We start from the raw sequence: 72,089 nt of genomic DNA on the forward strand, positions 1-72,089 counted from the left end.
CACCGCACACCAGGAACAAATCACCAGAACCAGAAGTAGTAAACGGATCACCGCACACCAGGAACAAATCACCAGAACCAGAAGTAGTAAACCGATCACCGCACACCAGGAACAAATCACCAAAACCAGAAGTAGTAAACCGATCACCGCACACCAGGAACAAATCACCAGAACCAGAAGTAGTAAACAGATCACCGCACACCAGGAACAAATCACCAGAACCAGAAGTAGTAAACCGATCACCGCACACCAGGAATCAATCACCAGATCCAGAAGTAGTAAACCGATCACCGCACACCAGGAACAAATCACCAGAACCAGAAGAAGTAAACCGATCACCGCACACCAGGAACAAATCACCAGAACCAGAAGTAGTAAACCGATCACCGCACACCAGGAACAAATCACCAGAACCAGAAGTAGTAAACCGATCACCGCACACCAGGAACAAATCACCAGAACCAGAAGTAGTAAACCGATCACCGCACACCAGGAACAAATCACCAGAACCAGAAGTAGTAAACCGATCACCGCACACCAGGAACAAATCACCAAACCAGAAGTAGTAAACCGATCACCGCACACCAGGAACAAATCACCAGAACCAGAAGTAGTAAACAGATCACCGCACACCAGGAACAAATCACCAGAACCAGAAGTAGTAAACCGATCACCGCACACCAGGAATCAATCACCAGATCCAGAAGTAGTAAACCGATCACCGCACACCAGGAACAAATCACCAGAACCAGAAGTAGTAAACCGATCACCGCACACCAGGAACAAATCACCAGAACCAGAAGTAGTAAACCGATCACCGCACACCAGGAACAAATCACCAGAACCAGAAGTAGTAAACCGATCACCGCACACCAGGAACAAATCACCAGAACCAGAAGTAGTAAACCGATAACCGCACACCAGGAACAAATCACCAGAACCAGAAGTAGTAAACCGATCACCGCACACCAGGAACAAATCACCAGAACCAGAAGTAGTAAACCGATCACCGCACACCAGGAACAAATCACCAGAACCAGAAGTAGTAAACCGATCACCGCACACCAGGAACAAATCACCAGAACCAGAAGTAGTAAACCGATCACCGCACACCAGGAACAAATCACCAGAACCAGAAGTAGTAAACCGATCACCGCACACCAGGAACAAATCACCAGAACCAGAAGTAGTAAACCGATAACCGCGCACCAGGAACAAATCATCAGAACCAGAAGTAGTAAACCGATCACCGCACACCAGGAACAAATCACCAGAACCAGAAGTAGTAAACCGATCACCGCACACCAGGAACATATCACCAGAACCAGAAGTAGTAAACCGATCACCGCACACCAGGAACAAATCACCAGAACCAGAAGTAGTAAACCGATCACCGCACACCAGGAACAAATCACCAGAACCAGAAGTAGTAAACCGATCACCGCACACCAGGAACAAATCACCAGAACCAGAAGTAGTAAACCGATCACCGCACACCAGGAACAAATCACCAGAACCAGAAGTAGTAAACCGATAACCGCACACCAGGAACAAATCACCAGAACCAGAAGTAGTAAACCGATCACCGCACACCAGGAACAAATCACCAGAACCAGAAGTAGTAAACCGATCACCGCACACCAGGAACAAATCACCAGAACCAGAAGTAGTAAACCGATCACCGCACACCAGGAACAAATCACCAGAACCAGAAGTAGTAAACCGATCACCGCACACCAGGAACAAATCACCAAAACCAGAAGTAGTAAACCGATCACCGCACACCAGGAACAAATCACCAGAACCAGAAGTAGTAAACAGATCACCGCACACCAGGAACAAATCACCAGAACCAGAAGTAGTAAACCGATCACCGCACACCAGGAATCAATCACCAGATCCAGAAGTAGTAAACCGATCACCGCACACCAGGAACAAATCACCAGAACCAGAAGTAGTAAACCGATCACCGCACACCAGGAACAAATCACCAGAACCAGAAGTAGTAAACCGATCACCGCACACCAGGAACAAATCACCAGAACCAGAAGTAGTAAACCGATCACCGCACACCAGGAACAAATCACCAGAACCAGAAGTAGTAAACCGATAACCGCACACCAGGAACAAATCACCAGAACCAGAAGTAGTAAACCGATCACCGCACACCAGGAACAAATCACCAGAACCAGAAGTAGTAAACCGATCACAGCACACCAGGAACAAATCACCAGAACCAGAAGTAGTAAACCGATCACCGCACACCAGGAACAAATCACCAGAACCAGAAGTAGTTAACCGATCACCGCACACCAGGAACAAATCACCAGAACCAGAAGTAGTAAACCGATCACCGCACACCAGGAACAAATCACCAGAACCAGAAGTAGTAAACCGATCACAGCGCACCAGGAACAAATCACCAGAACCAGAAGTAATAAACCGATCACCGCACACCAGGAACAAATCACCAGAACCAGAAGTAGTAAACCGATCACCGCACACCAGGAACAAATCACCAAAACCAGAAGTAGTAAACCGATCACCGCGCACCAGAAACAAATCACCAGAACCAGAAGTAGTAAACCGATCACCGCACACGCAATGTAAAATGAGGTTTTGAAATCCCCCTTTTGGTCTAAAATTAAACAAACAGTAAGTTCTTATACTCTCTACTGATTAACAACTATTTGCGTATGCAAACGAAAAATAATGTCAATAACTGTTATCAAATGTATATACAGTAGTTAGAAGTTTTAAATGGATCTTTGTTTTTGCAAAGGTTTATCAGTATTAATGTGCATTACCTGATTTTACATTTACTGTATGTGCGGTATGATCCACGTAGTCTGTAGTTGTAAAATAGTCAGCGATATATCGTGAATAAGTATTGTTTGCACTAGTCGTTGTCTTAAAATCATGTATCTGGTTACAATCTGGTCCCACATGATTCCAGGGGCACACACAAATATCTCCTGCAAATATCCCCTGGTTAGCACATCCGCGTTCTGTACAGTTTTACTGAGTACATGTGTCGCCGTGCCAGCCATTGGCACACATACTCGTAAAACTTCCTGAAAATGTAAATTAAGTTGGTATATTAATGATTTGTTTTATTAATTACGTGTTAAATTATAAACGTGTTTTAACACAGGTATCTTACTGTTACTAATTCTGGGTATTAGTTTATTCATGTTTTGAGAATTATGTTATACAGGCCAATATAGTTGAGGGACTAAATGGATTGGTCACGTCAATTCTAGACACATATGCAACGGTATTAATGTTTAACATTTTCCGTGACTCCCGCATATGTCCGGTTTGACGTAACACTCATTGACGTCGGTATCACATGGTTCGTAATCTCTGGCATGCGTCCAACCGTCATCACAAATGCATCTACGTGGAAAATAATATTATTTAATGCTACAAAATATATGAATATGCGGTAATATTACTAGAATCTTGAGAATATAAATATCTGAATGCTAGGAACGTGTTGCTCTGCAATATGCCATGTTAGTACTTGCATGCAATACAAAGAACCTATTGAATCATTTTACACTCATGTATCGTTAAACGCCATATTGCATGCAGTTCATCAATTGCGTGAACATACAATCAAATAATGAATAAGAGTGTATAGATGAATCATTCCTCAAACAGTTAATTCTCGTTTAAGTATTAACATTCATTTATGTTTTCATTCATGTAGTGTTATGCTTCATATTCCATATTCTTCATCAATATTTAGCGTGAACATACAATCAAGTAATGCAAAAAATGTATAGATGAACCATTCCTTCAAAAAGTTGAGTTCCGTCTAAGCATCATTTAAATGAATAAATATGATAATAAACAAGCGCATACTACTAATTTATAAAGTAAACGATCAATCAATGTTTGGTAAGGTATCGGCAAACCCGTGGACGCCACATTCACCGATTCTGCATAGCGGACCTTTGTATCCAGGCATGCACTCCGGAGTTTCAGACACATTGGTCGTGTACTTGGCACTGTGCACATCCCAGCAACTCAGGCATTCGCATCTTAAAGCAAATCTCACATACCTTCAATAAATGAATCAGCTCATTCAATTAATACACCAAAATAAGCATGTTACATAAATATAAATACACGTGTACTTTGCGCTATATATGAAGACCGTGAGCATATTTAAATATACATGTTATAACATTTAAGAACCCTTATAACTTCTCGTAAGTCTTATTTAGGCAACTTCATGATTTTATATTGCATTCTTTGTTCGGAACAGGACAGGCACAGATTATAAAGTGTGTTTGTATCATCTCTAGAATCGATGCAAATGTTAGTTGTTTTACAAAAAATTCAATTCAATACACGTTGATAATAAATTTAAATACTTGAAACTGCCTAGAGTGTTGATGCATTTTCCTCGATGTCCACGTGGGTCGTATTTGTGGTGGGCGCACTCATCCGTCTCCGCACATTTATCCTGAGATTCGTCCGCGAAATGATATCTCTATTAGCAGCACGTAAACACGAACACATTGCATTTCAATAGATGGTTAAGATGTATACATACACTTATAATCTACCGGGTGATGTTCAGATAAAAACACAACCAGTTTTTTTTCATGTAGCACAATTTGCACGAAAACTCAAGGACATTTTAGGTGCAAATTAATAAAAACGTATAGGCAGATAATATTATTTTTACGAAGTTTAATATAATTTATTTCTAATGTAATGTTTCCTTACTACATATCGAAAAATCGGTATGAAATACTTATTAAACGTTATTGAAAAGTTCCTTTTAAATTGTCAAAATAATACAGACAGTACCATTACTATGAAACATATAGGGCCTATAAGAAAAAACTTTTAACACATCTTTTATTCAGTTTAACAATTTTTATTAAATTGACGCGAGAATAAATCAACGCAAGCTATATGCAAGTAAATAAGTGTTAAATTAAAGGAGTTGCCCTATACCATGTTGCACGTGCACAGGCCTCCAGTTATTGGTTCGGCGCACAGTCTATCAGCAAAACATGACTTCCGTTCGCAAGGGTTAGCACCTGTGCCCGGGTCGGCCGTCTGTTAAAAAAGCGAAAAATAAAGAGTTATCATTTGGAAACAAACGTGTTTTTTTTAAGTCATGATTTGAAAAAAGGCGCTCATTTTTCCGGTGAGTTGATGCACAACGCTGATCATTAAACCTTGTACAATTCTGACGATTTTTGAAAAGTATTTATCGTTAACGCAATCTATGTATTATTCTTAGGGATGATTCATGAAGTTAAAATGTACTTTATTTTAAATTGTATATGACACTTTAGCAAACTGCACTTTTGTAAAACTGAATGTGATATTATCGATGATTTATTTTTCGAGTGTAAGGAATTAATAATTTATGGTCGAATTGTTTTCTTGATGTACTCATTTTTCGATATATATGATTATTCCCTCCTTTATACTAGCACATGCAAATACAATTTGACCCTTGAACCTTATACAAATTGTTTATCAAAATCAATTTTTATTATTTTAAAATGAACCAAACCAGACCTACTATAACAGCAGTAAATTCGTACCTGTCCTTAAATTCCGATGAACTAAAGCCAGTAAAGGAAATTAACTATGTTTATGACTTGCGTCAAAGTAATGAATGGGAACTACGTTACCACGTTTTTAGTAGTTATGAAAAAAGAAGTCAGGTTATTGTCAAATATCTCTTTGACAAATATTGTTTGTATTGTTATATAAAATCTTGTATTGTTAAAATGTATACATTTGCGTTGAATTATTTGCAAACTATGTACGGTGTGGAGTGGGATTCCCTTGACCTACATAAACCTATTCACAAGGGTGATAAAATATATTGAATTGGAAAAACAGGTTTATATGTCTTAATTGTATATTCTTAGTACGAAATTGGTCTCAAGTTAAAGTTGTTTTAGTAAATAACATCGATTTGAATTCTCTATTCTTTAAACTAAACTAAAACCGCGTATGTGTCGTAGTCACAATTTATTTTTTTGATAATAATTATTGTTATTATTACTATAAGTTGTAGTTGAAGTAATATTACGTGTAGTGGTTGTAGAATTGATGTATTTTATTCGTATTTTTATATTTTTCATAATAATAATTATATGTATATTTATCATTATTATTATTATAATTATTATCATAATTATTATTATGATTATTATTTTTATTATAATAATAATAATAATTATTATTATTATTATTATTATTATTATTATTATTATTATTATTATTATTATTATTATTATTATTATTATTATTATTATTATTATTATTATTATTATTATTGTTATTACTAATTTTCTTAAATTATCACTTATTAAAAATTCCATATATTGTCTTATTCAATTGTATAAATAAACATTATGACATAATAAATAAAATAATAAACACAAATCTTAGCGCGTCCGACCGTTATATCATCACATGAAACTTGTGTATATGTTCTGAAATGAAATATCCAAAATAAGCTCAACATGAGTATCTTCATTCTGAACGAGACAATAGAATATAATTACAATTAGCTGTTCAATTCTTGCTATTCTGTTGACACAATTTGGTGTAGCGAGTGCTTGCTTGCGTTTATATACATCATATCGGAGATAAACTGTATTTTAAAGGTTGAACTCGACGTTTGATAACTAGTGATCACTCATTCTGATATTTTAAGTTCTGTAATTAAGTAAACCACCTGAGCACAATTACTGTGGAGACCCTGACCCAATATCGATTAGTATCATTATACCTAAGACCGATAACACTCATTAAATGCACCAACAGCATTATGCCCATGGCTGTGTTTTAAAAGTATTGATGAGAGCTGGACTATTTTATTTTAACAGCAGTTTTGAGGATGAAACGCGAAAACAGTAAGACCAGTTTATATGCATGAATAAGTACCTGAAATAATTCGGAAACGTTATTTATAAACAATCACATAAATATTTCGATTACAACAATCCGCATGTCAAATTCGATGTGTAAACGAATACAAGCATATTTAAATGCTTAACTGTAAAGTATTTTTATAAAATACACAAGCCAGAATACTAAATGTGATATTTAAAGAGTTAATCATTTTAGCTTGCATTTTCGTAGGGTTTGCAAAAGATTAACACATGTCAGTGGAAGCACACAATTTTATTTACAGAGAGCTGACATTCATTAATATCCCACAACTTTCAAGTGTTCATGTAAGATATCAATCGAGCCTCTGGTATGAGCATGGCACTCAGACAAGTGTCTTAGGTAAAGACTTTGCAATCGGTCAAATATAAAAGGTTAAGATGTGCTTCATTCTCTTAAGTAATTAACTGGCAATCTGTCTACTGTCTCAAATATAAAGCTATATTATACAATGTTGTTTCAATAGAGAACTTGGAATCGATCAATCAGAGCAAGTAAAGACATGTCAAAGGGCCAATTTTCATAAGTAAATATCTTACAATGTTATATAGAGAATAATAGGTTAGTGTTGATTATAGATCAGGTTTATCATGCGAGGCTTAGAAAACAAAAAGCACGAGCCTTGGCGAGTGCTTTTTCGTTTTCGTGCCAAGCATGATAAACCTGATATAATCAACACTAACCTATTATTCTATTTATCCCACTTTTTATTCAGTAAACCTTTTTATTCAAACAAAATTAGTTTTATGAGTGTTTGTCGTATTTCGATAATGACTGTAGTGTAACCAAGTTGAGTGTATTACTCCGCGTTCCAAAAATAACCGCTGATCAAATAATCATTTTTTTAAATCAGAATATCGTTCTGTGACAAAGAGTCGTGCGTTATTAATTACAATTTTATTCATATTCAATTGCAAATCTAAAAGTTTTATAACATCAATATAACATTTAGTTGTTTTATACAAGGAACTTTATTTGTTTACAACGTAGCCTAACAACGTAGCACGTGCCGTTGATTCTAGATGAAATTTAATAAACGGGGCTTTAATCAACCGAATTCGCTATAAAAGTGGGATAAATAAAAATATATTGCAATCAATCAGCCAACAGAAGAAAAATGAAAATAGTTAACATTTAAAATGTCTAAAATCAAATAGGACGATGCCGTCTACTTAAGTGTTTTGTTTACCGTCTTGTCCACCCAATACATATTTTAATTATCTTCATCAAATGAAGTGTTTTCAAATGCAAATGACGGTGTCACATTATTGCAAACATGTCAATATCATGAAAATAAAACTGGCAGAAAACATAAAACAGCACTTTAAAACATCATAATATGTTGAAATGAGTTTATCTCACGGAAAGCAAAGTGCATACGCAAGCTTATGTGAATTTTGAATGAGGATTGATTTAAGTAGATCAAAGCGTGATTCGTACTTTGGAACGCGAACGCATGGTTTCAAAACATGCAAAAATCACTCATTCTTTCATAGTGTAATCGTTCTATAATCGAATGATAAAAGTGTGATTGAAATCAATCGCGGATTACATATAATGCCCCTAAAGTCAAATGTAAACATACTTGGAGTAACTCTTTGATAAACACAAATTCACGAGTCCACCACAGTATACTCAGGCTTCTAAACAGTGTGGTCATGGTTGTGATTAAGCTGTGAGAGTGGTAAAACAAATATTGCGACATATAACCAGTTAACCAATTAATCTTGATTAACTTGTGCGCTGTTTGAAATCTTGTCTATTATCAAACAATTTTGTTAATAAACTTTAACTCTACTGAACGTAATAAGACTTCTGAAAGACAAATGCAGTAGTTGTAATTCTAATTTTCACCTTGTTCTGTTTTGGCTGTCAAGATCTGCTTATCAATATGAAAAGTGTGCATACAAACCATAGAGATATGCAATGACTTCATCTAAAATACATTTATATTTAAGGAATGCCTCCAGTGAAAGAATATTAACATGAGTAGATTGAATACAAAAGGAGATGGCAAAATACAATCTAAGAAGCTGAACGATAAAATTTCAGACATTCAAATGAATGCGTAACGAGTACTTAAATCGAATTTGTGTTATATACTTGTAGTGAAACTTTTTGTTATTTAGTTACGCGAAATAAAAACGGCTGCAATATACCTACTTTTAATATAAAACAATCAAGAATGCTAAACACGCTGTCACGTACTAAGGAAGTACGTCGGCAAGCGTGTCATTCATGGCGTTTGCTATGCGGTTCAGTCCGAGCATGGATAATTAGAATGATTGCGTGCCGTGGTGTACGCATGTCAAGCGATTTTCAATCGATTAGAGCGTGCTAAAGTTCACTTTTTTGAACACTTTGCGTTGAAGCACATAGCGGACGGTTGTGCATTTTTTCAAACGGAGATATCTGCTCAAGTTCAAATATGAATACCTTTTACGATACACATGACTTAAGCGTTTTTTGATATTAATGCAGCCGGTATGTTGATAAAGATGTCCATACAAAAATACTTTATTTTTGCAATCGTAATAATAATAATAAATCATGCCACCTTATCACACGGATTTATATACTCATTATAAATATACTTTTTAACCTACAATATTAATGTGTAGACAATACTGAAGTAGTATCCGTTCATCTTGCTTTGACATAAGTTTCTCATATGCTAATCTATTTAAATAGCTCGACAAAAGCAAATTTCCTAATGTGTTGAATTCCATATTCATATTTATCTCTAAATAATACATTTCGAGAATTTAAACTAATGCTATTTTTATCTTTTCTATGGCGGCATAACAAACTCTCAGTATCCTAGTGGTAATAATTTGGAATTTAGCTAAAATGCCCGATATACAATCATGGCTTGAAGGTCCAATTAGCGGACATGATAAGTCTTGACCAGACTGCGCGATGGTGCTTGCTGGCCTGAATCTACCCTGCTGGCTTATGGATTAATGTTTCCATTTCGCGAATAATTTTAAAAAATCAATTCGTTTGTATTGTGTGCGCATGATGTATCCACGGTTTATTAACAATGCACAATATGTACGTGTTACACTTTCTTTTCTCGTAAGGAGAAAATCACATGACTTCAAAAACGTTAAGGCACGTTCTTTTTGTGCGAACGTGTTTGACGGTATCATGCAGAGAAAATCAATTCTCAAGGTAAAATTCATAAATATAATAACGAGCATGTAAACATTTATCGAACTCCGTAACTTCAATCTGTTAATGTATTGCTTTAAAAATTAAATTAAGATACTCAATCAGTATCCACATGACATGTGTGTGTAGTTTTATAAACTTTATATAACATGTGTGGTGTTAACAAACAGAATGTACGCCGCCTAAACGTGCGTGTATCAATAGAAAGCGATGACGATTCGGCAAGATCGCAATTTTTTAAAATATTGTCAAATATTCCAGAAAGATTGCATATATTTTAAGCACAAAAATGACGTCAGAAATCGACTGGCTTAAATCTTAATTTATGCCCACTTGTTAATAATCGTCAATATTTAATGCGTGTATTACGCGATTTGTTTAATCAATGTAACAGCTGATTCAACTAAAGAAAATCCTATATAGTATATACAATACGCGTATGCCTAAACAATCAGTAGTATATTCAAATATTTAACCACATTTCTAATTTGGACATCCAAAAGTAACATGGACCTAAGCCTCTGCGATAGGTTTATAGACGATAAGCATTTGCGCTGCAGGACTGTTGCATTGGATGGTTATTCAGTGTACACTGTTTTCTTTTTCTATGATGATTCACTTCACAAATCATGCGAAATAAATCATACGCTTATCTATGAAATAACATTAAAACATGGATCGCCTTTGGACCGTAAACGTATCTAATTTCGACCATCTTTGTTTTTTGATACCATTCGTCAATGAGGCTCCAACACGACTGCGCACCCTGAAGGGTTTCCTTTTACGAAACGTATTGCTGTTCCTTCTGCATATTATTTTTTGAATGTTTTTTGAAAGTCGATCGCCTATTGTGCCCGTGAGAAGCTTCGGAAACGTCTGAGTAAATGTGTATAATTAATTTAACACATACTTATGATTTCATTTATTATGAAACAATGATTCCTTAAAGTTGAGCATGTCCTGTTGTAGTAAAGTCTGTTCGACACGATTAACATTTTTGTTCAAGTAAGTTGTATAAGATTTTAACAAATTACTATTGGCGCTTCCTTGAGGATATGGTAAATATTAATGTAGACAAAGGACCTTTAAATTACTGACCTCATAAAAGGTTTGATTTTATCATTAATGAATTCAAATATTGCGACTCGTCCAAATCTGCATAGTATATCCGTATAGCGTGGCGATTTAGCATTATTTACAGACAGGATCTAGGGTTCGTTGGATTGTTTGCCGTAGAATTACAAACCACTGGGTCAATCCATAATTGATTTTAAATTGTCTGTAATAACGTTCTCCCTGGACAAAGTCATCGGTTGCTGTAACAAATAGGAACTTGTTGCTGTGTCCAGTATTCTTGTAATTCGAGGTATAATCAAACTTAAGCCGAAATTATAATGAAAATGATAACATCGATATATTTATTTTTGCTTATTGATCAAAGTAAAGTTTCGTATATATTCAATATATTAAACCAAAGTGATGTAGGTAATTGAATTTAAATGACAGCATGTTTGTATGTTTTTATCGCTTGTTCATCCAGAAGATTACTTCTGGAAGTTGATGAAACGTTTCGTGTCTCCGATTCAAGACGTGACCGTATCCACCGCATTTGTGGCCGAGTGTATTAAGACTTTATCGAAGGGGAAATCATGTGGTCCCGATAATATCACCCAAGAACACTTACTATATGGTAAAGACATAATCGCTTACCCCTTATCTCAGTTATATACTGTTATGTTACGGTCCGGACTTTTCCACGATAGAATGAAAGAATGTGACATTATTACTTTGCATAAAGGTGGGCGAAAAAAGCGAGTTGACCCGAATAACTATCGGACCATAATATCATCTTCGACCTTGCTAAAAGTGTGCAAGATGGTCTTGCTTGACCAGTGTAAAAGGCAATATAATTACCTCTATAAGGAGGTTACAAGGAGGGCTCCAAGGCGGACTTGGATTTATCATTACATGTTTTTCTCTACGGGAATGCCTAAATTACTCCATGGAGCATTCATTACCTGTGTACATGTGTTTTTTGGGTGCACGCCGAGCGTTTGACAGTGTGTGGCATGATGGCTTATTTTACAATTGTCCTCTCTCACTTCCGGTGATGACGCCAAAACGCCAGCCATGGGCACCAACTCGTTAATGGCTGTTCGTGATATACATCTGATTGTTACAAGCCGCGTGCGTTACCAGGGACTGCCATCAGGGGCACTTCCGGTACGCCAGGTAACCCGCCAGGGCGTAAAGAGCTCAACGTTATTCTACCTCTTATATATCAACGGTCTCATTTCAGAGCTGGAATAAAGTGGGAATAGAGTATGCCTATATAACATAAACATATCCGCACCAACTGTTGCCGATGATATGGTTCTGGTGTCATACTCACGAGCGGGACTTGGCAATATGCTCCGAATTTGCGCCAGATACGCCAATAAGTGGCGATTTTTGACGATGCTGTTTCAGCATCGTCTAAGGTATGATACCATCAAAAAAATCTTCACAATGGCGACCTATGTAAAAAAAGACCGAGCCAGTCCGATTGAGATAATGCTCGGGTCGTAGAAATACCGAAATCCCCGTAATAACCAAAATCCCCCAAAATCCCCAGAAATCCACCGAAATCCCCAGAAATCCCCCTTAGTATTGATTCTTTCTCAAAATACTGAGGATATTAATATAGAATATTGCAAAATACACTGAAATCACAGATGAAACATTGTTTTTATCCAAGTTTGATCGTGAAAAACTAAAATATAAACATTATTATTGGGATTCCCAGTATGAATTCATAGTGCATATTTGCACAAGGACGATCAGGTACCGAAATCCCCGCTGTAAAGACCTTCAAGTGTCAAAAATTCATCTGGGGCTTTTTTATATTATAAAGCATCTGTACAGTCAAAAACTTACCAACAATATCCCACTTCTGTTGAAAAATATTGACTTGTAGCGGGGATGTCGGTAATTCTACATTCGCCTAGCAGAGTTGTCGTTCGTGTTTCAACATTCAACAATGGCCGCCCCCATGAGTCTCGTGTAAAAACTTTCTTACAGCATAAATTGGCTTGTTTCGCTATTTAGAAGCTGTCATTTAGGATATATGAATTATTTATTCACTAAATCTCCGCTTATGACAGCAATAGATGGAATTCGAAGGATATATACTCGATGTGAATGAAGGACTTTCTGGATCGTAACAGCTTGACACGGCAAAACTGGCATACTGGTCTTTTTAGTTATCAATTTAAGTCACGTTTTGCTTTATAAATTGTATTCGAGCATTTTGCGACTTATTGAATGACTATGATACCCGATATTTACATTTCGTCGGGATTTGCAGATCACCAAGCTGTCCTGAAATTCAACATTGATTTCAAACTCTTTACTGGTTTGTACTCGTTCTTCTATGTTAGTACTTTTTATAATTTTAAAGTTAAATGAACTGTGTCACAGTAAAATAGACATTTAGGCGAATTTGGCCAGTTTGGATCTAGATCAGCCTGCAGTCGCTTGAAAGCTGTTTGCTTAAAAGCGCTTTTCTGACAATAACAAATAATTTAATTGGATACTGATTGGACTGCGCTTTTCCTGTGACTTGGCTTAAATAATAGAATTGTCATTAATCAAATTATTTATTTCGAACATTAATCAATTTTTTTCCTTGTCCCTCGGGATCAATGACTCCAGCACTCTCCTGTTGAGAATTGAATACTGCTAGGGGGCGTGAGAGATGTTGCACCTTCCATTATCGCTCGATTGTTCATTGTCGGCTCGGGTACTACGTACATGTACCCCGGGTACTCTTAAGTATACTTACATGTATCCCGTGTACGGTATATGTACTAAAATGTACCCGGGAAATTTAACCCTAAATCAGTCGTTGTCGACTTTTTTTTTGTATCAATTGTATATACACATGTATGTCAATTTTCTGTAGAATGGCCTCTATATTATCGGAACACATTACTCAAAAAGCATGTTAATGCAGTGTTTTTTGAAGAGAAGTTTGTTTAAGATAATCGGTTGCGCGTTTTACGACATCGGATTTTGGGCGCGAATACAACTCGGGTACAGTCTAAAATGGACCGAGTACAATTACGTATATTTACCGTATCTGGGGTACATGTAAGTATACTTAAGAGTACCCGGGGTACATGTAAATATACTTAAGAGTACCCGGGGTACATGTAAGTAGTACCAGAGCCGACAATTACCAATCAAGCTCCATTATCTCTCATGAACCGACTCAAAAAAAAACGTGTCGGCAATATTTGACTTAATTTTTGGTTGCTCTCGAGGGATCGAACAATTTCAGAATCTTCCTAAAAGCCCTACGGGTTTGATCCCCAGAAGCGACATTGAATACTACCCAACTTTGTAATCTAAAAGGCTGCTAAACCTGATATACAATGATAATGTGAATTTTCTCTCACATGATGTTCATCAGTTATATTATATAAAAACTCACAATAGTAGTAAACAACTGGACAAACATTAATGAACACATCTTTCATTTGTCTTTGACACTTCGATTTTGACATGGCCTAGATTTAAATATGTCACTTGACTTTACAAGCACTCTTGTAACAGAGCTAAAGTTTAAATGTACCATTGAAGATCACCTAAATCCAGATTTGCTATTACAGAAGCGTGGAAAGTTTTAAGGGTGTGACAAGTAAGCAAAAATTGGCCATTACCCAGAGGCCACAACTGATCTATGACTGTTTTAAAACAAGAAAAATCAGTGCCTGATTTAGATTTCCTTACATAGTTCAATAAAAAATTATTTCAGAAGCCTGGTAACAGTTTAACGGTAATGTTATCAATGTGTCAGACCAGGGCCTTGATTTTGAAATCTAGGACATGCATGGTCATTTCTTCATGAAATGCGGACAAAAAATTGTATTTTAAGTCCTTAATTGACCTGGCTATAGTTCTCAGATTATTATAAGCTCAATCAGTATATTTATATCATTATTTATGCTGTGTGTATTGTAAACATAAACACAATCATGCAGTTACATGATAGCAATAAATAATATCAAAGCTACCCATACTATAAAGGTCATTGACAAAGCCTATGGTAAAAATGTGAACACATTGAGTGTAATCGCCCTCTCGTGCCAGCAAAAACAACACGTTGACAGGTTGTCATTTTTGACCGCTCTACTTTCACTTTCATTTTGTGATATCAAACTATTAACAATTATGTGGCTGATAAAAATATCGCCATTGCTTTTTATGCCCCCGGTAGGGTGGCCTATAGCAGTTGAACTGTCCGTCAGTCAGTCAGTCAGTCAGTGTGTCAGTCTGTCCGTCCGTCCGAAAACTTTAATGGCCATAACTTTTTCAATATTGAACATAGCAACTTGATATTTGGCATACATGTGCATCTCATGGAGCTGCAAATTTTCAGTTGTGAAAGGTGAAGGTGAAGGTCAACCCTCAAGGTCAAATGTCAAATATAAAGCGTCCTGTCCGTCTGTCCGAAAACTTTAACATTGGCCATAACTTTTTCAATATTGAAGATAGCAACTTGATATTTGACATGCATGTGTATCTCATGAAGCTGAACATTTTGAGTGGTAAAAGGTGAAGGTCAATGTCATCCTTCAAGGTCAAATGTCAAATATATGTCGTCTGTCCGTCCGTCCGAAAACTTTAACATTGGCCATAACTTTTTCAATATTGAAGATAGGAACTTGATATTTTGAATGCATGTGTATCTCATGGAGCTGCACATTTTGAGTAGTGAAAGGTGAAGCCTGAAGGTCAAGGATATCGTTCAACGTCAAATGTCAAATATATGGCGTCTGTCCGTCCGTCCGAAAACTTTAACATTGGCCATCACGTTTTCAATATTGAAGATAGCAACTTGATATTTGGCATGCATGTGTATCTCATGGAGCTGCACATTTTGAAAGGTGAAAGGTTAAGGTCATCATTCAAGGTCAAAGATCAAATATATAGCATCTGTCCGTCCGTCCGAAAACTTAGTTTTTGAACTGTCCGTCTGTCTTTTTTATCAGTCTGTCCGTCAGTCAGTCCGTCCGTCCGTCCGTCCGTCCGAAAACTTTAACATTGCTCATAACTTTTGCAATATTGAAGATAGAAACTTGATATTTGGCATGCATGTGTATCTCATGGAGCTGCACATTATGAGTGGTGAAATGTTAAGGTCAATGTCATCCTTCAAGGTCAAAGGTCTAAGGTTCAATTTTGCAATATTGAAGATAGTAATTTGATATTTGGCATGCATCTGTATCTCATAAAGCTGCACATTTTGAGTGGTGAAAGGTTAAGGTCATCCTTCAAGGTCGAGGTCAAATGTCAAATTTTGCAATATTGAAGATAGCAACTTGATATTTGGCATTCATGCATATCTCATGGAGCTGCACATTTTGAGTGGTGAAAGGTCAAGATCCTTCAAGGTCAAGGTCAAATTTTGCAATATTTAAGATAGCAACTCCATATTTGGCATGCATGCGTATCTCATGGAGCTGCACATTTTGAGTGGTAAAACGTCAAAGTCATCCTTCAAGGTCAAAGGTCAAATTTTGCAATATTGAAGATATAAACTCGATATTTGGCATGCATGCGTATCACATGGAGCTGCACATTTTGAGTGGTGAAAGGTCAAGGACATCCTTCAAGGTCAAGGTTAAACGTCAAATTTTGCAATATTAAAGATAGCAACTCGTTATTTGGCGTGCATGCGTATCTCATAGAGCTGCAAATATTGATTGGTGAAAGGTCAAGGTCATCCTTCAAGGTCAAGGTCAAAGGTCAAATTTTGCAATATTGAAGATAGCAACTCCATATTCGGCATGCATGCGTATCTCATGGAGCTGCACATTTTGAGTGGTGAAAGGTCAAAGTCATCCTTCAAGGTCAAAGGTAAAATATATGGCTTCAAAGCTGCGCAGCAGGGGGCATTGTCTTTCACAAACACAGCTCTTGTTTAATATATTTTCTGCACATTTCTTCAAAAAACTTACATCTCTACACGATTTTCTTCGTTAATTCTAACATTCCTGACAGACTTGTGTACATATTTCGCTTACATTTTGACGCGCGTAGGTAGTACCGCATTACCGCTTCCGAAATGTGTAATCATACTATTGCCTTCGAGGAACTAATCTGATGTTTGACGGAAAGGGCCGAAAATGTGCGATTGTGGGTCAAGTTCCCCACAGGAACTACTTTCCCGTTCCTCCAATTTTTTTTCCGTACCTAAAATTTTTCGTTCCCAATTTTTTTTCGTACCCAATTTTTTTCGTACCAAATTTTTTTTTCATCCCCAAATTTTTTTTCGTACCCAAATTTGTTTCGATCCCAATTTTTTTGTTCCCAAATTTTTTTTCGTACCCAAATTTGTTTTTGTACCCAATTTTTTTTTCGCAAAATTTTTGTACCAAATTTTTTTCGTACCAACATACACAATTGTGGTGATTGTGGTGATGTAGATAAACTTGACTTGATGCTTTTTTTCCATCCTCTCAAACGCATCGTCACACCAATACTGTCAGCACTTTGATTATATAATGCAAACAAATGTTCTGTTGTGATATATAACACTAGGAATTGATCACTCAAACGGAACTTTACCTCGGAACAGAAACTATCCCTGTAAAGGGCATTACATTCACCTCTTGTCAACAGGTAACTGCATTCAATAAGCATGTTTGAAGCTCAGAGGGACGTATATAAGCGTATGCGCTAGAGGTTTGGGACCTGAGAGACTAAGCCCTATCACTATGAGTATGATATTCAATTCCACAGTGTTACCTATGGCTATCGACGACAGTGAGCTTCGGAATAACAATGCATCAAGTGAACTATTAAAATTGCAAATTACTCAAAACTTCTGTTTAAAACACATGCAAGGATTCCAGAAGTGCATTTCTACGGATTTCTGTCTAAAAACAATAAATGCTATACCAAACAACAACTTAAATTACTAGGACAAATTTGCAGAATAAATCAGCAGTATCTTGCAAAAGATCTATTCATCAACAGACTTATACGAATCCTTGATATAGACTGTCAATGTTTCGGCTTTATTCCTGATGTGTACAAAATATTAAAAAGATACAATCTTACCAACTATTTACATCCATATGTTAGACACGGAACATTCCCTCCATAAGGACAGTGGAAGCAAATCATTGAACGCAATATCGTGACGCGTATCAACAAAGACATGGTAAAACGTTTAAAAGCTGGAGACCCATGGGGCGTAACGGCGCATGTAATAGATACCAACGTTTACTCTCCATTATGGTTAATCGCAAATGCCAACAAGAAACTCTTAGCTTTGTGAAAAACCCTAATGAATGGCATCGGCTTATTAAAATCAAATCAGTTCATGCAGATCTGCAAACTTTGTAACCTTAGAACGAGAAGCTTGATTATTAACAAGTTGTGCGATTGTACTGATATTGAAGCCGAACGTGAGCAACTGTGGACACTTATACTCGAGAGTTGTGGGATTGAAGACTTTAAACGTGCCTTTGAGAAATGTGTGAACATATTAAAGTTGGGCTCTAAAAAATCTCAGAAGCATTTTTGCCCCTTGGTATTTCCGTTTCAATTTGAAAATTGCTACATTAATACAGCGATGATGCTGCCAATGATTAGACACATGTCCAGATATTTTATGTTGTTCTTATTTTAATGTGATCTCTTACTATATTGCATATATAGCAAATATCTGTATGCGTATTTTATTGTCCATAACGAATACTGTTGTCTATATGTACATGTAAACGTATATATTCCTATTGTGTAAACCTACAGCCAATATTATATGTAGTGTCTGACACATATGATATTGCCATGAGAAGTTGCTTACATCTCTCTATGAAAGTATACGTTTCACTATAACAGTCCTCTAGTGTCTTTATGTGCATGTATATGTATATATTCTTATTGTGCAAACATACAGCCAATAGTATATGTAGTGTATGACACATATGATATTCCCATGAGGAACTACTTTGACCTCTCTATGACTTTATACTTATAACTATAACAGTCTTCTATAGAAGGCAACGCTAATGATTCGTATCTAGCTGGTCGTGTGTCAAAATTACATACATTTATCACATATGTTCGCTTATTATGTCTTTACTTTCGCTTTCACTTGAAGACATATTCTAGGCGAATACATAATATCATAGTATTGAAACTAAAACTCGGTGTCTATAAACGTGCGCATTGGTGTTTAATCATGCGGCATTCCACTAGGTATTCTTATATCATAAGTGTATATTTAAATTGCTATGTTTATATGTTTTTCTTATCTGTTTTCTCTTGTTTTATGTATATATGTGTATGTATGGTGTGTGTATGTGTTTAAGCGCATGGGTGCGTGAGTACCTTTGTGTGTGTGTATTATTGAATTGATGAACTAAATCATTATCACTGACTGTATTCATGTCATTGACCTAACAATTATTTATATATATACTCTAGTTATGTTACTTATCTTTGTAAATAATCTAATGGCTGTATTGAGTTGCTTCATTTTGATCTCTTGTATGTGTATATACTCGATTGTATTTAATTGTTTGTAATTTGTATTATATGTTATGCTCATCAATTATGAAGGAAAATAAAAGTCTATCTAGCTTGTTCAGCCAGAAGATTGCTGGTCTGCAAACGTTTGTAAAACGTTGTTTAACACAAATTTGCGTGTGCAGTTTGTTGAAGTATTATAAGGTTTGCTATTTGCTCATAAAATTTAAATCAAAAGTTAACTAATTTGTGTTTGATGTTGCGATAATATTGGTATGTTTTGTTTGATTGGATAACAATTTAATTACAACAAAGCACACACAATATCCGCCTGAACTATTGAGCACCACGTTGTACCTTTATTTGACCTAAATCTCAACGATAATAACTTATTGTGTACATGTATATGTATGTTTAAATTTTCACGTGACAAGCAGTGCTTGATGTGTAGATTAAGCAAATGTGCAGGACATGTAAGAAAAACAAAAACCTCAACGGTTAAATTTCTTTTTATTAAGAAGAAGCCATCTTTTCTTCGTTATGCACGCTTGTTATATCTACCGGTATCAAATATTTACCCTGGCGTGTACAATCTACTCGATGAACATTCCGATTTAAAAAGGCGTTTGATATAACTAAGATTATTGTGTTATTCATTGTTGATTACAATAGAACATAAAGAATTAATAATACCTGAAACGATTCATGCAACTAGCACTGGTGGAATGTTTAAATGTATGTGTACAAATGAATTTATCTTTAGAATGTATTGCAATACGTCGAGTATATAGACAACTCTCAAAACATATATTAGAATATTTATGTTCGTGTGTATAGTCACTTAAAAAGTTTATTTAATGTTATTGATTGCTAATTCATTCTTCTATTTTATGGAAAAAATCTCACATTACGGGATAGATCGTTCCCATAAAACGAATTTGAATATTGTAACGCTTTGTATGCGACTGCCAACGGATCAAAATGCATAATACTGTATTCACATTCATGTATGATATTAATGATATTTCTGCCATAGGTTGATGTATGCAGCATTTTAAACGCATCAATACTCAAATTAGTTTTGTTCTTTTTATTAGGCGCATTAAACATGCTTAGAATGTTTGATTAGTACTGTTATAACAATTGAAAACGACAAGGGTACTTTTGCAGCTAGACTATTCACACTATTTAAGTCCTAGCAAATGATTAACGACTTCGAGACCCCCGTTGTTCTGTAATCCTTTTTTATATCCAAGTAGCACATTTATCAAATGTATTGACAAGATTTTTATCCGCGTCAATCTTTGGTGATTCCCTTTTAGTTTACGTGTTTGTTTTTCTTAAATGGTATAAGTCTATTGACTTCAGGATACACGTAAATATCACTTTAGGTAAGGTACTGTCACGTATATCCTGATGTTGTTAATGCCATGGCTTAAGTTATGACCTCCATTTTTGTCAGAATAAACACTCTTTAAGTTTTTACGTTTGTAAAAAAAAAAAATTAAATCTGTTAATAATTAGATAGAGGTTTAACTAATTTGTATTAATCAACCCAATCACTGTCTACGTCTGTAATGTTTGTTGTTCTTTACAATACCAATTTGATGTAAAAACTATATAACAATTATGCATACAATCGTTAACGTCAATATGGTGATTTCCATATACACAAATTGAACGCTCAACTGCTCAAGCAAGAGAGAAACCTTATTCAACAAATCGGTCCTTTATTTATTGCAGGGAATCAATTGAATAACAACGAGGGATAAAACAATTTAGTTTACCAGAAACACACGTTAACCGTGTTTTATGGAGCTATCAACTTACGCTAAGCCACAAATTATCTTTTCCACCAATAAATTAATGTTAATCAAAGCTTATTAATATTTTTAAGTAAGACTTTGCGCAAATTTGACAAATGAAACTGTGTGAATTGCTTCTTTTGTTTTCTCTATTTGTTCTTGTAAATAAAAATAAAAGGTGAACATTTTATTTAGCAATAATGCAAGATATACATCACACATATTGACATCGGTAACTACGGAACAAGGTCCAATCAATACCTACTTCAACTCATAAGTAGATAAGAGGCAGTGTACAGGTAATTGCAATGCAATAGCTTAAGAAGAACAGTCAAGGAATGTTTCTGAACCGCCAATAGATTTGTGTACGCTTTAATCACAAGTTTCAGTACGTGTAAAATTTACTTTAAATTGATAGAAACGTTGAAAGTATTATACGAAAAATGGCAATAGGACATTTTGAAGATTATTGGATTACTAACTACATGCAATACTATTTCTATGTACAATCCTACAACAACAACGGTAAGAACAAGACAGTACTGCTTTTTTTTCTGTAATTGACCATCGGTGCATCTTATGTTTATATTTGGAAATCGATGTTATTAACCAGTATGTATAATGCAAATTAAAACGGTGATGTCCTTATGACCGTTTAAATTTATTTACCGTAAATCAAATCTTTTCCTGAAACATGATGTCAATTAATGGCTTTAGAAGATTGCCCAACTCTATGCGAAATTTGACAAAATCGGTATGTTTCAGAGTCTCTTCATGGTGATCTGAGACCAAACACATCGTACTTCTGCATCGTTAAAACATTCCGACTTTAAGATCGGAGGAACTTTTAAACAAACAAATCTGCAACCTCTTTATCACGGCCTTCTATGTTATCCCATCTTTTAAGCACGATTTGTACTAATTCAAAAGCATGGTCTGGAACCTTTGGCCTTATTATGCGTATCATAAGGCTAATTCGGGTTTGTCTCGGACGTGGTGTACACGTCTTGTACAACTCCACGAGTACATGCCGAACACGTATAATGGTAATGCTTCGCCTTTTATATCCCCACATGTCTGAAAAAACATGACAGGTGTGTTTTGTTTATACGTAACATTGTGAATGATATGTTTCAGTAAAATGTTGAAAGTAATATTTACAAGAGCGCATGAACGAGTAAAAATGTCTTATTTCTTCTCATTTTTCTGAGGAAATAAGTATCAGCATAATCCCGGAAGAAAACATATTTTCTTTTTATGTCAGGCTTTAAAATTAAGTATAAAGCATATCCTAACTTTTTTTCAACACAGACATCAAACTTTGATCAATAAAATACCAACATAAATTTCAGAAGAAGCATTTCTAGAATTTACCCGATAGACCAGTTTCTATGAAGAGGAAAATAATTCTGATGTACATCAGAACAAAAATCCTGTACCGTGACATGTACACTATTGGTAAATCCCTCTAATAGTTCAGATGTATCCATACGACACATATTCACACTATTTCGTCTACAGCAAACATGAGCAAAAATCTTTGTATAGTTACATTATAAGGTAGTTTACGTTGTTTTTTTACATTCAGCGTTCATATTTATGACGTTTTTCATGTTTGTGAGAAATCAAAATAATAACAAATTTTGTTTAATTTCGAAATCAGTTACTTCTAAGACATGTTATACCCGAACTACTTTTTTTAATGATGCGTACTAATTAGTTTAAGAAATCAACATTCCTAATTCTAATAATTTCGCCGTAGCTAAAACGTAACTTTAGGGATTCCTCTTTAATGGCATAGACCGTCATGTGTATAAGCCTACTTGATTTGAGCATGAGCAATTTATAAATAAACTAACAAATTGCGGTATAAGATTTATTATGTGCTTACAACTACAAAGACGCAAGGTCACACAAGTGATAAATTGGAAACGCTGAAAAGATGGGTAAATTTGAATATGCTCATGTCGGGAGGTTATGTCGCCTCTTGTGTTTTCGTTACGTGTATAAGATCATGAACTTTACCTACAAGATAACATCTGGTTTCAATATAAATGACATTTTGTTTATTGTACTATTATTTGCTGATGGCAGGGCTATTTTAGGCAAGTTACACACTAAAATTAAAAAATTATTTGGATAACTTATATTTAAATTAAACTTCTTGCGGGCTAATTGTTAACAATTCAAAAACAAAAATAATGATATTTCGAAAGAGACAAAAAAGGAAACATACTGGTATTGATATTGAATTGGTTGATTACTTTAAATATTTTGGAAGAGTGATGAATTATACTGGGCGTTTTATAATTACCCAGGAACATGTGGAACGATGGCTACAAGTAAGGTTAAATACATGGTATGTTGCTGTGTATGATGAATTAGGTAGATATTTGTTGTATTTAAACAGGTTTGTTTAAAATCAAACATATTGGTTTATCATTAATAAGAATGAAAATACTATAATGCAAATTGTCTGCAAAACAAGCTTAATTGGTTTCTATGGTTTTAAGCAGTACCCTCGAGACCTTTGCTCTATATAGAAGCAAAGTTGTATGCATCGATTACGATATATATTTAAACAAGATTTAATTACATGTTTTCCTGTTGACTCCAATTAATAAGTATGTTTAGCATTTACGGAAGTATTAACATGTTCTGGAATTTGTGTAAGATCACCCGAGTCAGGCTAATGATAAACGATGTTTGGAATTAGTTCCCCGACACTTGCAATATATCATCACTTAGCATACAATCGAGAATATATTTTTTCAAATATCATCATTTTAATTGCAAAATATACAAGTATGTTTATCAAAGTCACATACTATCCATTATTTAATCAGCGTCCCTTAAGCAAAGAATATTGACTTCAGCGAATATGTGAAGATAGAAATATGCCCCCCCCCCCTTTCAGTGAATGGTTTATTTTCCACTACTCGACGTCGTTTAAATTTATCTACGCCATTATTATGGTTAAGTTTTAAAGGGGCCTTTTCACAGATTTTGGCATTTTTTTAACTTATTCATTAAATGCTTTATATTGATAAATGTAAACATTGGATCGTAAAAGCTCCAGTAAAAAATCAAGAAAAAAAATAAAAAAAAGGAAAAGAACATTGCTCGGAGCAGGTTTCGAACCAGTGACCCCTGGAGTCCTGCCAGAGTCCTGAAGTAAAAACGCTTTAGCCTACTGAGCTATTCCGCCGAGTACACATTCTACACGTATTTTATACCTTATATAAGCAATCTTCGTAGTGTCACAAAATTTAACGACAAAAACAGAACTCTCCAAATTATTCAATCGTTTCGCGTTGCAACGCTTTATAATTTTTAGGTTTTAAAATCGTCAAAAGATGCATATAATGGCTATATTAGAGCATGGTTAATGTTCAGTATTACTGTTTCCTCACAAATATCATAACTGAAACGAAAACTTACGAATCTGAAACAATTTTTTTCAATTTACCAAAGCGTGAAAAGATCCCTTAAAGGTTGTACTATCAATCATTATACTGTGTTTAAATGTGAAACATGTAACTAATTTTCAAACGAATCTATGGATAGCGTATCGAAAACACCGTCATTTTTGTAGGGAACTATGAAAAACAACCCATGCGCTGGACGCCGATGCCTGCAGGACAAACTATGCTTTGCGTCTTTGAAAGATGCTGACCAGTGTGTATGCACAGCGGTATGGATCCTCCACACACATAGTATTTTTTCGTATTATTGTTTAAGTTTTTACGATATTTTTGCTATTTTAAAATTGATAACTTACTCATCATTTAGAGTAGTCTTTCAACCCGTAGCATAATTTAAGAATGAAAAAGTTAATAAACGTTATGCGAGCGTTTCACTTGCAAACATGTATTTTAATTTAAAGAGAACACAATACCGACTTTGAATGTCAGGGCTTGACATGAATATATACGCTTATTTACTTCAACGAACTACCCATTTACCGAATACTAACTGGCTTTTAGGGATACATTTTTGTTGACAAGAGCAATTACACATGTCTTGACCTTGATGAATGTAGTCAACACTTTCACGATCCGTGCGGCCACAGAGGCGTTTGCATGAACACTGTTGGCAGTTACAGGTAAGTACGCAACCTTGACCACTTACACTTACTGTTGTCATTTTTAATATCAGCTATGCATAGTTTACATTCAATATGATATTAGTTTCGGTTGTTAACAGTGGCTTATTCGCTGATTATCGTATTTACAAAAATGTCGTAAATGTATTTTATGAAATGGCTCAATAATACGTTACATAAATGTGAGTTTTTGTTTGTGCATTTATTATAAAATGCCTTGTATCTGCATATTTACAAACTTGAAAACCGTTTATTTATTGAACAGTATTTCCTATATTTATTTAGCGAAACAATTTGGGGTTTTTCACGGCTAAGGTATTTTTCAAGCATTGTAATTAACTACGCTGTTACATTCCTCATAGAAGAACACAAATAAAATGTCGTTATATTTTAATATCTGTTGGTCTAACTGATATATGATGGATTCCGTGTGTTCTTGTGTGACGATGCTTGATGAACATTCTTCGTTTAGTCATCTGAAGAGGGCGTCAAGATTAATTGGTGACCGGTCTGAAATTGCATGTTGAAATTATGTTCAAAGGCGTTTTTGAAGACTAACCAATTTTAAATTGAAACCTTTATACTCACGGTCTTAACGTGCGTATCTAATTTTTTCATTTCATGAGTTTTTGTTTCACTACAAGCACAGTATGCTAAGTTGAAAAAAGGAGGTAATAAAATGTCGAATGGAAATGCGAGTGCTTGATTTTTTTATTTCGCGTTAAATATTATTTCATTGATATAAAAAAGGAATACACGTGCGGTTTAATATATCAGACGAAGTAAACCACATTAAGCATACTAGCACTCGTTGTACATATAATTCGCTATCTGTTTGAACCATTAAGGGCTGAGCGTGATGTCACTTAAAAGTCAGAAGGTCTTGAGTGGTATTTCACTTACACGGGAATTTGTGTAGCTAAATTAACGCTTGACCTCTCAATTCTTACACTTAATAGACTAAGTTTCATTTTAGTAATTGTCACAACTGTGAACACAATCATTAATATCTTAAAGATAAACATTATTTTGGTATTTATGAGATGCAAAGTAAATTGGTAAGAAGATTAAGGGGTCATTACGAGTAAAATGGGCAAGTCCTACGGATTTTTCTGTGGATTATTCTTTATAATGTCGTACCGTGTTGTTTGGTTTTAATAGTATTTCAGTCAATTAACGACGGTCACTTAACAACCTGTCCTTGGATAGCGCATTTAAGTGCATGTACGTACAACTACCCTACATGTTAAACGTGTGTACTTACTAGAGTTATAGTTTGTTTACAATAATATCATCAATTAAAGTTTGAGTGACCAACGTGTATTCAGGCAATTAAGCAGTGAAGAGAGTTATATTGTTAGATTTACAATAGAGTATTAGATTTATTTGACACATAATGTTCAAATGCTTTAACAATAATAAGATTTTCAGAGAACATAAACCATAATCATGTTTGCTGAAAAGCTACCTATGAGACTTTTGTATTTACGTAGTTTTTTAATATGGTCAAACAATATATTTCTTTGGATCTAACAAAGAGTAGCAAAACATTAATAAATAAGCTTGTCTGAATACAATTTGTAGGGGACCCATATCGGCACACCCTTTGGTTCTAATGGGCTGCCCACGTTGGGCCTATATTGAAAGTACAACCGGGTCCACCATCGGTACTTTATTACGCATATGCAGCCCAAATATATATGCTAAAGTAGATCCTGCATTTAATTGTAAATTCGACGTACATTATGTTCGGAATTCGATTTGATTATCTTTGTACCGTGTACGTGCAACTTCATATTTTGAATACGAATATTGTATTATAACAAGACTCCGAGATTTGAAAAAAAAATCAATCCAAATTAATAATATTGAGTGAGCAGAAAACATTTTGCTTCAGGGTTGAGACCTTGACCTTCATCAAACTGGTATGCATCTTAGCTACCAACATTTCTTAAATTTCATGCCAAGATCCACACAAAAACACAGAAACTATAGTATTATGTGTGAGAAACAGTAGCCTTTACTTTGACGTAACTGAAATGCAAGGTCAAACTTGGTCTCGATATTATGTACCTTCACGCACAAGTTCAGGATGCCTTAAAACTCAAGTTTTAAGAGTAAGCTAAATGTATATTGCAGGTACAGTGACCTTCACCCAAAACGACCCAATTAGTATCATCATCTATGCCTTTAAGCAATCTTGTTATATTCTAAGATTCATGTCAATGCATGCTAAAGGATTGTTTTAGAAAAACTATTGTTTCCTGTTTGATTATATATTTTGTTATGAATATGAAATTTAGCTTAAACCGACTGAACCGAATTGCAATTCCAAGATAAGTATTCATGTAAGGTACCCACACACACAATTTCACTGCAACATCTCCATCTGAACTCGAGTTTATTGGGTGAATGTTGTATGTCTATATTTTGAAACAGTTAGCGTTAACTAGATTGGAAACCTATTTAAGTAAGCGCGTATTGTTTCTTTCTTAATAGTATCAGTCTCATTTGAACGCCAACAAGATGTGTATTTATGTGAACATTCGTGCTTTAATACGTGCATTACTATAATTTTATAAGTCTTTATGTATATCTAGCGTAGCTTGTCTCAGTATTTTCGCGGTGTTTAAATACACATTTTCTATGTGCCACCCAGCTTCTCTGATAGCTTACCTAATTGGTTTCCTCAGAAGCAGCTTATAAAAAGATACTAACTTAGGTAGATATTCCTAGGGTATCTACCTAATTCACATGTAGCCGCTTTAATTAAACACTTTTAATAAACACAAGATGCATTTCAGACAAATTATAGAAATGAACATTCTTTAAGATGCGCTTGTCTACAAGGGTGGACAACAAATAACCACTGTTTGCCAAAAGTGTTAGACCCTGGTCTATGTATGCCTGGATACACTGGCGAGACATGCAGCGTTAGTAACTGCGGTCGAAACGGCTACGGAGAACCTGTAGGAGACACAGATGATTTTATGTGAGTCGTCATTGTTCAAAGAGATTGACATAAGTTGCAAAGCAAACCAGTATTCAACTAATATGAAGTTTTTTGACGCGCAATATTTCGAATACATGTGTTCCCTTTTTAATAACCAATGCAAATTGCTGCGGCCATTGGTGAATCAGATTGACATATTTTTGCGTTTTCGTTTGTAATGTTTGGGTTTGCTTTATGATGTGTCTTGATCGGACGAAGGCGTTGACATAGACCATCAATTTACACTTACCTTATTCGTAGGTGACTTTTTATGAAATCATACAATCATATTCGTTTTGTTCGTGACTTCATGTGTTTGTACAAGTTTGGATGCGTCATTTATTTGTTATTTGCAAAAATGGTAACGCAATGAAAGGTATCCATTTAAAACTCAAATTCATATGAGTTCATAACTATATTCAATTATAATTTTCAATAAAAACTAACTATAAAACTACCGGCTGTTTACATTTTAGATGTGTTTGCAATAAAGGTTGGACTCATACCGCACAAAAAGACGCATGTGATTTAGACGTTAACGAATGTAACCAGACGCCAGGAACCTGTGACAACGGAGCCAGCTGTGAAAACTCAGAAGGTAATACGCAAAATGCATTTTAGCCATTCCAGAGCCTGGATTAGTAACATCCGTGGCGATGATAGGAAATTCTATATTCCACTTCATTGTGTTAATAAAGAGCATTATTATTAAAGAGTAATCGGAGACGTTTAACTGTATTGTTATACCAATCCGTTTTGCAAGAAAAAATATTCTAAAATGTTTGAATGAAAAAAAACATGTTGTCGTTTATACAATTGTCGCTATGACATTGATCATTTATATTAAAGCAATGAAATATCAAACAGTGTTGTAAATTTTAGTTTTCTCTCACACCGGCTACATACATGATTCCAAAAATGTGTCCTAGGATTACTTTTGTTTTACAAATGTATTGCTTTATTTTGGACAACAAATTTGAAACAAGTATAGTCGTGTTTAAAAACAAATACATTAAATAGCGGCGATTTTTTGCAATATTATTCTGGCGATTTAAAGGTCTTGATTCCGACAAAACGTCAGAACAAAAATAGGGGCGAAACATGGCATTCGGACGTGTCCACGCCCTTTTGTCATCTGGTGGGTACATGTGTCGTTCATTCGTGTTGGTATTTGTGCTTGTTGGAAGTTGCCGACAGGACACCACACAAGAACGACAAAAGGGCAAACAATACGATATTTGTCGTATTTGTACATTGTTTGCTGCTCTTGTGCAATCTGTTTGTTTCGGTGTACTGGTGGGTAAAAAGTGACCAACACGACAAGACGCGTGAAGGACAAATATACCCACAAAAGCGACAAAAGGTGACAAGTGACATTATCGTTTTATCGTTGCCCTTTTAAAATTTTGCTGGTTTATTGTTTGGTTTCGACATGTAAGCGTGTTTGCGACCTTATTTCTGATTCGCCAACACGCTCAATCACTTTGGCAGAACTTTTTATCCAATACATTTGAAAGGACATACTATTATACGAGTTTAATTTATTTCAGTATCAGTGAACACTTGCGCAAAAAAAGGAAATACTGTACATTTAATATGTTTAATCACAAAAGTAAGACTTACTAGAAACAAATTCGTTTAACATTTCAGGTTCCTACAAGTGTCATTGTCGTCAAGGCTGGACTGGGACTAACTGTAGTCAGTACAACTGTACGAATCGCGCGTGCGCAAACAACGGTGTGTGCGACGGCAATGTATGCAAATGTGCCGCGGGCTGGGTAGGACAGGACTGCTTACAAAGCCCGACACCAACAACAACGCCGACGAAGGACAACTTAAAAAAGGAAACAAACCAGGTATAATATAAGTAGCAATATTCGTTGCCCACTCTTTGCACTGATACTAACACAATTATACTCCGTGATATAAACTATAAACGCTTTTTCAGCCATGTTTCTTTTTTTTCATGAATTTAATGTGAACAATTAAATAGATTCGATTATATTGTATGCGATTTTACGAATATTCAAACTCAAGCTATGTAACGCGGTATTTAAAATCATTTATATTGCTCTTTTATCCGCAATTGAAGGATGATGGTCTGTTAATGAATTATATTTATAAAGCGTTATAATCAAAGACGAAATCAAGTGATACTTTATGTGTTTTAATTTCTCCTGTTAAACCGCTAATGTATTGCATTGATCGCTCAAAGGCGGTGAGACGGCTCGTTTGCTTTTACGTTCAATTGTTTGGTGTGTCTATTGCTTTTCTTGCTTGTAATGATATAATATACGAAGATGAGTTGTATTGACAATGAAAGAAGATGTGAAGCATGATACGGCTTAATTTAAGTTTTGATTAGTGTAAAAAGTTATTACATCTGATAAAAAATCTTCTTTTCTTTTATTTAGAAATAAATCGCTACCGTCTGCTTCTGTACATTTCTGCCTCGGCCGCCTGTCTGCTGCTATTACTGATCCTGGTCATTTCCATCATTGTTATTATCAAGACAAAAAAGTGAGTACAAGTATGGTTGAATGATGGTATGAATGTATGTAGATACAATGTACGAAACTTATGCTTCGGTGTAAATAGCTTCGGTAACACATTTTTTACTAAATTGAATGGTTCTGATTTAGACTGTATTAAATTCGTCTTATAGAGGTTTTAGACATAAAAGCATATCTCTCTTGTGTAAACACAGCAACGAATTTATAACAATAGTTACTAACGTATCATGCTGCATACTCTATGTAATATTGTAGATACTTAATCCGCTTTATACATTTCATGTCAATATATTCAAATTGTCAAATTGCAACAACCTTATGCAAGGCCGTAAATCACTGGAGCCACCTCTTTTTCGCGATGCATTAATAATGTAGCCCGTGCTTCATCCAAGGCGGCGCCAAGGACCGGATATTTAGAAATTTCACGGATTATTCATCAGTGTAAGTAGGTTTGTATGTTTGTCCAATATATTTCGCATTATTTAAAAAAAATCGTACAATGTAGTGCGATTCAGAGAAGATCAATGCATCCTCAAATGTACACAGACATTTTAAAACATCTCATTTAAAAACGTGATTACCTTTGCAAGTTGTGGTATTGTGATGATTTTAAAAGAAAATCGACGCATTATTCCGTATGACGTTAATATTTCCAAACAATGAACTCGCTTACGAGATCCAACTATTGTTTTGAACATGTAAAGTATATTGCATGCACAAAACATTGGCTTTTTGACGATCTAATTGATAATTTGCATTCTTGCAAAAGAGATGGAGCCGATGCAAAGGAAGTGGCGCCAATGCACATGTGTAGCTATTTTAAATTTCGTTGCAGACCATAAAAAATGTGGTATTTCAGGTTGAGTGTTTGATCTGTTTTCTCAATTCGATCATTAAAAAATATAATCGAAACGGAAAGTCTACATACTTATCCAAGAATATCTGTAGCATGTAGCAAAGACAGTTTGAAAATTGATATTATTGAATATACTAAAAATCTTGTAAGTAACTTGAGTATTTAAATCAAGATTAAAGACGGAGAAATATCCTCTTTTTGTGAAGATGTTAGTTTGAACATATTTTAGCCAACTGAAGATTTGTTGAGATTTTAGTGAATTTACTATTTGGATTAGGGGACAAAACTCGTTGTTTCGAACAGAAGTAATATCTTCTAATTATTTCGTGAATTATTTTACTGAATAAGCAAATTTGTTGTAGAAAAAATATTTCGAGAATGTTGAAAATTCAGTTATTTGATTTATTAATGGAGTATTACATAATGAGGGTTTATATCGTACAACATGTTTTATTCAGATTGTCGACTTTTTAATTGAGATTGGTAATTATATATTTACATATTTACTTCCTGTTTATTATAGAATGTACATATATTATGTTTGTATTTGGTTTAAGGTATTTGCGTTAAACAAAATAAAACGAAAAAGAAATATTATGTAGCTAAGTCATGTGATGATTCATATATCTGCGCGACCTTCATTACTTAACGGCACCTCCTTGGCTTTTTCTCCATCTCTTTTGGAAAAATACAAAAAAAATATATAAGATATGCAAGAAGCCAAAGTTTTGTATATGCAGCAACTATTGTATGTTGAACGCAATTGTTTATTATCGTTCGCGAACTGCTCGGGTGGAAATTTGCTCATCACACAGACAAAAGACATCGATTTGCTCTCAACAACTCCATCATGCCACAACTTATAAAGGTCATCACGTTTCCAAATGGGTTGTGATTGTTTGTTTCCGTACATTTGTTGATGAATAAATCTTCGCTGAATCGCACTACATTGCCCGATTTTTTAAATAATTCGAGATGTGTGAAACAAAAGACCTACACACCCCGAACAATTATCCGTGAAATTTAAAAACATCCGATCATATGCGCCACTTCGGAAGTAGCATTGGTTCATTTATTAATGTATCACAAAACAGATGTGACGCCATTGATAAACGGCCGTGTTATATAGTTTACACAATTCATGTATATTACAAAATTCTGACCCAGGTCAAAACAGCAAGGCAAAGCAACCTTCGTGACTTCTCGTAACAGCCGAAGTTAATCCAAACAAATTCGAGGACTCCAAGTCGCGGATTATACGAGAACTAGGTCGAGGGGACTCGAGGGGCTCGGTATCAAGAAACCTTGATGACACATCGGAGAACAAACACGAGTTATATTATTTTTATGACAGTAGACGGTGAATGCGTCTCGCTTGAATAGATGCAATGCAATACATTGCAATGCTGGATACAAAACATGCATTTCAATAAACGTTCATTGTAAATACTCAGCGTATGATGTAAATAGGCTTCTCATGCTTTGTGACATAAGTATGTAATAAGTACTACGTGCAAATGTAAGACTTTGTTAAATGATATATATTGTGCATAATACTATTCATATATTAACACGTTTATTGTGTATTAAGTGTTTCAAATTAAGTGCATGTGAGTTTTGTTTTTGTTTTTTAATTTTTGCAGCTTTATGTAGTTGCAGCATTATTTTTTTACAAAAACAATATCTTACACTTGCGTCACATTGATAGTGTTTAGAAAGTTGTTACCGAAGTTTTGATTAGGGCCTTCCTTGTTTGAAAAAGGCCAGCTTCCTCCATGTTGAAATCCTTGCTGAATTATAAACGATGATTGTTGCTTGTAGATTATTTTATAGACACGTTTTTAAAAATGCAAAACGTTAGCAGTTCCTTACTGAGTTAGTCGTTCTAATAATCATACAAACACAACATCCAGATCGTCAAGATAAATGAAATTATTCTCGGTTTGATAAATACGGTATAGTATGGTTTAATACGTGTTATTTAGAAGAGAGATTATGGTAATGGTTTAGCGCGTATAATGCACGGGTTTTGTGTGCATGTTTTAGCGCGAAAGCGCACGAGTTTTTCATTTTGGGGTATATATGATATGCACATCTAGTGAGACGTCATTCAAGAGTTGTTTTTGACAGGCAAAGTTATGGAGCAAGAAAACGAAAGGGTGATAAAGTAGTTTAGGCGTTCATTTGCGAAATACATAGTATTCGGAAGGAGATTTTCGATGAGAGGACTGATTCTCTGCTAGAAGCGGAATGGTGAGCTGGAACTTCGAACAAAGGTCAGACTTGTTGGTTCTGTTTATTGTAATAACACTGGCAACAACATTCCGATTGAAATTAACACAGGTTGTGTTCCTTGTTATGATAAGTATATTCAATAACATGCTCCATATCTTTATTTGTGCTGTTGTTTTTGTTTAGTTCCAATTATTCAGATACATCAATTGATTTGATTATTGGGTAAAAATGAAACTATTTCAGTTCAAAAAGAGGTCGCAAATGTAATGGTCTGGTAGGATTATATATAGGTAAGGCCACATAGTGTGTCACTCCAGGTTGTTTTGATAGCAGAGTTAGATCACTCTCTCTCATGTTTTTACGAACACCTTGCTTTATTTTTATTGTTTATAAGATATAACACCTTATATGGTAATACATGTGTTACAAGTTTGTGTATTAGTTCCAAGCGTATAATTCAACAAACGATTAATAACAATTAAATGCCGTTTTCCTTATAATTCAGCTAGATGGTTGTGTGCGATATATGACGTGGTATGATAATGAGCGGATAAAAATGTATGCGAACATATCTTTAAACTATTCAGGTATTCCAATTGTGAATTAAGAATGAAACATCAAAAACCGATACATTACGGAAATATATATTCTATTCATCTATGAAACAGCTATAGAGACTTGTCTTTTAAACTTTTTTCGAAACATGTTTGTGTTTTGCATATATTACATCTCGTTCGCTGGATATTGAATAAACAGTTTATATGTTATTGTTGTATACAATTAAAAAAAAATCCCTAAATTGAATTAAAACATTTGAGTTATTATATTTTTCATAATAATTTAAGACGTTAAGTTTTCCCTGCAAGGTTGGTGTCAATAATGGTGCATGCATATGTGCTAATTAATTTACGATATTTTGCATAAACTGTGGTATAAATTTGGTTTGAAAAGAGCGTTGACCATAAGACTGTTGTTTTAAACTTAGATGAAAGGCATTTATCGGTTTTGTTAAATTTAGTTTCGTCATAGTTAAATGCATTTTTAAAGATAAGGTACTGTAATGATAACAAAAGTAGACCGGATTTATTTGCAATATAAGTCATTTTGTTTTCGTGATAGTTTTTGTTCTTGTTTGGTGGCCTGTTGGCTTGATGTGTAAAGACATTTTGCTTTTATGGTGTTTGGCCGTTTTTTTGAATGCCAGTTAACATGTGTAATTTGCTTATCGTTTTGGTGCAAGCCAGTTGACCAGATGTGGATAAACCCAGTTAGCGCGTGTAGTTTGTTCACCAAATTTGTTAAAACGTGCGTTTACATTTACATTTTTGTTTTAATTTAATGTTAAGATTGTACTGTTCGAAATATATTATATATATTGGAGAACATTAAATGTATGTTATTAAGGGCCAGATTGGCTTATGTAAATTAACCGGTTGGCTCGGGTTGTCCGTTGACAGTTTGTTGAAAGATGATTTTTTCAGATGCGTATAAGCCAGTTTGCTTGCGTGTCAGTTCACAAAAAGGTCTCAAAACACATGTTGAAATTGCATTTACACATGTTTGCGAAGTTTATTTTTTCAGAAGCTGGACAGTTCGAAGAATAAATAATGAATAGTGTAACATTATAGTAAGAGGGCAGCTCGAAAGGTATAATTTGTTTTGTTTTTTGTGTAATTATGTGTTAGAAAATAACTTGTTAAGATTAATAATGATGATTTTATTGATGATGATGTTATAAATGTTGATGATGATGCTAACGTTATTGATGAGGAGGAGGAATAGTTGACAGTATTTTGTGAATGGATAATACTACATTAACGAATTTTTAGTGAATGAAATTATTTTAGGTTTGATAAATACCGAATGATGTTGGTCTATACATATTATTTAGAAGAGAAAGTGAGTATGGTTATGGTTTAGCACGTAAAAATGAATGAGTTTCTAGGTTTTGCGTTTAATTGAACAAAAACAAGTAACGGTTCAGCAACAGGGATTATTCTCAGATGGTACATGTATTCCTTTTAGAGTCACAGAAATTCAACTTTGCATCAATACCGGTTTTCTTTGAGATTTGTTTGATGGGTTAAAATTCCAAAAATTGACGAGGTTTGCAGCCGACCAAGTACCTATAGCTTTGTATTTGAGTGTGTTAAGCATTTTGTTGTTTTCAAATTAGTAAATCAAAATTAATACGGTGTTCTAGTATATCAATTGAGCTTATGCTATTGCCATGGAAATTTAAGCCAGGGTTCGATCAGTAGCTTAAAGTTTGTCTGTGTTGGTGAATTGAACCTTAAAACAAATGTCAAGTCGGTAGTTTTAATTTTAAGAGAAGAACATACGTATTGATTGTGAGAACATTAGTAAAATGTGTTTGGTATTTGTGCATGTCTCTTGTGGTCATTGGACCAAGTTGTTTAAGGCCAATTGGCCTGATTTTGAAAGCCAGTTGGCTTGTACGGTCAGTTGACCGTTTTTAAAGCCAGTCTATATGGTGTGTGAAAGCCTGTTGGCTTGTGTTGTCAGGTTACCGAACTTTCTTGGAACGAAAGTCTCATAGAATTTACAATATTTGCAAAATTATTGTTTGCAATGCAGTAACTGGACAGTTCGAATAGTATATTAAGTATTGAAGAACATAAAGGTATGGTTTATGTAGTATGTTATTATTATTACTATGATTAGTATGATGTATTTTATTTGGGTGCATTCGGAAATTGCAAAGCCGGTAGTTAAAAGGAGCCTATTACATCAGATATATTAAAGAAGTTTTATCACACTTGTTTCTGAGAGCGATTGTTCTTTGGGGTATTTAAGAGGCGTTACAATCTTTTTCTTATTTTATGCTGGTTTTTTTTAGGATAAGTGAAATTTCGTCTGTTAAAAGATCAAATGTTGTATTTTTAGATACGCATTGTGATATTAAAGTTGAAAAGTCAAAAACGGACATTTTAAGAGAGGGTAATACTGTTCTCATTGCAAAAACTAATACAGACACATGTCCTGTGAAATTGTTTGAAAAGTATTTGTGTTGCAGATATTGCATGTTCATCTACTGATAATGTGTTTAGACCAGTTTATTTGTGTAATGTTAAACACTGTTTCAAATTGATTTCTAATAATAAGCATATAAGTTATTCTACTATAAATGATAGTTTTAAGAAGAAGTTAAGTCTATTGGGTTATGTTTCTTCTAAATATGGACTTCATTCTTTTCGTGCTGGTGGAGCATCTATAAGTGCCAATAATAAGACTGTGGATAGACTTTGGCAAAGACATGGTAGATGAAAAAGTGTTTCCACTAAGGACGGATATGTTAAAGATTCTTTGAAAGACAGATTATCGGTGTCGCTAAATTTAGATTTGTGAAAAGTCATTATTAATGTATGTGTGATTTGAAATGTATGATGTGTTGTTCGTAGCACATTTAAAGACACTATAATATAGTATTATATAAATGGTTTGGAAATGCTTTTGAGTATTATTAAGTTCTGTGTTTGTGTTGTGTGTATGTTTCCTTGTGGTCATTGGACCAATTTGTTTACGGCCATTTGGCCTGATTTGGTAAGCCAGTTGGCTTGTATGGTCAGTTGACCGTTTTTTAAAGCAAGTTGATATGATGTGTGAAAGCCGGTTGGCTTTTGTGAGTTGAACTTATTTTCTTAAAAAGCATGTTCACATGGAATTAACAATCTTTGCAAGTTTATTTTTTGCAGTGAAGTAACTGGACAGTACGAATGGTATATTAAGTATTGGAGAACATAAAGGTATGGTTTATGTAGTATGTTATTATTATTATAAGGATTATGATTATGATATTTTTTATTTCCGTTTTAATGTTTATCATTTATTTTGTAAATATTGTTTTATTATATCTGTTTAATTCTCTTGTGCATTATTCGATTGGTCATTTGACCGTTTTAGAAGGCCAGAGTGTGCCTGATGTTGATTAGCCGTTTGGCTTGTGTGGTCATTTGACCGTTTGTGAAGGCCAGAGTGTGCCTGATGTTGATTAGCCGTTTGGCTTGTGTGGTCATTTGACCGTTTGTGAAGGCCAGAGTGTGCCTGATGTTGATAAGCCAGTTGGCTTGTGTGGTCAGTTGACCGTTGTTGAAGGCCATAGTGTGCCTATTTTGATTGAATTAATTTTATTGTTTTTACAAATGTTTATAATTGTATCTTTTCAGTTAATACACAGTTCGAGAGGTATATAACGTGGTGGAGAATATTTAGGTATTCATTTTATGTTTTATATTATTTGTATTCTCTCTTTGTTTTATTCGAAAGTCCTGTCAAATACAAGCACTCACTCCTATTTTGTCTTTGGTTTATTATTTGTTTGATAATGATAATGATGATGATATGGGTTATAAAGATGATGAGATTTTAATAGTATTTTGAGAATAGAGAATAATAAATTTACTCATAACTATGAGTAAATGAAATTATTCTCGGTTTGATAAATACGGTATAGTATGGTTTAATACGTGTTATTTAGAAGAGAGATTATGGTAATGGTTTAGCGCGTATAATGCACGGGTTTTGTGTGCATGTTTTAGCGTGAAAGCGCACGAGTTTTTCGTTTTGGGGTATATATGATTTGCACATCTAGTGAGACGTCATTCGAGGGTTGTTTTTGACAGGCAAAGTTATGGAGCAAGAAAACGAAAGGGTGATAACCCCGCCCGCCCGCCCTTAATGAACATATGTTTGGTTAAATAATTGGTTACATTGCTTTTATGTTTATAATTTTGCAATTATAAAGTCTATATTTAGTATATTTTCAGTTCGGTTTTTAGTCCATGTGAGATGGGATCTTAACACAAACCGATTCCTTTACTGGGAAAGACGATGGGTGTATTTTCATTTAAGTCTGAAGCAGCTAAGTTTTCTGGATTATTTTGACTCATTTTTTACTTAATATTGTGTTTGAATGAGGTTTTTTAAGTTATGGGTGTCATGTTTTTCGAGACTCTCACTTCCTGGAGATAGTACCTCCAGCATTTTTATTGAAATATTGGTATGTTTACATTTCAGTGTTATTATTTTTTGTTGTCTTTCGTAATGAACGTTTAATTTTAAAGACATTCTTATTGTACGATTACTTAATATTTTCATTTTGGTGTGACTGGTTAGATGTTGAAGTCGGTTTAATATAGCTGTTCGTCATATGCATTTATATATTTCTCGGAATACTTATGATTTATCAACATTCTTTTTAGGTGCTTTATGGATTTTATGGTTTGAGTGATTTGTTTGTTTTTATGTTGATGTCCGGGGTGTGTGCGGGATGCTTTTGATGTTTGTTTGTTATGTTAATTTGCGCAATGAAATTGATAATGTTTTAATTACATTTTTTACTAAATAATACTTAATGTTTACAGTATAATAATAGCTGCTTATTTGTAGATTTTTCTAAAATTAGAGGTTTCGGGAGGTGATGAAGGCACCTAGACACCGGTCTCGAGCCATGGGTCCTCATACGTCCCCCTGCCATTAAAAGAAAAAAAAATATAAGAAAACAAAAATGGCAGTAGGGTTGCGTATCCCGCTCGCGGTGTTACCTGAATCGTTCATTACTACTGATTATTGTATGGGGTGTACGTGAAGTCATGTACACTTCTCTTGATTGGTGGTGATGGATGAATCTTGCAGATATTAGCAGCTTCTTTGAACAAATTAATGTTTCACAATTGTTAATTTATAATATTTAAGCAAGTTAGCGTGATTGATGGGCATTGTGGGCGTCCTGTGTGCACTTTGGGCATCGGCCGGGATCAGTTTATTCAAACAGTAACTCTTTATTTTAGATATATACATGACGTCTAATTGTTATGAATAAATTTGCATTTTTTCACATGACACACATGTGCATGTGAAGAATTCATAATTACATGCCCTACAGCATTTAAATAGTATCGTTTCAGTTCTTTATACACCTGAACAAAGATGTTACACTGTTTCCAGTCGTCTCGAGGCTCATCATTTGAGCGGTGCCGTTGAGGTCTATATCCATTGCACATACAACACAGACGGGCGTCAGAAGAATTGTTTTTTGCATTTATATGTTGAAAGTCCTTTCGAAAGTCCTGTCAAATACAAGCACTCACTCCTATTTTGTCTTTGGTTTATTATTTGTTTGATAATGATAATGATGATGATATGGGTTATAAAGATGATGAGATTTTAATAGTATTTTGAGAATAGAGAATAATAAATTTACTCATAACTATGAGTAAAGTGGAAATATCTCCAAATGCAAAAGACAGAAAGCTTTCTGATTAATCTCCTATCCATAGTTATAAAGATGTACGGTTTATACGCTGGGGCCGTTATATTCATGCATACAATTTGGTTGGATCTTCCACATTGGTGTAACGTTGTGTTGTATTTTCATCCACTTTCTCGATTCGTCCGCATCTACAAGTTTTGTTATCAATAAAGCAATAGCCATTCTTGACCGTGCTTCTCAATCCTGAAAAGTATGATTGATGGTTTGTTGAATTATCTTTTCTATCATATGCTTTACATCATGTTTTTGTGACATGGCTTATTCAAAGTTAGTTCACGATTTATGCACCGCGCATATAACTTCTGATATGATTGATATATCTCCCTGTGTGATCGAAAAGATATACACTTTTATCTAAACATTCATTTATGTCGACACACATATCATAAGATGGCAAACTTAAGGAACAAACTAATATTTAGGAGAAATGTCACGTATCATAATTTAATTTCACGTGACGTCATTGGGTTATTGTGGCCCGTCTTACTTTTGAAGAGACGAACGTTGTGAATGACATAATATTTCATATGATATAGTGTAATACGGTTATTGGCCCCGTTTCATAAACAATTCTTAAGTTTTTCGTAAGAATTCTGCGATTTTTACGTAAGAACGTTCTTACGCCAATTCCTACGAACGTTTCATAAACGCGTTCGCAGACTTAAGAATTCTTACGAATCTTACTAACGTAAAACCAGTCTGCGCTCTTTAATTAAAGGTTTTAAAAGACGTAAAACTAACATTTGGCGCCATCTGTCAGATTATAATAAACACTACGAAAACCAGTAGATAAGCAATAAAACTATTTGTTATGTATACATTTATTTTTCTCTTTTAAAATAAATAAATGTGAAGTCGTCAGCAGAAATGCTTTCAAATGAGGTCGACGTTTTATGACGCTAAACGTGTTTTTGTGTGACGTTAAATAACTGCACTTGATTAGTTGAAATTCATTCAAGTGAACTGAAACATATATAACTTGTGATCTTGGTAACTAGTTCACACATAAAAAGGCACTGACCCCTCGCGAAGTTATTGCTTATAATGTAAACAACGTTTTTAAAGTTTGTTGAGTGTAACCATTGCTTTGTTGTTGAAATTGAAATACCCATTGGGGTTAAACGAGCGTAGAGTAACTCTACGATGTTGAAATTTACTGTCAAAGTTGGATAGATCTACGCTAATTTACAATGGAACAATATATAAACTGCTATTGATTGACGTGGAGGATTTGAAATATTAAGAAGTTGATATTCCGCATCAGGTAAGATGACGAATCTACATGACACCATGATAAAAATCGCCTTTGTTAAAGGGACTTGTTCACAGAGTTTGGCATGTTTTGAAGGTAGTCATTAAATGCTTTAAATTGATAAATGTAAACATCTAAATAGTTCCAGTCCAGTATAAACCAATAATAAAATTAAAGAAAGAAAAAAATGTAATCCACATCGGGGCTTGAACCACTGACACCTGGAGTGAAAGTCTAGCACCAACCACTTGGCTGTCCGAACTGATGTAGTACGCTCAGGTGTACTATTTATACTTTATACTTTATGTAAGCAATCTTTGTAATGTCACAAATTATAGCTCCAATATAAAAACAAGAATAAAAGTAGAAAAAGAAAACAAAGAGAAAAAAAAAGTTTACCACACTGGGGCTCGAACCACTGACCCATGTAGTAAAAGCCAAGTGCCGAAACCGCTCAGCAATCCGTCTTCACATGTGGGTTTGTGTAATTCAGAGTTCATGTTCGGGTCGTCATTGAGTCTTTCCAACTACATTATGTGCAGACCTGACAAACCGTCTTCACATGGGTTGCCTTTTATTTTATACTTAGTAAAACCATCCGCGTGTTGTTACAAAATATAATGATGACACAAGAAATCAAAAATTTAAAATCGTTTCGCGTATGAGACGCTTTATAATTTTATCAATTTCTAACGATGATTTTTAATTAACGAAAGTGTATTTTCAGTATAAATCTGCGGCATTAGTGTTATTTCGCACACTGATGTATATTGTTCATTTATATCTTAAATCTGTGACAAAAAGTTGAAACATTCTCATTTTGATAGAGTGTGAACAAGTCCCTTTAACATTGACAGCAAATGTTTTGTTTTGGAAGGTAAATTAATACTGGCTAAATTTGCAGGTGTGTTACTTTTTTAAATTGAGATGGTATGGCATTAAAGGTTTAATACTTAATTTGTTTATATGTCAGATTGTAATATTATTAAAGATATGTGTAAGTTTGAGCTATTTTTGTCAAAACTTACATGTAACATGAATAAAGAAAGTCATTTACATCTGTTAAACTTTTAAGTAATGTTTAAATTTCTATTTATTATTTAACAGTCCCTTCTGTTGAGATAAGACTAAAATATTGACACAATCGTCTTAAGATAAGCTGTTATTTACTTTGTGTGTTGTAATTTGGACAATAATAAATTAAATTCAATAATAGTATAATTCTGCTTTGGTAAGACATATTTTCTGATTTAAAATTATTTTTTTTTAAAGTAAGATTTTTATGTTTCATATGTCGGGTTAATATACTACAATCCTGCTAAAAAAATGAAATTCTATCTAATTATGTGAGTTAAACAATATTATTTTTTTCATAAAATCATGCATGTCAGTCATTTTTTGTAATTTGATACTGTGTTTAAATTTAATTATGGATATTTGTTATTAAAGAAGTTTGTGTTTTAGGTGAACAGATACTTCATGAATTATATGAATCACCAGGGAAAGGACCCGACTACTTGCACAGATGCATCCTGCCGGGTGAAAGAAGGGATGATCACTTTGGCAACAGATTGTTCAACTGCTTGTAAGAACTTATGTTTTGCATATAGTGACTGTTATAATTCGTACTCCTTTAAATGATTCTTTGTAACTTTGGTTTTACTAAAACATATGCATCGGAACACTACAAAAGTAAAAAAAAAAATTGTTTGAATGTTTAGTTAATTTTATTGACAAGTTTAAATTAAGAATTCCGATGTGAAGGGAATCCATTTGAGACAAAGATTTCATAACATATCTTAATAAATAAAGAAACTTGTACATGCTAAAGTTTGGTGTATCCTGATGATTACCAGCCATAAGAGTTTCAACCATGACTGTCAGTTTTGTGTTATTCCAAATTATTTTAAGGTACATTAGTAGGATTACATTTTTGATTTTTTTGCACTGGTACTTTTTTATGTTCAATTTTTATTTACAGAAATATTGATGTGGACTCAGTCAAAGGATTTGCTGTAACTCTGTACGTCTCTTCACTATGTGGACCTAAAGCGCTACAGCTGGTTGGAGATTAAGATCACCATGTACTGTTTTAATAGAGAACATCTGTGAATATTTATTCTAACAATTGAAATTCAAACCTGAATTATTATAATTAGAAAACATTTTCATGTACATGCTGGAATTTTATTTGAAGTGTAGAACTAAAATAATTTAGAATTATTATTTTTAAACACAAACACAGTTTTATTATAGAAATAATTGTATAAACTTAAGAGAAATCAGTGTTTAAGTGATGCATTTAATTTAGTGTTTGACCTATTTAATACCTTAACTATGTTTTTTTATGTTGATTGTAATGGTAATCAAAAAAACAATAAGCTGACATCCAAAGGGTTTTAACTTTAAAGGGAATTGTTCACAGATTCAGGCATTTTATAAAGTATGTCTGTAGAAGCCTTTAATTGCTAGATTTTAACCTCAAAATAGAAATGTAGAACAGATAAAAACACCAGAAAAAATATTAGTATCCATGGGGGTCCTTAAATTATTTTACCTATAACACTCGGCCAATTTTATATTTAAGCCTTCATTTTATACTTGATATATGTGATCCATGTGAAATAACAAAATTTAACAGAAAAAACAGAATCATTAAAAATTATCCAATCATTACCTTGTTCAATTGTATCCATTACACATGATGATTACTCATAAAAAAGCTGTATTTTCAGTTTGAGTCTATATCATTAGTGGCATTTTGCTCCCTGATTTACAGTATTATTGTTTATTTTGTATCCGTTCCTTAATTTTGGAAAATGGTCAGTTTTACTATCTGTGCACAATTCCGTTTGATCTTTATTCTTAGTTTTGTGATCAATGGAATGCCTAATACCATTTCAATAGTAAATGAGATTACGGGTAAGTACTTGTTAAACAAAAGGCCGTAAAACGTGCAAAGCCCTTCTTTATTGTATCTCAAAATGTGAAAAGCAATTCTAAGATTTTTATGTTTTCTTCCATTTAATTACTTTTTTGAGTTATAATGCCCTACTTATTATAAGTAAATGTAATTTGTGTAAGATTAAAATGCATTTACTTGTTCTTATAAAAATAATAACATATGAAAATATACAATTTTGTGTTGTGTAGTACATTTGCTTCCATGGCAACCAATTTATTTAAATGATACCATTGTTATTTTTTTTACATTTTGAACACCAAATTAACTCAAAATAGTCACATGGATGTACTTTTCAATTATGTCATAATTTATAAAACAATATAAATACACAAGTCATAATTAAAGAGATTGTTGTTTTTTAAACTGAATTTAGTAATGTGTTTTTTCTTAAAATAATAACCATTTCCAGAAATATTTCAGTTGGATGTTGGTAAAGCAATATATGCATGTTAACTAAAGGTCCATTTTAATAGGGAACAAAACATATATTTACCTTGCACTTGCAGACCAGTTGGCCAAAAAAGTTTATCTGAATCAAACACATCTTTCATCGAACAATGAAAATTATCACTGAAAATCAAGAAAGTTTGTTTCTGCTTAGATATCAACTAATAATTAAAAATCTATTATTGTTGTTCATTTAAAACATGATTTTGAAGCCTTTATAAATATGGTAAAAAGATGTTTAGTTGTGATATCATAATTTGGATCTAACAACTGAATAAAATCTGCAGAGAACTTTTTACATACATTTTCTATACAGTAGTCGATGTGGCGTAGTGGATATGGTGTCCGCCTATGGACCGGGAGGTCATGGGTTCCATCCCCATGGTGGGAGCGTTCTTTAGATCGCCTCCAAAGACACCATGATTGTACTAGTTCTACCCAGGAAACAGACTCAAGAGATGTCCACAGTCGAGCAAAAGCCAGATAATGTTTTGGTATCTTCTATGTATCCAGATCCAAACATTTAATACTTCCCAAACAATACAATTCTGTAAATGAAATTATAACAAGAAATATCTTTAAAAAAGATATACGGCGTAAATAGTTTAATGACTGAGATCAAGGATACCGAATGTCTTTTTCTGTGCAGTTCTTAGCTGCATCACACGCAGTACGGGATGTTACGGGGAGTTTTCGCGGCTTATTTTACATTATAACATATTGCTGGTCATAAACCTATAGATACAAAACAGAAAACCAAAAGAAGAATGGAAGTGAAATTTAAACATATGAGTCAACCGGCCACACGAGAACAAACCTGTTTTAGTGGTCTGTCAGGCATTGCTATTTGATTCGATTATTAACAGTATCGAGAATCATCGTGCTCATGCTTAAAGTGATATTATGGTCATTTTGCACTGTTGAATTGAGCTGAAAAGAATTAACAGGTCAAAATAGTTAGTTAAAATGTGGTTACTGATCAATTATCTGCAACTCACCTTGCTACCAGTTGTTTATAAAAATATATTTTATGTTCGATATTCTTACGTGACCCACCCAGTCCTGTAAGCCGAAATGATCCGTAAAACAATATTGTGTCTTTGTGTCGTATGAACAAATCTGCACTAAAACTAAATTTAGGTTCAACTCGTAAACGCATGATCAGTTGTCAAACGAAAGTACGGTTAATATTCAAATGCATTATTTTTCTCTTTCTGGTATATTGTTTTAGTATGTTGATGCTGCATTAATTACTATAAGTGTATATGAAGTAGAAACATCAAAAATAATCAACGGTTGCGATAGACACCTATAAACTGTTACATGCTCATAATATCACTTTAGTACATTAGGCAATATGGTGGAATAATTATTGTTAAATTTATTAAAAATAATATTTATCATTGTATTGTTGAAAACACATTAAGAATCTATTATTGACATACCATAATTATATTGATGAATATCTTCTTTTAACATATTTCTGGTCTAAAGAAAATTCCAGGTAACCTAGTTCACGGATAGCGTCTTTATTATATAACGATTATTTTACTGACCGCGAACTCCGGTGATGACCTGTATATAAACTCTGAATGTCCGCGATTTGACCCGAAACCTCGCGGGTTGAAATGCAATTCTTTAAAGTGAGGCCTAGCTTCCACTGCTCTTTATACTTTTACATGTTAACATGTTGACAGGAATATGGAAGTAAGTTCTAAATATGAGAAAATAGCCTTTTAAGTATAAACGCTTTTGCGCTGGTAATACTCTGAAAATAAAAGGTGTACGCACAAACTGTATTGATGTCGAGAATTGAGTGTAAAACTGTTCTACCTATTAAGCCTTTTCATTAGAGATAAAATTGTTTCATACAGTAAAACAGTGGTACAAAGACGCGGATATGTTTCCAATGTTCTGGTGGTATACTCAAATCAGCCAATGGAGTAAATGAAGTGTATTCATTCGTACCTAGCCGCGGGAAATTTTATTTGAATTTTATTGGACACTTACAAAGGTCAAGTCAGGGTGAAAAGCTGGCTTATGCAGCTTACGCCGAAAAAAAAATTACCTTATTTACAAAGGGAAAACCTTTGTTCTGCTTCTCCTGTTTTGGACATTCCATTTACAATAATTCAGTGACGCATCGAACAGAATCAAAGATAACATTCCAGTAAATTCAATCCTAGAAGGAAACTCTTTGATTTTGTTACACTCTGTAAAGTCGTTAGTGCCAAAACTGGTTGATCCAATAAACATGCCAGTGTCTTGCATCATCCATGACCATGTATTCCAATTTCCAGTTTGCTTTATACATTCCAGTTTGACATAGATCTAACTAAACTTTCATATACAATTTACTTCTGTAACAATCCTCTCTTCTGTATTTACACAATGCTTATCCCGTAATACAAAGCATGGCCAGAGGTAATTTAAAACAAAAATCCATTCAACTTTGTTTACCTTTTTACATTGTTTTTTCGTCGCGATTTCGCAAACAAGGGAAACAACTGTGCTCTCTTTAATGAACTTCATAAAGATAAATGTACCACAATTTACCGATTTTGTCATTCTCAAGAGAAAAGTCACGCTTCTTTTGTCGAAAATGCGCTTAAAATCGTTGTTTTTTTATTTTGGAAAATTTGTGAAGACGTGAAATAGCTAAGGCGGCCATATTTGCGAACGCTACGACAGCCTAGACCATGCGTAACTTTAACGTTGGAACTTGCGAATTCGTAGCAGGTGGTTGCGTAAGTATTTTTTTATGAAACGCTCGGATTTTCTTACGAACTTCGTAAGTATACTTACGTTAGAAACCGTGCGTACGAACGTTTATGAAACGGGGCCAATGTGCGCAATATACGCTTTGCAGACAATTTCACAGCTGAGAGTTTAACGTGGTTTTTTAAAATGGTGGTTTACGCAAAATATGTTGAATACGGTCTCTTGTAGAAGGCTAGCGATTACCAAATACAAATAAACACCTATCGCAGTTAACTTAAACCATATCAAAACAATACATTTAAAGCGTGTCAAAACAAATAATTATGATTATTATGTTAAATTAAATGTAAAATCAGAGAAAATAAACAGACACATATAGTTAATTTACTTCGGTAATTCCTTTTTTTTTTCAACACAAATATGTGTGTAGACAAATATTATCATAAATCACATTCCGACGTGGTATATCCAGCACCAAACATGTGTATAGTTTAATAAATTGGTAAATGAAATCTTTATTAATCGTGACATTTGTTCCTCTATCATGAATGTCAACCTCACTTGGCAAATTTAGAAATTTTACATAGCATATTTTATAAAAAGCAAAACAGTGATGCACTTAATGTATCAGTACAGTGACAACAGTTGCATACCAAGATATTTCTGTGCAAAAAAAAGGAAGTCCCTAAGATGAAATCGAAATCGAGATTCTGGTATAGAAACAAATGGCGAGTTTAAGAAAAACGCAACAGATTTCAATTGATAATAATGGCCTTTTCTCGTCTGATTGTTAAGCCTTGAAATGCGATTATAGTATACAAATGAAAACTAAATTGACCAAAAATCACGTATTATATATCGTCCGATTTTAATGTGTCCACACCCACAATACATAATTATTAGAGCAAACAGAACAACGGTTGTGTAATGCCTTGTTCAATATACAGCAACAAGTGAAAAATAATTGCAAAACTATATCGTTTTATGTATGTTATAATGTACACTACTATAGGGAAAACAAATATGTGTGGACTCTTTGACTGCCTGGAAAAGATATTATTGACTGGTCTCAACCAGATAAAATTACTCACATATGACCTTGTTTTATAGTATTTAAAAATGTGTGAAGGTATTTTACTTATCTTTCAATAAATATTGAAGTTAATATCTTTAAAATGCTCGAATACAACTTTTGTGAATGCAAGCGTATTGGTATTCAACAAACTAGAGACCATTCATATTTGCATATTTTTACCCAGAATGACAGTATTCGCCCTGTTCTATTGTGTTCAGGGCAGTAAGTGCCATATATATTAATGCACAAACTTGAACGTAAAATATTATTGCAATGTAGGTAATACTCACTTTTTCAACTTAATTAGGAAATATAACGAGATGAGTAGTCTGACGAGTAGAATACCGGATAGTACCGTCGACAAGACAAATGGTGTCGAATATGTGTTATCTTGTTCTGTAAAACAAATCTGCAATAACCGCCCGTTTAACCTTAAGAGCGTGTTTAAATACAACATAGCTCGTATTTGCTAACGTGCATGTATCAGCATCCCAATTCACGATAATAATATTTGGGACATATTAAAATTCGCGTTATAAAACCTTGCGTTGCATGGATTGTATAAGCCACGAACTATAATGATTGGGCAATAATGAAAACAACTGATGTAAGATGCCTTTGGTTATCGATAATAGAAGTGGTGTTGAAGGTCTAAGTTGGGAGATTTCTAACGACGCAGATGCGAAAATAGGAAGTGAACAATCTGCACCCCTTCTTATAGTATGGCAACTGCAGCTGTCGTCAATACAACCCCCACCGTTTGCGCATCCGATTCCTGAGCAATTGAATTGTGTTCAGTTAGGACCATACCACCCTTGATTGAACAGACATTCGTAGACGTCTGAATGACGCACTTGTTCCTTTTGCATTATCGTTGTGTTTAATTTGAAAACACAACCGAACTCTTTTACAAGTAAATAGTCAATTCGTATGTAATATTAGCCGAATGTGTATTATATTTGGTTTGAGTTTGTTACTAACGAACATATTACACGAGACTTCCATTTGTGCAAACTAGTTTAGACCCACTGACTGCAATATATAGTTATATTTGGCAAGGAAGGTATAGTAAATATAGTACCCAAAGGAGACTGAAGTCTTACAGCGCCGATGGCTGAGATGGAAATTACGATTCGATGGTTTAATATAGGTGTTGACTGTTAATACGCATCCGTTTGGACATACATAGATCTATTTCTATGAAAGTCGATTTTTTTCACGCATCATATATATTCACGACGATAAATGGAAATTAAATTAAACTCCGTCAGATGTTGTTTAAGTGAGTATCGCTACTTGAAATGTGCCTTATTGTTTTTGTTTGCTGCGTATTTGATAGAAATACGTGTTTTCGCCTTAAAGTTTCCCTCCTATTGTACTTCGAATATTTCGTTCTTTTTGTAATTCTAAGGACGTCATACAGAACTAAAAATGTGATTGGGCTGTCAACATAATCCATTGAATATTACATACAAGGTCGACATTACTTAGAGCGCAACTTTAAACAGCCATGAGTAAAAACGTGTATCTGTCGAAACTTTCTCGTTTTTGTTTCTTAAATGCATTTAAGTTCTGCAAATGTCTACACGATTCAGCATTTATTACTGTGTATCGCAAGAACTCTCAATCATAAAGAGCGTAAAGAGCTGTTTCGAAAAAAATGAGCTTTGGTTTAAACGCCAAATTCGTTATATATATCGTTTTACTGTGATGAGTCCAGTTTCGTTATTGTTTGTTCGTTGTTTATACTGAATACTCTTTTTTTCTTCAACGTTTTTTTTATAAGTTGTTTGGCAAAGGGTTCCTCGTCATGAATATAAACCGGTGCATTTGAATGTCCTTTTTGTGTGTGATTAACATTTAATTTCTATGGAGTCTAAACGTTCGTGGTGTATTGGTCGGCGAAAAGTTTGATTAGACATTTAACAACCGCTGTACATATGTGACTTTCAACAAAAGGTTTAACTTTATGTCTTACATCGAATTATTATTTAGTTATTTTATCCGAATAAAATAGTCCGGGCAACGATCTTACTCTGCTCATGGTTGTAACAAATAAAGCATTCATTAAATTATGCAGTTAAATATGTAGTTTAAGCAAAACTAATATAATTTTGTACATAAACGTTCGAGTGTATAATGTCAAATTATCATACCATTTGTGTTCAAACACAAAGCCACATGTTGACAGATACTCTTTTTCTCGATACATTCATTTACATCCAGATCACACGTAGCATTTAAACTGTCTACAGTGAGCTTCCAACCGCTTTCGCAAACACATCTGAAAAACAATGTCTTGAAAGGTCTAAAGCGTATGTGTTCGAGATCGTTCACAAAATAGTTAATACATTGAAATAGTTATATTGTCACACATTAGACAAGAACAAATGACAAGAGTAAAATGGACTGTATAGTATATAGACTCGTGGAAGTATTGTGTTTTCCTGGGATAGGAGATACTTTAAAACATGAGTATAAAATATATTTATAGCATTTTGCCAGTACTCCTCGCCAATTCCTACTTGCTCCGGGTATGCTCTCCACATTTCGCCATTTGACAGCGTTCACCTTTGTATCCCGGCATGCAATTTGGATGGTCTGTCAAATTCTTATCACAACGCAAACTTTGGTTCCATCCTTCTAGGCAGTCTCACCTTGTCGCATAATTGATGTATATTTCTTGTTCGCAATAATACATGCCCTGGTTTACGTCAGTATGGCCGGAGCTCATTAGTTTGTTTACAGTTGTTGTACGCTGGTAAATGAGTTCAGTCCGTTTAAATTATAAGATCATGACAAGATTACCTGATAAATGGATGTTTGTAGTCGTGTATGTGCACTTGCCAGATGGTAAATGCGCCCGTATATGCATTTCAACAAATTGGTTTGACCCATTAAGTTGACATGTTTATGTAACGATACATGTATATAAGCAATGCGTTTTGGACACTGGAAACAATAAGGATTTAACACATAGGAGGTACGCTAGAGGTTTATCTTGAGAACCCAACCCCAGATGGGGTGGGGTCCTGTCTGGGTGATTTACACGGAGTTTGTCATGTCTTGGAAACTTTATTAGTTACTTGGAGAATTACGTGGACTTATTAATATTGCATTAACAACTAATTTAAAGAATTATATGAAAACTTTATGGTAACAACTGAATAAAGAGCAAAGAACTAGTCATCGAGTTTGTTTATGTATGTGTTATGGCACAGCCTTTAGATTGTACTTGTACTAATGACAATATTAATGTCTCTTATGTCATGAAGTCTTTACAAAGATATTCATTATCCGTGGCTGTATTACCTATGTTATATACTTCAGTTTTTGGTTGCATGTCTATGTGTCACTATAAAGTCTGACTCTTCCTGTTCGTATCTATTTGTCTGTATTTCCATATGTCTGTGTGTCAATGTGTCTGTATGCCCGCCCGTCTGCCTGTCTGTTTACCTGCATGTATGTCTGTTGATCTGCCTTCCCGCCCACCTGCATGTCTGTCTGCCAGTTAATCTTTCAAAAGACAATTAATTCTTCTATCAGTTAACTTACCTAAAGCTCCCGATGGTATTGATACACCGTCCCCTATGACCACAAGGATCATGCATATGCTGAAGGCATTCGTCAATGTCAGCACAAACATCTTTGAATTCGTGAATTAACCCGTAACCCTAAATAATAATAAACATATTAATACGAATATGAGTAGTATGCTTCTTTATAGTTTCGGATGTTAACGTCATTAACATTTTGGAAATATAAAGTAGGACTTGCAACACTTGTGTTTTATCGATTTACCTAGATCTGATACTTAAATAGTGACATGCATCCCGTAACAATAATAAACTTATATTATCACATACACAGCCCAATGAGAAATAAATGAAACACATGAAGGACACTGCATAATAATGTTAACACGCTGAAATCATCACTTGAATTTAATTTTTAAAGTTACATATTGAATTAACTTCTTACAGGTACAATTGTATTCGTGTTGAAATGTGTTGAATTTCAACGGGTTTGCATTAACCGTATGCGAAACAGTTCTTTCCCCCACATGCTGTAAGAGTTTTGTTCACCTTAAATGTGGAGATAATTTGACTAGCATAAATCACCATATGGTAAACTTTTTGCGAATAATTAATTGTGTAATATGTTATAGTAAGTAAACATATGTATTTACTAAATCCTGTTATTTACGTCGACATAACGAACATTGCTTTTGCCATAATTAAAAGTATTAATACTTTGATTTTCATGCCTGATTTGTTTCGATTATAACTCTGTGTTTTTTCTGCAATTCAAATCTGATCTGGATGTAGACAACAGGCTATCACTAAAACATGCTATTTAGGTGTTTTGCTCGTACAAACTGGTGTTTATATCAGTGATAAATGCTTTCGTCGACAGTTATAAAGCCACTAAAGGGTTAAACATTCGATGATTACTGTTGTATTACCGCATGATAAAGGACGATATATTGGATAATACGAACAAATAAAGGATGACGCAAGTTCAAAATTTGATAAATATATATATTTTTAAAATGAGCGGGACAACATCAAATCAGTTTATTTTCGGATTGACTATTATACAATTCCGTGATTTATATGTCTCAATTGAAACCTGAATCGTTTGGTTCATACGTAGCGGATATCTGTATGGATTTGTTGTTATATCCCTTATTTCAATGCCAACCAAAAAGACACACAAATTTAACGAACGCGAATGTAACGGGAAGCTATATTTGCCCTAAGTTCTGGTTATTATGTCACACTTTACAAACTGTTATCAAAGCAAAATATAAGCCAGTATACAGGGCGACAAATAATTGTACTATAGAATCATGGTAAATAGAGACAAATTATCGTTTTATAGGATCATTGTAAAAGGCGTCACATCATCGAGTTATAGAAACATTTGAAAGACAGGATCGTGTGACAGAACAATAACAAAGTGACACTTATTCGTGTTATATCACGATTACTAAGGGCTATAAAGTATCCTGGTATATCTTGATTAGAGATAGTAATATATGAAAGTTATATAGCGTTATTAGGAAGGATGATGAAAAAGCGCATTCGCAAATGAAACAAAGGGTATCTCCCTTCCGAATATGATACTAATACTACTCGCAATCACACTCAAAAGATCAATGTCTTTAGTATGTTTTAATTTAAACTATGCCAGTTCAGATATATAACCATTTATCTCACTTTATCGATAATTTCATTTGTCCTATAACTATTAAGATCGATACGGATGTTTTTCTTTGATAAAGTGTTTGTGATATACATCGGACCATACATACAACTACCAATGAACCTGTAACAAATAGTTGACTATCTTGTACTGCTTTGTGTTTAGTAACAGCATATATAATACTGATTTACCTATTTTCAATACGTGCGAAATCAAAATGTCATATATTTCATATGATTTAGGGAAAACTACATATAAGATACATTTAGCAAAAGACATTGAATAATTTGTTATGACGTTATTATTCAGTGAATATCTACGAACGTATATAATAAATTCCTTGCGTCGTATTAAGTGCGTAGCAACATTGAATTGTGCTACAGTGATAACATTTTCAAAAGGGCGTTAAAATCAGAGCTTCTTAAACAATCAATTGTTCAATGCGCCTTATCATTGTATTTAATTTATATTTTAGTATTGTACCGGGTAATTGGATAATGAATCAGTAACACTTTTTTAATAAGAAGAGAAAATACACATGAACGAAAATGCATGAAATAATTGCAGTTACATGTTGTTATATTCTTGCTGACCGTATCTACAATACAAGAATAAAGGCATTGAATGTATTTTGTAATTCAAGATGCATAGCCAAATAAGGTACGTGGGTTTGTTTGAAAATCTTTAAATAATGTAAAAAGTATATCAGAGAAGATAATATTTACTTGAGGTATGTGTTTTCATAAAATAACCCATCAAAAGAAAGCGTTCATAAACGTTTCCATTGTCTCCTTTCTTAGAAAATATTACTCGGAAGCAAACAAACCGTCTCTTTATAATCATGTTTACATTTTCATTTTACGTGTTTTTATCCGCTACCAAAGCTGCATTAAGTAGGGACCTAGATTTCTCAGCACCTATAATTTACTTGTATTATCATCGAGGATGAGCACAAACTGTTGATCAAATTGCATCATTTGCTATCACAACTTAAACAAAGACATGGCTTTATTTTCGGTTTCTAACTTTATCTTATATAATGATAATCAAAGCAAAATTCTACTAAAAAGATCATTAACAATCATAGCAGAAAATAATATGTTAACTGTCTTATAATCATGCAAACTCACGAATTGATTATATAAATATTAGCAATTATACTTAAATTAGAAATTATCACGTGGTGTATAATGGACTTATTGCTTTGATACACGCTCTGATCGAAAGCAAACAAATCTCAGCGCGGTGTTTGTACTGGATTAGCCAACGATTTTTGCAAATCATGCTTTTTAATTTGAAAGCACAAATCCCGGATATGATATATTAAGTCAACGTTTACGTATGAATAACACCATAAACGTATGAAACGCCCCTATCATGATTCATGCATTTGTGTAATTTGGCAGACTACAGTGTTTGTCAACAAAAAACGAATACAAACAATATTGAATAGCTTACGTTCGTGTTCTGTAGGTCAGGTCAATGCCTGAATCTCTATTAATTAATGTGTGATTTCTGCTCAATATGGTTTCAATTTCGGTAAACGGAAATTTGAACCGCCAATATCCGCTGATATATGTACAATGACAAAAACGCCTATAATCTATTCTAAGCCATTCACGTTATATGTTATTATTCACATTCTGTGTTCATACACAGTTATATGGTACCATACAGAACAGTCTGTATCAAAATACGAGGGATATATGATCGACGTATCCTATAGCAAAACAAGCATTAATTGTGTATGTTTTGCATTTTGAACAGATCGGGTAACGGACTGTGGTCGCGTAAGTTCAATAATAATAAAATACCTACCGTCTGAATTCTTATCGTAAATGATTAGTCCTACATGAGGCCTTTAGAGTAATAACAAGGTTTGTACATTTAATAAAACAACATCTAGTCAACTCGTTAAGGTGTACACGTTGCCAATTTTCGAACTCGGAATAGACTTACTTTCGATACACTCTCTAGCCAATGCTGACTAAGACTTAGTCATGTTGTCTTAAGTGGTATAAATGTTATAACAAGAGTTGCCTACTGATTCACGATTTGAGCGCATATGTTCAAGTTCAAAATATGTAATGATAAAAAAATCCAAGATAAACAATATGGCCAATTTTATCAAGGTTGAGTCACAGATATGGCACTGAGAATTGAAACAAGTTTTTTTTCAAATTTGACTTGGTGACCACATTTGTGGAAGCACGTGCCCAACATTTCAAACTAGATTTTATTACGATGTACGTTATTTTCATATTTCATTTTGAATGAGACGTAGATGTGGCCTCTATAGTGGTTACAAGGTTTTTCTTAGATTTTTCTTAGATTGGATCTTATGACCTAGTTTCTAGACACGTGTGACTCAAACTCGACTTCGTAATATATATATATATATATATATATATATATATATATATATATATATATATATATATATATATATATATATATCTTGTAAATAGGGTGGAAGATTGTGATAAAACGTTTGCATGTAGAGTGGTAACTGGATCAATGTTAACGACGCACAACGCACAATGCACAGCGAACAACCACTGACGCCGGATATAGCCTATGGTGATCACAATGATTAACAGTGAGCAATTGGCGCTCAGTTGCTAAAATGCATGATTGTTTAACCTCAACAATTTATCGATTAACATAGTGTAGGAAGAATTTGCGAATTCTTTTTCCTCTTTATCCTATGTATAATAGTACAGTCGCAATGTGCGATGTATGACTCGAGCACCTTACTCTTGCTTATTATCTTTTTAACATATGTAATGGTCGAAAACTTTTCCGGGTAAATGGTAATTGAAGTGTCAGTTCAACTTCTCTGTATAATGGCATTAAATGTTGGTATTTGCAGACAACAGTGTAACATTTAAATAAATAATTTTAATCGCGTTGTATTCTTTAATGTGTGCAAGATCATTCTTTTCTGAGAACTATTGTTCCTTTTAGACAACGTGTGATCGCACTGTAAAAAGCAACATTGTGATGTAACGCTAATGACCGCACATCTAGTCATTGTTTTAATGGTTCATAAAAAAGATTGACATTGCTGTTGTGTGTAGTTGTTTTTTATATCAATAAGCCGTCTGGTTTAGTCAATAATTAGCAGATCGACAAAGTATGACAATAAATATATACTTATATGAACAACAAACAATAAATGTTGTCTCGAGATAACAGATCAGGCACAACAAAAGAACAAGAAAGATAATGAATGACTTCTGTTTTTACCTCGGGAATTTCCGTTCTCCGGCAGCGTTGAATTTAAATAAAGTAATAGAAATAAATTTAAACCACATTACGGTATTTCATCTCGCGAACACAATTTAATAATTGCATATCCACTAGTCGCTATTCATGCATAGTGAATTGCGTTGTGTCCTGGAAAACTAACAACTATGAAAAGGGTAACATCTCGATAAATCACAGACAATTAATTTTTCTTATCAGTAAGAACAGTGATAAATTCAATTTTAGTTTTAAATGTGCTCACAATAGTATGAGGAAATAAAGATTACTTCTGCATGTTATTATGGCGCGAAGGGGATAAAGTTATTTAATTAACAAAGGATATAGGAAAATAATGTTTTGAAATTAACATAACAGTATTATACCAGCCACATATCAACATCGAACTGTTTCTTTCAATTAAAATACCTTTTTATCTGTTATAAAACTTGGTATAAGAACACTTTCCATCAACGTTTCAAAGCTTAAATTGGAACGCTTTTAACTACCATGAACCTCCGACGATGGACATTATAATATAAGATAAATTATAACAAAACATTGTCAAATCGCATTTCCAGTTTTGTTTGTGTTTGCAGTAGCAGAAATAGTTACTGGAGTTTTAAACAATCTAATCAAAAATAAAGCTCACGTACACAATCAAATCTCGGAGTAATCATAAGACAGACATATTTCATGTCAGTGGTTTTGGGCTGAGCTAATAAACCAGTTTTGGAATGCCAACTTAACAATTTAATTCCCATCGTTTAGTTGGTTTGTCGTAGTAGAAGTGGTACTATAATTGGTTTAAATAGAAATAGAAATATTAAACTAGGAATTAGCGAAAGCTTTCAATTAAAACCGATAATTCGTAGTCAATACATATTTATTTTTTTAAAGTTCATGGTCTATGAGACGGCAAAGGTATTATATAACGGACCCCATTTGGTTTTAAAAAGTCATATTTTGTTATTTATACTTTCCATGGTTAGAGACACTTACAATACTCCTTACACACATGTTTGCTTTTAAGAAATAATTGTCTTTCTTACACATTTAAAAGTCGCATAACACTCTCGTTTAACTCTAAGTACATGCCAAGGTTGTGCGGCTTAAAAGGAGAAATAGCATGGCAAGTGGGCAAGAGTATGTATTCATTAATAGTGGATAAATGTGTATGTTCTTTGACTCAAAATATATTTCTGATACATTATACATTTGAAAAGATAAATCATCAAACCTGAGTCATAAAAATGTCTTAGCCGAATCATTATTCAGTTTTTATGTGAATATGCTTGTATGTGGATTTTGATAACAGATTATTCGGAAATTCAGATATTCAAAGCATAAAAAGAATTGTTTTTATATCTATAAACGATATTAAACTATCTACATAAGATTTTCTAACAAACCATGAGTTAGAACGAACGTTAAAGTTTTCATCTACAGAACCAAAACTATTTCTTCTGCTTCGATCTCTGAATATGGAAATATGACAACATTGAAGCTATTTCATTGAAGTTTGATACAAGTTGTCAAGTTGTCTTGACGACATATCTATTTTACTGAATCGCTTCTTATCTCGTCATACTGAACATCAGCTGTATTGTCGATTTTCGTTCTATTATCAGACTGAGGGTAGTGTTCGTAAAACAAAGGTAGTTGGTATAGGAGGTAACAGATGTTATTCAAAAGCATAAAACAAAAACTACCATCGCAAATATAATGAAACCTAACTTGACATAATGTGTTGTTTTTTTTTAATGAAACGGAAAATATCATTTATTGGTGGTTATGAATAACCACATGCTATTCTTCTTGTAACGTAATTTATGAATATTCCTGCGCAAAAGTAGTTGTTCGTATTATAAATCCGTCCGGCAACCGTCTGTTGTTTAAGTATTAAAGCGATCTTAACTTTGTGTAGAACAGTTCAGTTCACAGGCAATAAAATGTATTATATTGTAACATATATGCTAACGGCTAGCCTCGTGCATTCGCATTTGTTTCAGTCAGAACGTTATTTCTACTGAAAATAAAAAAGTGTATTTAACTTTCAGTCACGTTACGAAACTTTCATCAAGGATCAGTCTGCTCTTGAACGATGCAACACAACTATGGTATCTAAGTCGTTCAAAATGTAATCGGTTGTAGTAACCATGATATCTACGACTGGACCCGCATGATACAGTCCGATTGACAGTCGGCCTCTATACATTTAAGGTCGCTGCACATGGAAAAAGAAAGAAACAAGTTTGTTTTTTCACGAAAAATATCCTCTCCAAGCACAATTATGTGTACATTCGAAAAGATGGTTTTTTACGTGAAATGTTTTTTAAACGATGACAATGTTTACAAATTAATCGCACTCAAAAAGTATACATTTTGTAAGTATCAATATAACAATATTTGAGTACAGTGGATTTAGCAAGATGGAAGCCGGTATAAGAATTTTAATTATGGTATTCATGAATCTGAGGCGGATTCAGATCGACCGATTCTCTTGTGTTTATGATTTGTTACAAATTCGTATTTAACAATATGCAAATACATGTTAGAAATAAATATACAGCGAATATGCAACGAAGTAAAATAGCATAAAATGTGTCAAGTTTAAACACCTTTTATTCAAACGAGAGTGCATATACATATATACGAAACATACAACAATTGTTTACAAACAAGTTTGATTTGGATAAAACGGAAAACTACGTCTGATAGAGTTCTTCTCCATAAAGGTTATTTTAGTTGCATGTTTTAAGCGAACATAATTAGTTAACTAATTAGTCGAATAAAAATGGGATAAGTGCGATAAGAGGAGAAAATAGTAGAGTAGATAAAGAGAAGACTTAGTTAGAGAAAGTTAGTTATAGAGATGTTCAGAGGCAAAACTATGTTTCAAATCGTTTGCTATTAATAATATATGTGTGTACTGCATCAGCAATTTTGGTATTAGTTTGATAGTCCAGAATGCTATCTCCATATAAGATCGTTTTGACAGAGGGGACGGAATACATTAATATGGTGTTCAGGAGTCCTGCACGGATATTAATATAGAGCTGACACTCAAGGAAATAGTGAGAAGGTGACTCCCTTAGTCCGCATCGGCATAGAGGTGATGCGACTACATTACGCATGAAGAGATGTTCATTAAGCGCATTACAATTGGTTTTAATGCGTGTGTGTAAAATTTGAGAACGCCTCTCTCCATAAGAAAACAATGGGTTTTGAATTGGTCGATCACTATTGATTTGTTTTTTAAAAGAATAAATCGAGTCCGCATTTCTTAATTATTCTGGAAGACGATTCCAATCGGTTAATGTAGATGGTAGAAATGAATTTGAGTAAGATGCAGTTCGGGCATAAATGGATTGTAAATATGACGCATGTCTAAGCGAGTATTGGCTAGATGCTCCGACTGTGTTAGGTTGGAGTGACTGTAAGTAGTGAGGTGCTTCTCTAAAATTCTTTTTGTACATTAATATTAACTTATGTTGACGTCGTCTTTGACTTCGACTTTCCCAACCTTTCTGATTATAAAGATCTTTTAGAGAGACTAATCGAGTACAACCTGATGTAATACGAGCTGCCTCTGTTTGAATTTCCTCTAATTCTTCTTTTTCATATTGGGTACAGTTGTCAAAAATGACATTTGAATACTCGAGTATTGGTTGTATGAATGCAAAATAGATAGTTTCGAGAAATTTTCTATCAAGCATTGATTTTACACGTCGCATTATATTAATCCGCTTCCAAGCTTTCTCTTTAATAAAAGTAATGTGTTCATGCCAAGTACAGTCATTTGCCAAATATACTCTTAAGTGTTTGTGAATATTTTCCAGAGGTATATCAACGCCACCCATTGAGAGTGGATGGTGGTGCGGTTTATTTGTTTTACGAGATACAAGCATTGATTCTGATTTGGAGGAATTGAAGTGTACGAGCCATTGATCAGGCCATCGTGAAATTTTATCTATATCAGATTGCAAAACAGTTTCATCGGGTGAGTTCACAACCATAAATAGGCTTGTATCATCGGCAAAAAGGTTTATGTTGGCTTTTATGTCAGCTACTTTATCATTTATGTAAACAAGAAAGAGAAGAGGGCCTAATATAGACCCCTGGGGAAAACCAGCGATGATTTCTACAAGAGAAGATTCTGCGCCAGGTAGAATTACTTTTTGTTTACGATAAGCAAGATAATTTGAAAGAAATGCTAATAAATCTCCCCGAATACCTGCTGCTTTAAGTTTGTACAAAAGACCATCATGCCATACTTTGTCAAAGGCTTTACTAATATCAAAAAGATTACTCTGACTTCTAGACCATTATCAAGAGCTTTAAAAAATGTATCATAAATATAGGTTAACTGATTAACTGTCGAGTCACCAGGCATAAAGCCAGATTGAGACTGTGTGAAAAATGAGTTAAGACAGAGGAAATTAAAAATATGTTTGTGAATTATTCGTTCAAATACCTTCTCGACAGTATTAAGCAAAGATATAGGACGATAATTAGAAACAAAAGCTAGATCACCCTTTTAGAATACAGGACACACATTTGCAATTTTCTAACATGAAGGCATTTTACGAGCAGAGGGACAGGATTTAAACAGTTCACATAGAGGAGAGCTAAGTTGAAACATTGCCTCCCTGAGGATACGATTATCGATTTTATCAGGTCCGGAAGCTGTTCCCTACCTTTAGACATTCAATTGCATCTATGACTTCTTTTTGAGTGATATCAATTGAATTTAATATGTTATTGTTGGCGGTATGATAATTTGGAAGATCATGATTTGTTACATCGATTGAGGATTGATTTGCAAAATATTTATTATTGATTTCAGCTTTGCATGTGTCATTTGTCTCAAATGAGTGCTCATCGTATAGGGGTGGAATCGATTTATAGACATGAAAGTGCGCAATGTTTTAGACCAGTGCTTAGCACAGAGCTCAGACGACTTAAGTTTATATGCAATTTTCTTAAAGTATTCCAATTTGGAATTTCGTAAATGTAAAATAACTTCATTTCTAGCACGACGAAAATTTTACCAGTGCAGTTCGGTGTTACCTTTTTGAGCTTTTCGATATAATCTTTTTTGATGTCGAATTGCTCTCTTAATGTGTTTATTCATCCATGGTAAATCACGTGGACGTACGCATATGGTTTTGTTTGGAATTCACGACTTTGCTGTTTGTAAAATAGCATTAGTTATATTTTCAGCATTTTTATCAATATCATCACATTTCAAAAGATGCCATTGTGTTTCAGTAAAAAGGAGTCGTAACTTGTCGTAATCACCAATGTCATGACGCAAAATATGCCGGTAGTAAGATTTTACTAATGATCTTTTAAATTTCAAAATTCCGAAAATGGGACAATGATACCGAATATTTTGATCAAGCAAAGGTTCTCCAATTCCAGAGAATATTACATTGCTCTGGTCACTTGCAAAAATTAAATCCATAATTGAAGATGTTTGCTCTGTGTGGTGAGTGGGTTCGTGTATAAGTTGTGTGAAATTAAATTGTTGACAAAGGTTCTCAATTTTTGTTGATGATGCTTGTGAAAGAAGATTCAAGTTAAAGTCTCCTGTAATAATAACATAATTTATACATGAATCTCATGCTAACCCAAAAGAATCTTCAATTGCTTTCATATACGCTGAATCTGCACGTGGTGGCCTTTAAAATACTCCAAAAAGAATGGATTTATTTTTGTTAAGAGTAACTTTGATCCATATACATTCAATATGATTAAATTCAAGATCGCTTCTTATTTTAAATGCAATATTTTCATTTACATATATTATAACACCACCAATGGGATCAAGGGGACGGTCTTTGCGGATTGGCAGATGGAAACCATTGAACATGAGATCACTAGAAAAAATGGTAACATTTAACCAGGTTTCAGTAAACGCAATAATGTCAAACTCTTGTAGACCTGTGCTAAGAATGTCTAATTTATGCACCAGGCTTTGAACATTGTAATGTACAAAAGATAATTGATTAGTCGCTGAAGTATTATAAGTGGGTGAGGAACTATTTGTATCAGTATGTAACGATGATTCAGAAATTGAGGGTCCTGAGTTTGGATGGAAATCACCTGACTGTAACAAAATACAAGCTAACCAAAGGAGTGTTCCAACAAACTCGAAGCAAGATAGGAGCTTTTTTAGAATTGTATATCATCATATATATGCGATCCTAAAAGAATATGTTTTCGCGGATATTCGACAGTATTTGATAAATTAATCGAATTATATACGCTAGTGCGCAAAGAAATCATGCTTAGTGCATCTGACCATAATTGGATGATATATAATAAGTGAAGCAGTAATGAGAATCTTACTGGCGTTGTGTTATATAATCATGACAGCGTTTCCAAACATGCGTTTACTTTTTAACATTATGAATCGTTCCAAGAAGGACGAGATAAGACTGAAACGCTGACATAATTCGTCTAATAAAATAACGCGTGAAGACATATAATGACATTTCTACTGTTTGATAACACTGTTTGCAACAGAACAGGCAAAGAGGAAATGATAGATCATAAAGGAGAAAGGGAAAGAGAGCAGGAGAAAGGCATATGGAAAAGCAAAATGTTATGTTTGAAGAAAACATATCTTCAGCTAAAAGTAGTTCTTGGAGTATTTTAAGTATAAACAATTTAAACTAGCTAAAGTTAGTAAACTTTTACTTGGACAGTAATCTGATTGGGCAATAATGTATGTTTATTGTTACACTTGTACTGGTACGATCACTTTAAAAGATTATTAAAGGAGAGCAAAACGTGGTTGAGCGAGTGTGATGATAATAGGTAACTTCAAATTGTGATGTTATCTACTTTTGAATTACAAAAAAAACTATAGATACATTGATGAGCAATATACGTGTACAAATTTAAAAAGGAGTTTCAAAATATAGGAATTACATATCTATGTGTATATCTAACAAGTATCAAATTGCAAACTTTTGATTGATAACCATCATAACACAATAAAATCAAATAACCATCGACTTTTACACTAGTTCATATACATACATACACACAAATACATAAAAACACATACATACATACAAAAAATATATGTATACATAGACACACATGCATACACATACACACACACATATATACATATATAACAATTTACAGATACATTGAATTTTAATAAAGGAGACACAAACAAACTAAGATTGTATTAAATGCACAGTAAATTGCCAGTAATGTTATGATTAAGTTTAATGATAATATTTCATCAAAAGCTAACGACTACCACGCTAAATACATTTTCTGTACACAATCTGTTAAGCATCAATGTATGTATATACAAACATACACACATACACATATACATATATAGGAATTTATAGAAACCTTGAATGTTGAATATAGAAAAGACGAACAAACTAAGCTTGTATTCGATTCTCCGTAAATTGCCAGTAATTTAATGATAAATTTGTATGATAATATTTCATCAATAGATAACGAATACCACGCTAAATAAATGTTTTGTATGCTATACACAATCTAGTATGCATCAATGTAAGAGTCTATGCAATCATAGGCTTTTAAGACGCATTGCTGCCTTATTTTTTTACCGAATAGTTATATGTACAGCGTTCTTTTACAATAGTATGTACACTTATATGTAACCCTAATGTACGAAAACAAAACATTATAGTGACAAAGTGTACACAAAAGGAAGGTCATCAGTTCACATGGTCACTTTGTCAAATTAAACTAGAATTTGCTGTGATTAAAATAAATAAATATATCCTTGCATGTTTGCAACCGAGTGCTAACATAATTTAATTCATGAAAAGAAAGAGATCCATATAAGTGCATTACTGCACTGTTAACAATATGCAATTAAATCAGATTTACTTGCATTTGATCTCATAAACCATGAAAATAAAGGGCAATAACTCCCGATACCAATATCTTATCACAAGTTTCAATCATCATGCTTTACAACAGATATGCTTGACATAGCGCGAAGGTATCATGAAATTCGCATGGTGACATGCACATGTGAAATGAATGATGAATTGCGCAGCAACTACTTAAAATAAAATATGTTTAATTGAAAGAAGTCACTCTTGAGACGAAATAATAAAACATAGTCCATGTATATACTTAAACGAAATAGTTAGATTGTTTTGGTTGCACGAATAGTTTAAAAGTAGGAGTATAAACTCGTTATCGATAATTTCTCTATTGGATGATGTTTTGGATTTATATTCATATGAACACTGGGCTAGCAGCACATGTATAACGATGTATACCAGGAAATGCAAGCCGAATATTTTACACTTACATTAGTGTAGTGACCGTTTTAATTCGGATTGAACGATGGTTATAAATAACAAATAAATTGTTATTTTTAATCGCACGTGCTCATTTATTTGCAGGCACAGTTTCTATTAAACAAAACCAGACTTATCAGGACTGAAACGTCGTGAAGTTGTGTATTATATATTAATATTTCGCTTGGCACAATTTGCTAGATTTCAGTTGTGTAAATACTGATTGGTTTGCCTAACTTTGTGTAAAAGGAAAATCAATCTCCAATATCCGCCATATACTAGGGTCCTATTAAATATGTTATAAAACTAGATTAAGATTATAAAACTACCACAGCATGAAAACCTCCTATAAACAATTAACACTCGGCTTTGGTCCCTATGCATATATTGGTTGTCGGGCTGGTCGCTATATATTGTTATAGGGCCCGCAGTACCAGGACGGTCACTATTTGTTTACACAGCTCTCAGTGAGATTTTCAATTTCTTAATTGCAACTCTTACATGAGTAAGTTATACTTTATCAATGTAAAGGCATGATAAATGCACACATAGTGGACAGTGGCATTGGCGTTGTTAGTTGAACTTCTTTGTAAGGCTTATGGCAATTAGTGTTGATATCAGATATGATTTTGTTTTAGTGTTCATTATTTAAATATAAATAAAAAGTAAAAAAAAAACGACAATCATGTTTGCAAATTTTGTTTAAGCGAACTTAATGCAGTATCTTGTTGTATTTTACTTAAAAGGTTAACTTTTATATCTCGAAGTTTTATTTAAACGGCATAATGCCAACTTGGCATCTCGTCGTAGCCGGAATTCTCACAGTGTGTGTTATTAAAACAATATCTGCGTCTGGAGCAGGTATGCAAACGGTAAGAAACGTCCAACTGATTGAGAGTTACATAATATGTGTTTTCTGCTACTTATTATGTACGTATAACTGTTTTCTGATGCACATGTAAGAGATAGGTTAAACGTATCACCACTGTACGATCAAACGGAATATAACATGACAAAATGCCAAGCTACTTTATTGATCCTAATTTGTATTGTAACGAAACAAATTGATAAAAAAACTGTTCATAAAAATGTTAAATAAATAATTAATTGCACAGACATTTAGATAACACATTTACATTAAAAATATGGTAATAATGGAACCTCGGAATCATTGAAAAAAGAGCCGCTAGCCATTCTTAAAACAATACATACACCACGACATAAAACATTGAACATAACTTTTGGTGGTATAACCGCCTTGATACTTCCAATGGAGAGTATTACAGTTTTACATTTTTTGAATAGCCCATGGCGAACCTTAAACTTTACAAGGGATAAATCACTAAACTAAATTATACAATGGTTGAAAATGCACAAGTGCAACAAAATGATAGTATTCTGAGGCGCGATGAAATTAAAATGAATACAAATATAAAATAAATTCCTTCTTTATAACACGAATGAAAAAGGTTGCATCATACAGCAAAACAAAAACAATTATCATTGAAACTAACATATAACTGTACAACTACTTCATATATTGTGTGCTAAGAAACTAAACTACACGTGAATCAACAGAAATGCAATGGACGCCGCTGTCTCGTGGATGGACTGTGCTCGTTTAATAACAATTGGCAAGAATGTGTATGCGCACAGGTAGGACCACAATTTAAGTTGTTACCAATTACTGTTGTTTGGATTTTCTCGTGTTATGTTCGACATTTCTTTCCATATCTTTGTTTAACTGTATTTTGTAGTGTTGTCGTTTTTTTACTGCAGCCATTCAAACATCTTTCCAGCAAAAGCGTGAACAAAACAAACTGCAAATACAACTATTTAATTCTCATAGATGAATGTTTGCCAGTTATCTGGAAACTATTACCTTTGTCTATCACACCGGCGTTACCATGGACTATTTTTCACATTTATGATAAATATTGTTTTGATGCATTTAATGCCCGAAGTTGATCATTGTTAATCCTCAAAATGAATAATTAAACATTTTATCAACAGGCAATAGTATAATTAAAAATCACAATAATCAAATGCCTGACATATAGACAACACTTGCATAAAAGTTTCATCATTTAGTTGTGACATCAAGACAATGACTGAAGGGTATTGATTAAATCTGATACTGAAGTTGGTCATCTTGATACAGATGTAACTTTAAATCCAGAGTATGTTAAATCCAATTTTGTGCTGGGTTTCAATTATCCTCTTGAAGGGTTGAAGGTTTTTCGGTTCTTGTCTCTAACTCAATAACTTTGACATTTCGTAATTAAAAGAGAACACAGCAAGATATAAATATGAAGCTCTTTTACATAACATTCTTCCACCGTTCACCCTTGAGAGTTATGCAAAGAGCATCAATGTATGTGTTCACGTGTTTACAAAATGAACAAGGCGTTCCCATTTTATGTGACGTTGACCGTTTGTGCTAATATGCGGTATTTTTGATTTGCACTATCAATGTCAACATTGGGGAGCGAAAATATATGAACGATATACAAATTGCTAAAATTAAAACATGTCAATCACTGAAGAGTTCTCGCAAGTCTTTTCGAATCGAAAACGTTCTTTTAGACGTTAACACGTGAATTGACAATTATGTACAAGAAACAATGTGGTGCTTTTAGGATTATCGAAAAACTTGCTAATGGAAGTACTCAATCATACATTATATATATATATATATATATATATATATATATATATATATATATATATATATATATATATATATATATTATATCATAATTAAACAAACGTTTGTATTTATAACAACATTCTTATAGGGGTACACTTTTGCGGACAACATGAATGACAGATGCGTTGACCTAGATGAATGTGGACAACACTTCCACGATCCTTGTGGCCATAGAGGCGTTTGCATGAACACTGTGGGCAGCTACAGGTAGGCTGAGTATATGTTCATTTTCACACAATATACACGAACAACTAACTGAATAGAATATTAAAAAAACAATTGGGTTCCTTATTTCGTTATTAAGCCACATTGGGTCAAACATATTAGCTTTACAACTTATCAATTGTATACACTATTTAGTAGAATGATAAATATGAGTAAATACAGTTTTAAACCAGAAACCGAATGAGCATTCCAGAAGCCGTTTTGCCACATCTTTATAAATAAGCCTTGGTAAGACATAGGAAAGCTGACGTCGGAGCCATGTCGATATTCTTATGAAATAAAACAAAACATATACATGAAAATAATTATTTTGTTAAATATAGAAAATGTTTTTAAATTTAATTCGTAATTGCAGATGCGCTTGCCTTCAAGGATGGAAGTCAAACAATCATTGCCTTCCAAAGGATTCCGATCCTTTTCTATGCATGCCGGGATATACTGGCAACATATGTAGTGAGAGTTACTGCGGAGTCAATGGCTACGGCCAATCCGTGGGGGACACCGATGACTACATGTATGTTTCTAAGCAGAAACATCGGTATTATATAAGCGAAGATGTGTTCCGGTCGTAAATATTTTGTATTGCTACAATTTAATGTATAGGTCTGAATAAATGCACTGTCACGAATTAAACATTTAATAAGTTACAATGTATTTCTATTTTAGCTTGATCACAATTATCATGGATTGTATATATATGTTATATCTCAATCTAAGTTAAAATGAAATGTAATGTGATAAAGGCCTTGCGTTGGATATGATGTCAGCTTAGCGATTACAAGTTCAATATAATTTATCCAATATGATGACTACAGAAAAAAAATGTTTAATAGAAAATAAAAAAGTGGAATATTCTTCACAATGTCATCATTCAACAAATAAAGATTATCAGACAATAAATAGACATATATAATCCACTGACACAGTTGGAATTGATAGTAGATAAGCTCATGATTTTACCAGAATAGTTACGTATTTACAAAGCCTTCTACCGGTTGATGAAACGACATCCTGGACAACGGCAGCAACGTACATTGTAAATTTCAGTGAGACAAATAAGTGTCTTGTAAACAAATTTGTCTCTATTGTTTTGAAGCCTTTATATTGATAATAATGCAGCAATCGGCCTCGTGTCTTATTAAAGAATGTGTGTAGGGTTTCTTCATTATTAATTTTTAGATGTGTTTGCAACACCGGCTGGACGCACAAGTCCAGCAAGGGAGTCTGTGATGTCGACGTCAACGAATGTATATTGACTCCGGGTATCTGTGCGAATGGAGCTGCGTGTGAGAATTTGAACGGTAACGATGCACATGTCAACTAACTCAATTATGTAGCAGCAAAAAAAGGTTTCACTTTGGTCAGAGCCATAAGGTTCTTCATAAAGATCGACGTTGCGTAGTGTATATGGTGTCCGCATAGCGATCGCAGGTCATGGGTTCGATCCCCACTGCGTTCTTTAGATCCCCCACATAGAAACCACGTACTAGTTTTAGTCCCAGGAAAGGACTCGAGAGCGTTTCAAATAGGACTAAGGATTTATAGGCCGTCGAACTTAAAAAAATAGGTCTAAACTACACATCTACGGACTAGCGAATTGTTTTCAACTGTCAAGACCGTTTCTGGATACTTACATATAAGGATTAAGAGGTGATTCCGAATCGAAATAATACACGCTTGACTATGTAACTATCAAACAATTTAGTACATTAAAAATGTATTATCTAAAAAGGTGCGATAATTTTTAGAGGAAAAGTATTAACACTAATTTCCTTTGCGTAAGCAAAGACTACATTCGTTTTTAACATACGCTGTTGTGTATGGGGGTGTAATAATTTCGATAATGTTGTTTGTCGTTTGTGTAAACAAATATGAAATCAAAAATATGACCATTGTCAGTCAGAGTATTTACAAAATTGTAAGATATACTTATATCAAAAGCTGTCATCAAATATAAAATTGAATTGTGAAATGATTTTATTATTCAATATATTATTGTATCGTATGTAAATAGAAACAAATGTGTTTGTGTCTGTTGTTTTTGTTTCTTTTTTTACATTATTCTTGATATATTAATAAATTGTTCAAATTAGTTTGAATGTACATAATTGGCCACTTTTTGAGAACATCGTATTCTCTTAATATGTGTATGCTAGTAAGCGTCAATAAAATTACAGTTTGTGATAAGTATTATATTTACAAATATCCCAGGTACTTACCGATGTCAATGTCTACCAGACTGGCATGGAACCAACTGCACTCATTTCAACTGTACAGGTCGCGCATGCGCAAACCAGGGTTTGTGCATTGATGGGGCATGCACGTGTACAGGAGGATGGATTGGACCGGACTGTCGACAGCGCCCGACAACAACAGCCATGTCCACGACGGAAAATGGTTACACGGCGAAAGAGGATACTTCGGGTAAAAAATCCTCAATGAATGACACGACAACAACAGCCATGTCCACGACGGAAAATGGTTACACGGCGAAAGAGGATACTTCGGGTAAAAAATCCTCAATGAATGACACGACAACAACAGCCATGTCCACGACGGAAAATGGTTACACGGCGAAAGAGGATACTTCGGGTAAAAAATCCTCAATGAATGACACATGTGGTCGTAGCTTGTTTGTGTGATGAAATAACACGAACTTAGAATATTTAAATAGTTCAATTTTTCTATAAGAAAAGTAACAATTAAAATATTATAATGTTTCGGCATTTGCTTATCGTGTTTATTTTCAATTATATTTTTTATCATCTGTGTTTAAATCATCAGTAATTTGTATTGCTTCAGAAACAAAGCACATTCGGCTCCTGTTCTACATAACTGCATCGACATCTGGGTTGTTGCTGTTGTTGTTAATGATAATAGCAGCCTGTGTTCTCGTCAAAATTAAAGCGTGCGTATTACGGATAATATGAGCCGCGTTCTTAAAAAACTGGGCTAAATGCATGTGCGTAAAGTGTCGTCCCAGATTAGGCTGTGCAGTCCGCACAGGCTAATCAGGGACGACCCTTTCCGCTGTTTTAGTATTTTTAGTTTCAAGGAAGTCCCTCCTTACCGAAAATCATGTTTTGGCGGTAAGTGTCGTCCCTAATTAGCCTGTGCGGACTGCACAGGCTAAGCTGGGACGACACTTTACGCACATGCATTAAGCCCAGTTTTTTCAGAACACGACTCATATTATGAGATTGCAAAATGGCTTTAGTGATAAATTACAAGGTTACTCGGTTGGACTTTAACATTGTCAAAATCGTTTGGATATTGCTATAGCTTAAAGAAATACGCGAGGCGTCTTAAACCTTCAAATATGTTAATAAAACAATAAAACAAGTTTGCCTTTTTAACCAAACGACAGTATCTCATAATCCAGGATAATTTAATTTACGATTTAGTGTGTACTTTTTATTCCTATCATAGGTTAAAACAGCAATCAAATAAATCTGGAAATTTGTCCGGAAATCGAGTACAACG

The 72,089-nt window shown here is 33.9% G+C and overlaps 3 protein-coding genes and 2 long non-coding RNA genes across 5 annotated transcripts in view; all 5 read left to right on the forward strand.

Moving 5' to 3' along the window:
* LOC127840520 (uncharacterized) overlaps nucleotides 1-566 on the forward strand; it is a 3,402-nt gene extending 2,836 nt beyond the window's left edge. The window contains exon 2 of the mRNA XM_052368936.1: nucleotides 1-566. This exon is cut by the window's left edge and continues 83 nt beyond it. Within this exon, the coding sequence (XP_052224896.1) occupies nucleotides 1-566 (566 nt within the window).
* A 21,210-nt stretch (nucleotides 567-21,776) lies between these two features.
* On the forward strand, nucleotides 21,777-30,405 carry LOC127840521 (fibropellin-1-like). Its single transcript, XM_052368937.1, has 6 exons — nucleotides 21,777-21,971; nucleotides 25,042-25,140; nucleotides 25,433-25,551; nucleotides 28,385-28,543; nucleotides 29,020-29,141; nucleotides 30,194-30,405. Exons 1-6 carry the CDS (start codon nucleotides 21,948-21,950, stop codon nucleotides 30,403-30,405), a joined length of 735 nt encoding a protein of 244 aa, XP_052224897.1. The 5' UTR covers nucleotides 21,777-21,947.
* Nucleotides 30,406-33,835: 3,430 nt separating this feature from the next.
* On the forward strand, nucleotides 33,836-40,394 carry LOC127842411 (uncharacterized). The gene is made up of 2 exons (XR_008031616.1): nucleotides 33,836-34,188; nucleotides 35,729-40,394. It is a non-coding gene; the product is annotated as an uncharacterized LOC127842411 (long non-coding RNA).
* An 884-nt stretch (nucleotides 40,395-41,278) lies between these two features.
* LOC127842666 (uncharacterized) lies at nucleotides 41,279-44,903 on the forward strand. The gene is made up of 3 exons (XR_008031817.1): nucleotides 41,279-41,703; nucleotides 43,156-43,276; nucleotides 43,673-44,903. It is a non-coding gene; the product is annotated as an uncharacterized LOC127842666 (long non-coding RNA).
* A 21,346-nt stretch (nucleotides 44,904-66,249) lies between these two features.
* On the forward strand, nucleotides 66,250-71,248 carry LOC127840522 (fibropellin-1-like). The gene is made up of 6 exons (XM_052368938.1): nucleotides 66,250-66,543; nucleotides 67,250-67,327; nucleotides 68,470-68,588; nucleotides 68,962-69,120; nucleotides 69,786-69,907; nucleotides 70,818-71,248. Exons 1-6 carry the CDS (start codon nucleotides 66,457-66,459, stop codon nucleotides 71,246-71,248), a joined length of 996 nt encoding a protein of 331 aa, XP_052224898.1. The 5' UTR covers nucleotides 66,250-66,456.
* Nucleotides 71,249-72,089: the final 841 nt, after the last annotated feature.

This window comes from Dreissena polymorpha, chromosome 8, assembly GCF_020536995.1.
Source record: "Dreissena polymorpha isolate Duluth1 chromosome 8, UMN_Dpol_1.0, whole genome shotgun sequence".
In the NCBI taxonomy this organism is placed as follows: domain Eukaryota; kingdom Metazoa; phylum Mollusca; class Bivalvia; order Myida; family Dreissenidae; genus Dreissena; species Dreissena polymorpha.

Bases quoted from the DNA above. Each gene is read 5' to 3' on its own strand.
- LOC127840522 (XM_052368938.1), top strand. From the start codon at position 66,457: ATGCCAACTTGGCATCTCGTCGTAGCCGGAATTCTCACAGTGTGTGTT. The intron at 67,328-68,469 runs GTAGGACCACAA...ACATTCTTATAG, and splicing joins AAGAATGTGTATGCGCACAG to GGGTACACTTTTGCGGACAA. The intron at 69,121-69,785 runs GTATGTTTCTAA...ATTAATTTTTAG, and splicing joins GGGGACACCGATGACTACAT to ATGTGTTTGCAACACCGGCT.
- LOC127840521 (XM_052368937.1), top strand. From the start codon at position 21,948: ATGTACAATCCTACAACAACAACG. The intron at 25,552-28,384 runs GTAAGTACGCAA...ACATTCTTTAAG, and splicing joins AACACTGTTGGCAGTTACAG to ATGCGCTTGTCTACAAGGGT. The intron at 28,544-29,019 runs GTGAGTCGTCAT...TTTACATTTTAG, and splicing joins GGAGACACAGATGATTTTAT to ATGTGTTTGCAATAAAGGTT.